A 52,908-nucleotide genomic window follows, 5' to 3' on the forward strand; every position below is an offset into this window, starting at 1 on the left:
ACTTCGGAATGCTTCAAAACCCTCAAAATTAACCTTTTTCGAGTAGAATTAGACTTGGGCTAGACATAGACACGGCCGTGTGGCACGCCTGTGTGCTGATGTTCAGGCCATGTGTAATTCTGAGTTGGTTTTTAGTCGACATGGCCATGACACACGGGCGTGTGGATCACCTGTGTGAAAGTGCTTAGGCCGTGTTTCACATTGAATTAGGCCCAATTTGTCCGGTTTTTGGCCTGTTTCTTGCTCTTTTTGCTTTCCTATGCTCACCTAAGTATAAAACAAAATTTAAAGGATTAGGAGCATCGAATTCAATGAAACTAAGGAAAAATCATCCATAAATATGTTAAACATGGGGTAAAAATATGTATATATTATGGTTTATCGGTACCCAAGGGAGGCGGGCACTAAATTAATCCTAATCTAAGCACAAATAGAGCTAATTAGTATTTTAAATAAATTATATTACAATTAAACATAAAAATAGATTTTTGGTATTTTTGTAAATAAAGAATAAAATACTATAAAGAAAAACTTTGGGAATATTGATATGGAAACTGAATTAGATCTAAGCATGAATGACTAGCTTGCTTCTGTAATCATAAGTAATTGTTGGTTAGGGTTCCTTGTTCAATCAACTAGTCGCTACCCTAGCAGGATCTCTCAATCGTCCACTAGAATAATGAGTCAGCAAGAACTACTTATCTTTGGGCCACACAATCCAGACGATTCAGGGCTAAGGTGTTTACGGATAGGTCATACCAAATTTGAGTTAATTCCCACATTGATGACTTCCTAGGGTCATTAAACCTAGGGTTTAAATTCCTTCTTTCCCAAACAACTGATCCACTAAGAAAACCCTGCACAATAATCAATTAATCATACATTTACTCCCTAATCCCGCACAAGAGAATTAGATTTTCATTGATCTCAAAAATATAATAAACTTGATATAAAAGATGAACAATAATAGTAGATCAAGAGACGAAAGTTTAAGAGAAGCTTAAATTGTATTTAATTGAAGCACGAAATCCATAAAAATTTGATCGAGTTCCACAAATCAGACCTCCCGACAAATGCAAAGATAAAAATAACCTCAAGCCTAAAAAAGAAGTAATAACTAAAAACTGAAACTATGAAGAAAATTATACAGTATGAAAAGCTGTCTATAACAAGTGTTAAATGAGCCTATTTATAGAGTTAGAGTTGTTGTTGTCTTCAAGCTTAGGTTGTCTGACGCTCTCATGTTTAATATTTTGATTGTACAAACCAAAACACCCCTGTCTTGTAAGTATTTCTCGTCCAGGACCGGTGTCGCAACATTGAAGGCAATATGCTTGTACTCAAGGTAGCTTTAGGGGTGTGTCGCGACATCCCTTGTTTGTGTTGTAACACTAAAGGTAGTCTTGGAATTCTTTCTCTTTGCTTCCTATGTTGCGACATCAAACTCCCTGTGTTGCAACACAGTGACCAGTATTGAGTTGGTATGTAACATCCCGAATTAGGGCCTAGTCAGAATAGTAGTTTTGGGACCACAAATCTGACTTTAAAATAATTATTTTATGATTATTATAAGGTCTAGGATATGAAAATAAACATGTATTAAAGTTTCATGAAGAAATTCTATGTGTAAGGTGTCCAATTGGAAATTAGGGACCAAATTGAATAAATTGCAAAACTTGAATTCTAGAAGCAATTTGTATGAAATTGCTTTGGAATATTAATTAGATGTCCTTAAAGAGTAATTTTCCTAATTTTTAAATTTTTGGACAAAAATGGGCATGCATGGAAAATTTTAGAAGTTTAGTAAGGAATGGCATTTTGGTCATTTGGTAATAAAATAATAAAAAAAGGAAAAATCAAGCTAAAATCAGCTCATTTTCCTCTCCATGCTGTCGAAATTCTAAGGGTCTCCATAGCTACAGTTTCCAACATTTTCAAGCTCAATAGTAAGTGCTCCCTAGCCCCGTTTTTAACGTTCTTCATATTTTTGAGATCCTCGTAACATGCTCTCTCTATTTCTACCCATATTTCAAGCTAGACGTCATGTTTAAAAATTTACCCATGCATGAGATGTTTGTCTTTTGATGATTTATGGAGGAATATGAGAGTTTAAAGGATAGTAAACAACTTCTACTAAGTAGTTTTTCATAGAAATGGCTTAAGGGACCATTTTGTAAAAGTTGTGAAAATGGGTACAAAAATGTGAAATGAAAGAAAATATGGGCTGTTATAGGCAAGAAAAATATTCGACTACGCTTGAGTAACTTAGAAATTTCATGCATTTCATTATACGAGCCTTAGAACTAAATTGTAAAAGTGTGAAAGGTTAGGGGCAAATTGGTCATTTTGCCCGGGGGTGAGTTTTAAATCCTAAAATGAAAAAATGTGATGTATTAATAGTCAAATTTTATTGATATAGACCCCAAAGAACCAATTCCGGAGGTCGTCTGTGGAAAACGAAAGGTTTCCGAATAACTAAAATACGAAACCGAAGCAATTACCAAGTTTGTATAACCCGAAGTAAACTCTTAATATACTTAAATATGCATGTTCTTGAATGTATGAAAAATTAGATATTCGTTGCATGATAATCCATGAAATATAGTAGTGTAATTGAAAAGATGATAAATGTCCCGGTTGAAATAGAAAGGGAAATCCGGTGGATAAATTATGGCTTGCATGACATGAGATCCTGCATGTGTTGCAGAAAAGGATTTAGCCTCGATGGGTAATCCGATGATCTCAAAATGGAAAAGATCTAGCTCGGATGGGTGTTCCTTGAGTGATCGAGCCTCCTAAATAATATGGTTGCATTAAGGATTTAGCCCGGACGGGTAATCCGATTTGAGGACTGAATTTAGCCTGGACTGGCAATTTAGATCTGAGCTTATAAGAGCAGTTGTCGTTAAAAGGGTTTTAGCCAAGACTGATAATCCCGACATTGCTCTATGAGTTATTACTAGGGGGATTTAGCCTGGACTGGTAATCCCGCTGTAAGATGTAAGGTTTGCGGGAGTACGTACTCGAGATGATCACTTGTGTGACTTGACGGTAATTGAGCTATACATCAAGAATTTCGACAAATTCAATGAGGATTAACATGAGAGATAAAGAATGGAAATATTGAATTGATGAGCTCATCAAAGATTAATGACATGATGTATTGTTATGAAACTCACTTGATGATTCAGTGTATGTGATAGGGAAACTATTTCATGCTTGTTGGAATTATTGCCTAAATATGGTTGTATGCTAATTTACCGATAAGTTTACTTTCCAGTTATTCAGACTTACTAAGCATATAAATGCTTACCCTCTTCTCTTTTCCCTGTCTTACAGAGCTCGTGGACTCGTGAATATTGAAAGACGGTTGGAGAATCAACACACTATCAACTTGTCCTGCTTTGGTATATAGATATTTTCATTTTGTTTAATGGCATGTATAGGATTTTTGGTTATTTTGTTATATGTGTCATTTGGCTAGCCAATGTAAGGGCCTAAATGGTATACTTATTCTTTTATATATGGCCATGAGATATGGCTCATATTGATATAGGTAGTAAACCTACCAATGATGCATGCCTATGTTTAATTGTTTCATGAGATGTGATGATAAGGGTTATCATGAATGAATGATTGAAATGGAAACCTAATAATTTGAGAGTGGACATAGCATATAATGGTATATGGTTACAACATGACCTAAATGTAAAATGTGCTATGTTAATCCCTAATACAAAATGGATAATTTAGCATGTACTAAACCAATGAGATGAGGTTGACATGCAATTGGGTTATGCTAAGGTTGTTTAAGAGTATGATTAGACCATGTTAAATACCATTGAAGTCTTTAAGTGTGTATGGATGATACAGGGTGACGAAAGGCTTGGTAAATAGCCCTAAAAAGGTCCACATGGGTAGACACATGGGCATATGTCCAAGTAGTGTGTGACACACAGGCAGCCCCATAAGCGTGTTGTCTGGCCGTGTGTCCCCTGCACCTAAAATTTTTGGTCAGATTGCATGGTAGTAAACACACGGGTAGAGACACAGCCATGTGTCTCAACCATGTGGAGGACACGGCCTAGCACACGGGTGTGTGCCTTGGCCATGTGCCTCAAAATGAGTGATGACGTCATAAATAGAATGTCCAGGTTTTTAGACACGGACGTGTCTAGGCCATGTGAGAGACACGGGCCAAGGACACGAGCGTGTGCTTGGCTGTGTGAAAACCCGTGTAGGTTTGAAATGGAAAATAAATCCAAATAATTCAACACGGGTGAAACACACGGGCGTGTCCCTAAGCACACGGGCATGTGCTTTGCCTCCACACGGGTGTGTGAGGCATAACCCTAGTAATTTTACTAAAATTTTCTATAGTTCTCGGTTTTGTCCCGGATCACTTTTAATGTATGTTTGGGCTTCGTAGGTCCATAATCGGGACACTATGATGTTGTTTGATTGGTTTTAAATTAGAATGAAATTTTATAAACCGTATTTTCTGAAAATATCCTAGTATGTGTCTGGTAATGCCTTGTACCTTGTCCTGGTCTCGAGTACGGGTAAGGGATGTTACATGGTACACCCTCTAATGGTCTTTTGCACATTCAAAAATTATATTAGCTCACTCTTAGGCCTCATTAGGCCCTTAAGGTTAATGAAAGACTCAATTTACAATTTTTATTAAATGTAAACGAAACTAAGAACACTTAAGAAAAACATAATAAAAAATAGGCTTGTTCTCAAGCTCCTCAAGTGTCAAAACTAGTTTAATCAGCTACACTGAATTATGACAGATCAAACTCCCTCACACTTAAGTCATTGCTTGTCCTCAAGCAAAGCAAAAAAAAAAAAAACAGTAATTAAAAGATGACCCTTGAACAACTATGATACAAATGTTAGCTTTGGAACACATGACTAGGCATTTCATATTCACACATAATCTTGGCATGATATATAACTGACTTACTACTTTTGATATCAAACACCTAAGTTCAGTATATTACAAAGCATGCAAACATTAAAAGTTTCAAATGTATTGATCCATCAACAAGTTGTATAGTAATTTGATTATCCTAGTATAATACAAATAGTCGTAAATACAATTATTTAGTATGATGTCAATTTGTATATAAGTCTACCTAGATCACATATGACATTATAATTTATTGTATAAAACATGTCATTTTAGTAATTAATTTGTAACTCATGTTATTTATATAAAAAAAACCCATAGAAAAGATGTGTTAGATCGGAATTTTTTTTATTTTTTAAATCATTGAAGTAAAAAACTATTTATTTTTTGAATTCTAATTACTAACCAAATCTAAGTCAAGTTGATTAGATCTTCAAACAAGAAAATTTACCTTTGAGAGAGGTGATTTACTTAATTTTTCACTTTTACAAGATAGCAAAATGTGATTGGGGGACTATCCTATCCCATCGGTGTGACCATTGAGAGAAGTTGTTTAAGATTTTGTAGGTGGCTTACTTTGAAATTCTTTTAAATATTTATTATATGATAAAAATAATGTTAGTGTAATTCCCATGAATTAATCGAGATTTGCTTTTAAATACTAAATAATTTTTGGATTTAAAAAATTTATTATAGTTTTCATGATAACATTCAGATATTTTTTTTAAGTACGAGCAGGAATTTAAATTGCAGTTGTGGCTGTATTTTCGGTTGTATTGCATTTATCGCGGTTGTGGACATAACAGATGTTATTGCGGTCATTGTGAGTATCCCGATTGTGAATTTTTTTAAAATTCGGACAACTTATTGTAAAATATAATAATTATAATTATAATTATAAAAGGTCATTTTTAATGATTTTTAGAGTGTTTTCTAACACTTATGAACTTTTATTAATATGATATGAGAACACAACTTTTATAATCATTAATTATTCTTATATTTATTTACGAATTTTCTAAGAATGTTATATTAACTAATAACAAAGTAAAAAAAATGAAATATTAAACATTTATCATATTTAATAAGTTTGAAAGTTTTTATAGATAAAATAATTAAAAATTCATACCTGAGAGATGTCTTCAGTATTTCTTGACAGCTTTTAAGATGGTGAAGTTATAAATATTCTGTGCTGCAAAAGGAAAAAATGAATAGATAAATGTATATATTCTCATTAATTATTCCTATTTCCTACCACTTATTCTCACTTTCATTCTATTTCATACATAGTTTAACATGCTTCAATTCTTAATTATCTTTTCATAAAATATACTCCATTCATTTATCTAAAGATATATTTTAAATGTTTTAATATCATCAAAATTAAGAACATTAACAAAAGTTTTTTTTTTTTAAATATACCTTACAAATAATGGTAGTAGTACGATCTAGTTTTCACCAATTAGTGGAATGATAAGGAGGATCAAATCTTTCACCTTCACTTTGAGAGCGTTCTTGACTTGATTATCTTGACCTTTGTCAAAAATATTCATTATAATTGATATGGAGGATATATTTGAGGAAGAGGATACATGAGAGGTGGAGGTGGGTGATACATTGGTGGTGGAGGATGCATTTGAGGCTGGTATGGCACACCATAATTAGGAAATGGTGGATAATAACCATATGGTTGTGGATAACCATGTGAAGGTTGAAAATATGAAGGTTGTTCTGGTGGATAAAAAACTTAAGTGCTAGTAGATGAATCACTATACTCAAGGTTACTAGAAATCAATCTCCTACCAGATGAAGAGCCTATAGAAGTATGCTTCTTGCCTTTTCCTTTTGATGGAGCTCTAGGTTCATTTCTATTTCTCCTAGGTTCAGGAAACATATTTCCATCAAACTCTAATCTATCACAGAAATGTCCACTAGTGGTACCAACCCCATATTCTCCTCCATATCGACTAGAAGACCTTATTTCACCTCTATCACCACTATATCCATCATCCTCACCAATTGGACTTAAACCACCACTATCAGGTCCATCGTCACTCTGACTTGGCATTGAACTAGAACTTGAATGAGACAAATTTTATTGTTGAGATTGATCAACATCCATTTCATCATCAGAGGTATCCACAGGCAACACACCGACATTTTCACCATCTAACAATGGATTTTTTTTCTCATGAAGTCATTCTGATAGTGGATCAACATCTTCAAAGATATAATCAAGGCTAATAGGATTAAAACTAGCGTTTTATCATCAATGCTCATTCTTTTTTGATACCTTATCTGAAGCCTCATATTATAATAGGTAAAGACTAGTTTCTCAAGTTTTTTATACTTTAACTTATTTCTTGCCCTGGTGTGAATATAACTAAATATGCTCCAATTTCGTTCGCAATTTGATGCAAAAGTTGTTTGACTAAGCACTTTAATTGCTAACTTTTTAATTCGGGAACACATGTGCCGTATATTATCCACCACTCAGCTGCATAATATTATTTAAATTTCAAAATAACTTCAGAATGTACAATATAATTAAATAATATAAATAAAATAATTTAATTTAATTAACTGTTTATTCATTTGCTTCTAAGCTCTTTGTGCTTGTGGAGTACCGCATGTCTCATATTTATCTCTAACTAGTAACAACTGCATAAATAAAAGATAGAGTAAAAAAAAATCTATTTCAAATTATGTAACTAAGTTACAAATAATAATACTTGAATCTAACCTGATTAACCATTCCGACTTGAGTATCAAGAGAAGGTTCTAATCTTTCAATTACTGATCGTGTACCGTCTAATGTTTCTACTAGTACATTCTCTGAATGCTCCACCCCAAATTGAAATTGAGGATTGAGAAAATAACCTAAGAATAATTTATAAGAATATCATCAAATAATAATCTAAAGCTTAAAATATTAAAATATAAAAATAGTTCTTAATTATATGAAACATTTTATCTTACCAGCTGAATGCAAGTCGGAATGCATAAAATTCCATCTATTGTCAATAGTCTTTTTGTACTCAATGAAATATCGATAATCTTTTTGAATTGCTCGTTTAGCTCTATCAACAGCCTCATAAATAAAGCCCATTGTTGGTTTTTCATCGCCATCCACAAGTCTCAATACTTTTACTAGGGGCTCGTAAACTTTTATGAGGTCATTGGCTTTTTTTCCAAAAATCTTTTCCCAAAACAATTTTTTTGGCTTCATAATCAAGCCCTAACTTTTTTTGTCCCCATTTTGATTCTTTAAATTCCTATATATTCATAAGAAAAATTTTAAAATAATATATTTAAACTATTCAGAACTAATAAAATCATTAAAGGTTGCTATATTTAAGTAATTATATTAACTAATTATAAAACACTGACCTTTGAATTGAACATTTCTCTCAGACCTTGCTTTTGTCTTGTTATCTCTTCAAGTTGAATGAAATGAGTTGCAAATCGAGTAAAAGCGGGTAAAAGTATTTGTTTCCCTTGTGTATACTTCTTCATCAAATTAACAATCCAAATATGATTGTATATAAAGCAAGTCACTTTCTTTGGCTCATCTAACACTTCTGCTACACTGGGCTTTTTCCCAATATCTTCGAGGTATAAATATATACAGTTAGTTATACATGAGGTCCAATATAGCTGTTTTCTTTTCATCATTAATTTTTTTCCAGCAGCTTTCATTACCGCCTCATTATCAGCATAATTTGTACAATTTAATTTTCTCCAATTTCTTCTACAACTGAATCTAACAAACTGTAATAGAATTCATCATCTTTACTATGAACACTTGAGACATCTACCAATTTCCAAAAAATGGTTCTTTTACTGCAATAAATAAGGAAATTAATGATGTGCATTTGATTCAAATTGTTGGTCCAACCATCACACATTAGAGTTGCACCCAATTCTTTCCAATGAGTCTTTAGTCCATTTACCCAATCACAAACTCGTTGATACTGTTACTCCAAATACACATCTGAAACCTCATAAGGTGTTGGGAGCTCTCCATCTGGTCCAACTTCTGTTGACACTTGAATTAAGTTATACAACATGGAGAGCTTACTAATCGAAAAGGAACTCGTTCATATATTAAAAATTTAGATATCACTTCACCTATCTTCCTTCGTAAAGTTTTTAAAAAAGAGTCACTGATCTTTGGTTACTTCTTTGAACTTTTGCTTCCAGCCAATTCAGGTATAGCTCCCCTTGAGGTAAACTCAAACTCACTTGGGATGGATTTACTTGTTCTTTCTCCATGATATTCTCTAGCTGATCCATGAGAAGATCACCCTTCTTCATAAATTTTATTCCAACCACCAGTACTTCGTCTGAATTTTTCCCTTCTATGCCATTTGTGTTGTGATTGGATACTTTCTTGAGTTGCTTGACTTATAGCAGAAACCTCATCAATGAATTCCTCGTGTTTATCTTCCTCTCCTCTTAATTGAGATAAGAATTCATCTATTCTCATCTTTTTGTCTATTTTCTTTGTGTTGCTTTCTTTCAATATATTCATTATACTTTCTCTAATGACACTTGTTAATAAAATAAAAATAATTCACACTTTATATTATTATTAATTATATATAATCTTTATTGATAAAATTACAATAACATTTAAAAATAATAATAAAGTATCACATACCAGTAACATTAGGGCATGGTGCAACATTGCCGATTTTATGAGCAATGTGCCTTTTAAATCGTGTTATTCCTCCTTTCACAACTTTACCACAAAGTTTACATACGACATTTCCTTTCGTATTTGGCACTGGAGTTCCAAAGTACAAACCTATATCGTTACATGGTGCACCCTCCAATCCATTAGTCAGGAACTCTTCACATGGTGGCATGCTTTATTTTTATTTATATATAAGAAACATAAAATTATATTTAAAAATATAAGCAACTCATTACTTAAATTATCAACAATATAATATAAAAAAAGTAAACATCATTAACATGAAAAAATTAAATTTATTAATAACCCATAATTTATTTATTTATTAAAAAACAACAACACACCATAATCCATTATTACTCGATCACCCGATAAAAAATGTGATTAAAATAATGATTATTTCAAATAATATAGAAGAAAATTCCAACTACGCATCATCTCTAGTTCAATAATTATTTTCTATTTTAGGTGCCAAAAAAAGTATAATCAAATAGCATATAAGAGCCACAATTCACAGCTGATTGACAACATAAATTCAGGCTTTGAGAATGAGATTGGATTTGGATTTTTAAATGCTATGCTAATATTATATTTATGATAATTTGAATTTTTTAAGAAATTTGTTAATTTCAAACTCAACTAATTTACCTATATGTATCCATTTTGTTTTTACAAATTATATAATAAATGAAATTCAAATTTCTATTCTCAAAAAATATATATTTGAAGTTCGAATTCAAGTGAAAGTTTAAAGGTGCAAAAGGGCATTGCCCCCTTAAATTTTCAAAACTTAAAAAAGAGAACTCACACATAGTAAGATTTAAGCCAAAATAAATATGAAGACAACTCACATGGTGGGAATTAAATTTGAGCAATTAGAACGATAGAAGGTGAAAAGAGAGAGCCAACTAGTGCCCTAAGCTCTAAAAAAAATGAAAAATTATTTCTTTAGTCTCCCAAGATTTATAAAATATTAAGTTAATATATGGTAAAATTATAATTTCTTCCTAGAAAATGTCAAATTTTCAATTTAATCATTTTGAGAACTATCAGGATACAAACCAATACAAAATCACATTTTAACTCTAATAAAAATATATAACTTAATTTTAAATTAATATTTTTAGTTGTAGGATGGTTTAAGGGGCTTTTAGAAGTTGATTGTTGGATTGGATATAGAAAATGGGAAATACACAACAGTGAAATTTCTAGAGACCAAACAAAAATTAAAATAGACACCGAATCCAATCTAGGAAAAAATAGATACCAAGCCCAAAAAAATAGACAACAAAAATTAAAATAGAAACCAAAGCCCAAAAAAATGAAAATATAAAATCTTATAATATAAAAAAACAAATGGATGGTAGGAAAAATAAATCATTAGGCCATCGGCTCTTAAGTCTCAACCATCAACAATAAATCCAAAAAAAAATAAAAACAAAAAATATTGGGAACCCCCAAAATTTTTTCAAAACCCATTCAAAGCATCCTTCCAAAACCTTTCCCCTTCTCCCTAACTATTTCTCATCAGTCAACCCTAACCTAAAGAACATATTTGCAGATTCAAAACTTGCATTTTACAACAAAAAGAAGCAAGAATCAAGATAAAAAAATTCAGGTACTTACTTAAAAATTATGAATCTCTGAATGCAAGTAAGATTTTTTTTTAGAGATTTTTTGTTTGTGTTATGATTTTGTTTGGTTTGGAGTTTAGACAGTGAAATATGAGAATTTCATATTTTTCTACTGATTTTTTTGTTGAATTTGGAACTGATTTTTTCTGTTGAATTTGGACTTCTTTTACATTTTTTTATTGAAAACTATCTGATTTTGCAGGTGAGGAATATATTCCCTTTTGTCGCATTGTATTTCTGTTGATTTTCTTTTAGAGGAGTTGATTTTTTTTTAATTTTACTGTAACGAAAAAATAACAGGAATAGTTGCCCGTTATTGTCACAATTGTCCTTTACCCGTTAAATTGTGGCTGCGATCCACCGTTATTGGTGTGACTTCGCTTCACACCGCTATTTTCAACAGTAGTGGTTTCGGACGGCGCCGCTACTGCCATATAGCAACCACTATTCCGCTACCCGACCACCAATTACATCCCTGAGTACAAGTAAAATTTTAATTAGATGAATTTTTAAACTTGTGTAGATAAAATTCATGGATCACATAAGGTCTTGCAAGAGAATTGCAAATAGTTACAATTACAAGATCCTTCTGTATCAAAGTCATGATTCTTAAATTGTTCCTAGTCATGGTATTATCGAGATAAGGCATCAATAATACTCAATGGTCGATTAAGCCTCTATGCATGGGATGTAACATCCCTAACAACCCCTGAGATGATAATAATATTACTTTGAGATTATATGTGTTAGGATTTTCAAAATAAATAAATAAAAATTATTAGTATTAGTTGAGAAAGTAGTTGGATAACGAGAGGGAATTAAAAACACTTGTATATTGAGAGAAATTAATTTAGGGCATAGACTAAATCATAAGAGTGTGAAAAGTGTTAGAAAATGAGTGTGAAATTTAAAAGTATAAATGATTAAATTGAATTGAAAGAAAAAGGAGGAAGGATTAAATGTGGAAATATACCAAGAGAGTGTGATGAATTTGAATGAAAGATAGAGAAAGTTTAAGGATAAAATAGACATTTCATAAATAGATAATTATGAGAAAAATCTCATCATTGTTGGCACATTTTAGGCCCTTGGATTTTGATGAGAATTGATATCAAAAATGGGCAGCTAGATGTAAAACTTTTCATATATTTTCATCCATTCCAACTTCAACCACCATTGCTTATGAAAACCAACTTTTATTTTATTCTATTTTAGTCCATTCCACCATTTTCAATTAACTCAAGTTAGATTTCTTTACTTTCTTCAAGTGTTCATGTAAGAGGAGAGATAAAATTAAGTTCAAGTGAAACCTTAAAGGTTTAAGGTAAGATTTTCATGAATTAGTAAAATGAACATGTTTATTTCAAATAAAAGTGCATGGAAGCATTATTCGATCATTGTTTCGATGTTGAATCTTGTATTTTTTTATATGAAAAATGAAGAAAAAGAGAAGAGGGGTGAATCTCAAGTAGGTGACAAAGGAAATGAGATAGCTAAAGAGTGAGAGAAAGAAGAAGGAAGTTATCCAAGCCTTTGTTTGTAAGTACATTAAGAATTTTTACTTTAACTAATAAAATCTAGGTATAAAGTTAAGTTAGGTTAGTTATATTAATATTTATGTGATTAATTTATTTATGAATTTTTTAATATTTAATATGAAAAGGAAGGATATCAAGTACGCTGTGGGTGACTTCATATTCCTTAAGGTATCTTCGTGGAAGAAAGTTTTGAGGTTTAGTCGTAAGGGCAAGTTGAGCCCTAGGTTCATTGGGTCGTATCGGATTCTGAAGCATGTGAGACCGATTGCTTATCAGTTAAAGCTACCTACAGAGTTAGACCGTATACATAACATGTTTCATGTCTTGATGTGGAGGTGGTATCAGTCTGATCCATCTCACGTTGTCACTGTTGAAGAGATCGAGATTAGATCAGACTTGACATTTGAGGAGGAGCCGATTCAGATTTTGAATCAAGATATTAAGGTTCTAAGGAGGAAGTCCATACCATTGGTAAAGTTTCTATGGCGAAATCATGGCACTGAGGAAGCCACGTGGGAACTCGAGAGCTTGATGAGTCAGTAATATCCTCATCTGTTCAAATCAGGTAAATTTGAGGCTGGAATTTCTTTTAGGGGTAGAGTTTTAATGCCCTGAATAATATATTTCTGCTTCAATAAATCCTGACATAAATGTGTATTTGTTTTAGTGGCTAAGTGTTCAGGGTGTTTGTAAGATGTCTTTGGTTCAAGTCCCACTTTTAGCAAATTCTATTATTTTTAATCCTAGCCTTATCCCTACTCGATAAGCTTATGTAATATTTTTTGTTAACCCATATCAGAATGAGCCTATTGGTTCGAGTGGTAAGGAATTACTGTGCTAGAGGTCTTGTGTTTGGATCCTTGCGTAAGCAAGGGTGATAATTTTTGCTTCGAGTGTCTGATAGAGGTTTGGAGGAACCAAAATTTTGTGGTACTTGAGAATTAGTGGGGAGTGGGAGGATAATTAGGGATATGTTGTCACATTGTTTTTTTCTTTTCTTTAATTTTTATTTTTATCTTCTTTTTTTCTCTCTCCTTCAAAAATCCTCAAGTTTGACGTTTTTCCTGTTAATTGGAAAAATTCCCTTTTCCCTTGCCTTCTGAATTCTATCATAGTCTCGTCATTCAATCTCGGTATTCTAGTTCTTCGGTGTTGTTGTGCGGCTTGGTAAGTGTAAAGGGTATTTTTTTCGTGTAGGTTAAGGAATCATTTTTCTTTAATTGTTCTAAATCGATTCTTTCCTTTTCTTTTTGGTAATGTGGTCTTGGGCTGTTGGTAGTGAATTGTGAGGAACGGAATTCTCCTCTTGCAGAATTGTAGTTAGGTTTGTTCGAGTTGGGTAAGTATCAAACACTTGGATTTTACTATTGTCGATTTTGTTCGTTGGGTTTATTTATGGATTAAAACTAATTTTGAGGAGCATGTGATGTCGATTTTTAGGTTCTAGTGGGCTCGAGTTGGCAGTAACATCAAAAGCGTACCAGGTGTGTACCTTAAACAAGAAAAATCAAAATTTGGCGAAAGTAAAAAAAGAGGGCTGTAGACGCTACGCAGACATGTGCTCGACTATGTGGCTGGCCGTGTGCGAGACACAGCCATATGACTGACAAAAGTGTGGCCGTGCACTCAACACGACCGTGTGACGGTGTGAGTGTAGCCGTGTGGGCCACACGGGCATGTGGGCCCAAAATTTTGAAAATTTCTATAGGGTCTCACGGGTCATTTCGATCTACTGTAGACCTATCGTACGGTTGGTAAAGTCCAACCAAACCTTATTTCATGTGATCTAATACTTTGATAATCTGATTTGAGTAGGAACTGATATGTATGCCTGACTATGCTGTTAAGAATGTATTTATCTGTATACGAGCATGTTAAGCATGTTTATTCTATGATTTTAGCATCTGTATTTATATTTGGAGTGGGATTTGGATTTGTGGAGGAAGTGATATGTACGATGACATTTCGCCTATGTTCTAGCGGTTTGACTGCATATTATCTGTTATGTGTCGCATCAACACTATATGGTGTGTAGGAATGGGTGGGTTTTTTTAACCCAACATGGTGTGATAAGATGGACGGAGATGGTGTGTAGAGGATGGAGGTAGGATTCTGTACGTCTGATCTATTATTTGATTGTAATATCTGTTACTGTTATGGACTTAGGTCTGAATCTGTATCTGACTGTATATAAAATTCTATGTATGTTGCATGACTATTTCTGTTGGGTTATAAACTGTGTTTACGAAAACTCACATCTGCTTGTCTGTTCTATTCAAGTAATCCACAGACTTAGGCAGGTCGATGTGACGGAAGCTCAGCGGTGACCACTCGACAGTGAAATATTTTTATTTAGTAAAATCGATTTTATTTTAAAATCTAGTTTTTCTTGAGAGTTTGCAATTTTTGAGACTTTCTAGACTGCATGGTTTTAACTTCTGTATTTGGATTTTGTTTTACTTTCATTTCTACAACGTTGACAAAAACATTTTACGCAAACAAATAGTTTTAACAAATGGTTTTTGGAAACACGAGCTTAGTTTCGAATAAAACGATTTTCAAACATCTACTATAAAAATAACAAGGCATGCTTTAAACATGCTTAACATGCTTGCTTGTATAGTTTAAAATATGTTAAGCTGATCGGTTGGGACAACGCATTGTCCCAAGCCATGTTGAGAGTTTTGGAGAGGGACGCTGGAGCCCATTCTAGATCTGCAGGCCATGGGTCGATAATCGAACGACTTCGGTCTAATGGAGCTGAGTTGTTTAAGAGTGTAATTGGAGTCGCCCCTACTTTGGTCGAGTACTAGGTAGAGGCCACTGAGAGAATAATAAATGACATCGACTGCACTCCTGAACAGAAATTGAAGGGTACAGTTTCTTTGCTTCACAATGAGGCATATCAGTGATAGTTGTCGGTTGAGGAAGGTATTTAATCGAATCTTCTGAACTAGGATTACTTTAAGACTACCTTCCAGGGGAAGTACGTGGGCGCAAGCTATGTGGATGCTTGTAGGCGTGAGTTCCTGAATCTCATGCAAGGTGATAAGTTTATGGCCAAGTATGAGGCCGAGTTTTTGAGACTGGGTCGTTACATTCGAGGCATGGCGATATTCGAGAATAAGAAATGTGTCCATTTTGAGAATGGTTTGAGGGATAGTCTAAGGGTTCTGATTGCTCCACAAAGGGAGCGTGAGTTTCTTGTTCTGGTGGATAAGGTGAAGATCACCGAAGAGGTTAAGCGCGTAGAGCACCAGAATAGGGATCGTGAGAGAGGCAAGAATAAGAGGGATTTGAAGCCCTTTAGTTTCATTCAGAGGCCTAAGAAATGGGCCAGACCTAATGGGCCTAATAGAGTAGGAGTTCCTGTTGCTCCTACTAGGATTCAACTTTGTAGTGATTGTGGTAGGCGCCATCCGAGCGAGTGTTGGATGAGATTAGGAGCCTGTCTGCGGTGTGGGTAATTAGATCATTAGATTAGAGAGTGTTCACATCGTTCTGATTAGATGCAAGCTTCAGGACCGGATTTTGTTCAGCCTCAAAGGGTAGTACGCAGTCACCTAGGGGCCATGGACTGACTAGGGGTGGTAATGGTATGAGCCGACGACAGAGAGCACCGAGCAGAGGTGCTAATCAGATTGAGGGGAGGCAGTCTACACTAGTTTATGCTGCTCGAAGCCAAGAGGACAAACGTGCCCTTGATATGATCATGGGTACATTATTTATTTTTTATGCTCCATATACTGCTTTGATAGACATAGGTTCTACATACTCTTATGTAGCAAGTTCTATTTTCGAGAACTTGGGGATTTTTGTTGAGTGTACTTCTGGTGAGATTACTGTACTGAGTCCATTAGGGCAATCTGTTCAGGTAGTAGACTATATAGGAATGTTCCATTAGAGGTTCAAAGGGATGCGTTTCCGGTAAATTTGATAGAGCTACCGTTTGGGGAGTTCGACTTAATTCTGAGTATGAACTAGTTAGTAGAGCATCGAGTTAGTTCGGACGGTGTAATTAAGAGGGTTGTTCTAAGGGACCGAGGATGATAATAAAGTGGTTGTGATTGGTGAGTATCGAGATTACTTATCTAATGTGATCTCTACTCTAGTAGTTGAAAAATTGGTTCAAAAAGGATGTGAGGTGTATTTGGCCTACGTCAGTATTTTAGTTTTTGGGGACTCTTCTGTCGGGGATATCAGAACAGTGAGGGAACTTCCAGATGTTTTTCCTAAGGAGTTACTGGGTTTACCTCCGAATCGAAAAGTTGAATTCATTATTGAGCTTCTACTGGGTACAACTCCGGTGTCCATCGCTCCATTTCTTATGGCACTGAAAGAGCTTACAGAGCTTAAGGCTAAACTTTAAGAGTTTCTAAATCGTGGTTTCATCCATCCTAATGTGTCTTTGTATGGGGCATCGGTTCTATTTGTAAAGAAAAATGATGGTACCATGAGGATGTGCATCGCCTACCAGCAGTTGAATAAACTGACTATGAAGAATAAGCACCCACTTCTGAGGATCGATGACCTGTTTGATCAGTTCCGTGGGGCTTTAGTATTTTCAAAAATAGATCTTCAATCTGGGTATCATCAGCTTAGGGTTAGGGAAGCTGATATTCATAAAATAGCATTTAAGACTCCTTATGGGCACTACGAGTTCCTAGTTATGTCATTTGGTTTGACGAATGCTCCGGCTGCATTTATAGATCTGATGAATCGAGTTTTTTAGCCATATCTTGATCAGTTCATCGTAGTCTTCATTACGATATTATGATGTACTCTAAGACTAATGATGCACATGATGAGTATCCTAGAGTAGTGCTTCAGATACTCCGAGAGAAGCAGCTCTACGCCAAGTTGAGCAAATGCAAGTTTTGGTTACAGGAAGTAACATTTCTAGGGCATGTGGTTTCTACTGAAGAGATTTGAGTTGATCCTAGAAATATTGAGGCTGTGCTTGATTGGAAATAGCCTAAGAACCTTTCTGAGATTCGTAGTTTTCCAAGTCTTATGGGTTATTATCAGAGGTTTGTTGAGTGGTTCTTACTGATTGTAGCTTTTCTGACTAAGCTTCTACGCAAGAATGTTCCTTTCGTCTGGACTGATGTGCAATAATCGAGCTTCGAGAAGCTCAAGTCTATCCTAACTCAGGCTCCTGTTCTAATACAGCCTGAATCTGGTAAGGAGTTTATAGTGTATAATAATGCATTGCACGTCAGTCTGGGGTGTGTACTAATGGAAGATGGTAAGGTTGTGACTTATACATCTCGGTAGCTTAAGTCACACGAGGGAGATTATCCGATACATGATCTCGAGTTAGCTGCAGTGGTGTTTGCATTAAAGCTCTGAAGGCACTATCTATATGGTAAGAGGTGTATTATCTACACAGATCACAAATGTGACACCCCTAAAGTGACCCTAGTCGGAAAGTGGTTTCGGGACCACTAAACCGAGTCATAAAGATAATTAACCGTCATAGTTGATGCTCATTATATGTACATATGCATGTGTGAAAATTTCATGTTTGAATTTTGTTAATAGTAAGTGAATTTTATCAAATAGGACTTATGTGAGAAAATTTGGAAATGTGCTAGGCAAATGTAAAGTGGCCTAATAATGCATGTTGTGAAATGATGGGTTTGCATGTCAAATTACCCAAAATTAAAGCATAGTGGCCGGCCATGCTATGGGTGGAAACATGTTGCAAACATGTTGTGTTTGTGAGTTATGTTAGAAAGAATAAAAAAAAGGGGTTAGGATTAAAGTAATGCAAAAAGGTGGAGTGATGAAAAAAAATGGTCTCATCCATGCCCCCCTTTGCCGTGAATGGAAGAAAGGAAACAAAGAAAAAAAAAGTGTTTATCCTTGAACATCTTTGGCCGAATAGAAGAAAGAAAGGAAGGGAATGAGCTTGGAGAAAAAATCGGCTATGAAGGCTCACTAGATTAAGGTATGTTTAGTGTTGCTTTGAAAGTTCATACATCCCTTGGATGATTAGTCTAAATTCTAACTATCTCATGGATGGATTTGGGATTATTAGAGAGTTAGTATTCGACTAAGAGGCTTCAAAAGTTTTAGTTGAAGCCTTGAGACTATTAGCATGTTAGCTATATAGATGTGTTATGAGGCTTGAGGTGTTAGGTAAATTTGAACTCATCACCAAGTTCTTTAAGCAATCCAAGCTAAAAGTTTCGATATTGAGGTATCTTGAGCATCCGGCCATGGTAGGAAGTAGAAGGGAAAATATGGTTGTTGTTAGATGAAGTAGAGTCTAACAAATGAGCACATATGTGCATTAGTTGCTAGATGGAGAAGAATCGGCTAGCAACTTGTGTGCTAAGGCCGAATATAATTTTGTATATTAATGAGTAATGCATGTGTTGAATTGATGGAAAGGGAGAGGATGCTTTACTAGTGTATATATGTGTATTGGCCAAGTTTTGAACTTGAAACAAAATGGTGTTTAGTCAATACAAGTGACCATACTTGTAGAATGTATTAAGTGTTGCAATCGGCCTCAACATAGACATGTATGTTCGGCCACATGAATGAGTACATAAGTTGATGTGTATGTTCGGCCATAAGTAAGCATATTGGTGGCTTAATCTTGGCGTAGACAATCGGCTAAAAGAGAGTGTGGGTTAATATGTTGAGTTGATTCATGATTTCATATGTATGTGACTTTAATGTCTAATGTATATATATATGGGTTAAGTACCTTGATTTTCTCTTTTCGATGTTCAAATGATTAAATCAATTTATTTGTTAAATTAAGCTCAAGAGCAAAGGGGAACTAAATCCGATAAATGGAAGGAAAAAAATGATCGAATAGCCGCCGAAATCGTTCGACCACATCCGAGGTAAGTTTTAAGTGATTAAACATTGAGTAAATTCAATCATAATAGGACATAATGAGTTGATTTAATAAGATATGATGTGGCCATGATATGTCTTAAACTCAAATGGTAAGTTCATATGTGTTTGGACTTGGAAATTTAAGAGCAAATTGTAATAATTTGCTTTGGACAGCAGCAGTAACGTGATTTTAGAAAATCACTATAAATTGTTGGTGTGGAATTATAGGCTGAATAAAATATGTAATCAAGGCTTAATTAGTCTAGTTTCTTATAAAAGAGACCTTGTGAGCAAAGAAATTTCCTATAAAGAGATATTTAAAGTTGTGTGAGACGGTGTCAGAATGACTCCAAAATCCCCTATTCTGTTTTTAGAAAATCGTTATAATTTGTAAAAAATGGTTCTAAGATAAAATTTATATGATTAGACTCCTTAATGAGTCTAGTTTCAAATGAAATCAAATACAACACATTTTAAATTCTGTAAAATGAGAAATTTGATTCGTAGTGAAGAGTGGTCAGATTAGTCAAACAGTGAAACAGGGGAAACTTTAAGAAAAATCTGGTATTGATTGGCCAAACCTAAAATTCTGGAAATTTTATGGATGGAAGATATACGAGTCTATATTCAGGAAAAATTAACGGAAAGTGATTTGGAGTTTTGTAGCTCCGGTTATAAATAATTTAGTGACCATTGCTCAGGAAAAATAGCTCGTAGTGAATATGTGATTTTGTTGTAAACATGGATAAAACTTGTTTTAGTTGCTCATAAGCTATTGATTAAACCCATACTTGAATTCTAAATCGTGATATTGTAAGCTTATGAGTATTCGAATATGAAATGATAGTATGGCGTAAAATTGAATTATTTATTGGAAAGTGATGGATGTAGATTCAGCCAAGACCAAGTCTGTACATGATAGTATATGTGGTATGTGAAGTATATTTGAATAAATGTGAAAGTGTATATATGTGATAAGGCCTAATGGCCGATGTGATGAATGTGAAAGTGTATATATGTGATAAGGCCTAATGGCCGATGTGATGAATGTGAAAGTGTATATATATGTGATAAGGCCGAATGGCCAATGTGATGAATGTGAACATGTGTATGTGTGATAAGGCCGAATGGCCAATGTGATGAATGTGAACATGCATATATGAGATAAGGCCGAATGGCCAATGTGATGAATGTGAACATGTGTATGTGTGATAAGGTCGAATGGCCAATGTGATGAATATGAACATGCATATCTGAGATAAGGCCGAATGGCCAATGTGATGAATGTGAAAATGCATATATGTGATAAGGCCGAATGGCCAATGTGATGAATGTGAAAGTGTATATATGTGATAAGGCCGAATGGCCAATGTGATGGATGTGGAAGTGTATAAATGTGATAAGTCCCGAAGGGCAATTGTGTCAGTACTATATCCGGGTTAAAACCCCGCAGGCTTTATGCGAGAATATTATCCTGATTAATGTCCGTAGGCTTCGTGCTCGTACTATATCCGAGCTTTAAAGACCCGATGGCTAAATGCTAGGATTCAAGTAAGACTTTGATATTGAGTATCTGCATTAAGTTACCATCAAATAAGTATTATGTATTCAAGATGTTCAGGTACGTATTACTTACTCATCGGTGGAGTGATTTCGAGGTGAATTATCAGTATCAAAGAGGTAGGAAAATGTGATTAATATTATAACTCCAAATGTGAGAATGATCTAATTGGTAATGGTATGTTTGTATAATAAAGTATGCGATGAAATATTCTTATGTATTAGTGCATATTCTGCCCAAAAGCCTTATGATCTGAGTATGGGTTGGGTTGAGCTAGATGTGCCAGTACAAGGTAAGGATTATGATTTGTAAGCTTACATATATGTGATAAGGAATATGTTGGTTCTTTATGTGCCTATGGTAATTTAGTACTTGTCATGTTGAAATACTTAAAAGTATGGATGTGATTATGAACAAGTGGAAAGGATTATTGAAAGTTGAAAATCGATGAAGAATGTGCTTTGGAAATATTTGACCATCTAGGTCATTATTATTCGAAAGTATATATGTGGCAGCCAAGTGTTGCGTTTAATGATATTATAGATCGAGATGAAGCTCTAGATTAACTTCATCGAACAGTTGAAATGAATGACCAATAATAGTGATTGAGAACACTTTGTCTTGCTTAAAACTTACTAAGCATTAAATGCTTACTCCGTTCTTTGAATCTCTGTTTTATAGATTTTGGTTCGTCAGCTATCGGACTCGGGATTATTGAAGTCGAAGTCACCCACACTATCAAAACCCTTTTGGTACACTTTTGGTTGAACTCTGAAAATGGCATGTATAGGACTACCCTTTTTGTAGTGGGTCATGGACCCTTTAGATTTGTATAATTTTGGATAGCCATCCGAAAATGGCTTATAAATGTTTGAGTATAATGTTATAATCATTTGGTATGGATATGGTTATTGAGAGGTGTGGATATGCTTAACAAGGATTGGCCATGGGAATGGTTAATCACTATCATAATTTGTGCTATTTATGCTAAAAGGGCTAGTTGAATCATGGAAACTATGAAATAGGTAAAGTCTACCTTAAAGGCAGATGCTGACAGCAGCAGTGATGTAGATTTGGAAAATTACTAAAAATAGTAGGAATAGAATTAAATAGTGAATCAATTATTTAAATGAACCTTGATGAATTCACTTTCATATGGAAGAAACGAAACGGTCATATGAGTGGTATGTTAAGAGATAATTAGGTTTTCGTGAGACAGGGCCAGAACAGTTTCTGGATTCCCTGTTCCGAATTTGGAAATTCATTATAAATTAACCAGAGATAATTAGGAGTCATGCCATATATGTATAGATTCCTCTCTGAGTCTAGTTTCTATAGAAACAAACGGCATCAGTATTGAAGCCCTGTACAGGGAGATATCCAAATTGTAATGCATGAAGGTCAGTGTAGTCGCACCCTGTAACAGGGGAGATTTTAACTAATAAACTGTACTAATTGGCCTGACCAAAAATTCTAGAAAAAAATATGTAGATGGACATAGGAGTCTAGTTTTAGGGAAAAATCACGAAACTGATTTTCGAGTTGTGAAACTCAAGATATGATTTTTAAGGTGACAGCGACACAGTTAGCCAGTTGTCTGGAAAAATTTAAAATGGATTGCGATAGTAAGCGAATTTAGTCTGTGAACCCCTCGTGTCTGACTCCGGCAACGGTCTCGGGTACGGGGTGTTACAACAAAAGTCTCAAGTACCTCCTTACTCAAAAGGAGTTGAATCTTAGGTAGCGTCGATGGGATGAGCTATTCAAAGATTATGACTACACAATAGAGTATCATTCTAATAAGGCCAATGTGGTGGCTGATGCTCTCAGTCATAGAGCAATGGCTGATTTGAGGGCGATATTCACTCGTCTCAGTTTGTTTAATGATAGGGGTCTATTAGCCAATTTACAAGTTAAGCCAGTTTGGATTGGACAGATGCGAGAAAAATAGTTGGGGGATGAGTTTCTAGGCCTACGGTTTCGTCAGATTGAGAGTGGCAGTACTTCTGATTTTGGACTGAATAAGGATGGAGTTTTGTGTTTTCGAAGACGAGTTTGTGCACCGAATGATTCTGATCTGAGATAGTCGATTATGAGGGAAACGCATAATAACCCTTATGCTATGCATCCTAATGGTAATAAAATGTATTGGGATATTCGTGAGCTATACTGGTGGCTTGGATTGAAATGAAAGGTAACAGATTTTGTTTCTCGTTGTCTGACGTGCCAGTAAGTTAAGGCTGAGCACCAGTTGCTTTCGGGTTTGCTTCAACTTGTTAAGATTCTCTTATGGAAATGGGAATGGGTGACGATAGACTTCATTAGTGGGTTGTCATTGATACCTACTAAGAAGGAATCTATTTAGGTTATCGTAGATCGACTGACTAAGTACACCCATTTTATTCCAGTTCGGATGCACTACTCTCTGCAAAAGTTAGCGAAGCTCTATATTTTTGAGATTGTAAGGCTACATGGAGTTTCAATTTCGATAATCTCTGATAAGGATCCTCGATTCACTTCTCAATTTTGTAAGAATATGCATGAAACTTTGGGTTTGAGATTGGACTTTAGTACAGCTTTCTATACTCAGACCAATGGTCAGTCTGAGAAGGTGATTCAGATACTGGAGGATATACTTCGGAGTTGTTTGATTGATTTCAGAGGTAATTAGGAAGATTTTCTACCATTAGCTGGGTTCGCCTACAACAATAGTTTCCAGTCTAGTATTCAGATGGCACCTTACGAGGCCTTGTATGGTCGTAAGTGTCATACTCCACTATGTTGGACTGAGTTGGGTGAGCAATGGATTTTGGGTCCTAAGTTGGTTTCCAAGACTAAAGATAAGGTTAGACTGATTCGGGATCGTCTGAAGACGGCTTCTAATATGCAGAAGTACTATACGAATTTAAAAAGGAGAGATATTGAGTACACTGTGGGTGACTTCGTATTCCTTAAGGTATCTCTGTGAAAGAAAGTTTTGAGGTTTGGTCGTAAAGGCAAGTTGAGCCCTAGGTTCATTGGGCCATATTGAATTCTAAAGCATGTGGAACCGGTTGCTTATCAGTTAAAGCTACCTCTAGAGTTAGACCATATACATGACATGTTTCATGTCTTGATGTTGATGCGGTATTGGTCTAATCCATCTCACGTTGTCTCTATTGAGGAGATCGAGATTAAACTGGACTTGACATTTGAGGAGGATTCGGTTTATATTTTGGATCGAGATATTAAGGTTCTGAGAAGGAAGTCCATTCTGTTGGTAAAGGTTTTGTGGCGAAATCATGGCACTGAGGAAGCAACGTGGGAACCTCATGACTCGATGCGTCAGTAATATCCTCATCTATTTGGATCAGGTAAATTTCGAGGCCGAAATTTCTTTTAGGGGGTAGAGTTGTAACGCCTTGAATAATTTATTTCTGTTTCTATAAATCTTGACATAAATGTGTATCCATTTTAGTGACTAAGCGTTTTGGGGGTGTGTGTGAGGTTTTAGGTTCAAGTCCTACTTTTAGTAAATTCTGTTATTTTTAATCCTAGCCTTATCTCTACTGGGTAAGCTTATGTAATATTCTTTGTTAACCTATATCAGAATGAGCTTGCTGGTTCGAGTGGTAAGGAATTAGTGTGTTGGAGGTCTTGTGTTCAAATCCTTGCATGAGCGAGGGTGATAATTTTTGCTTCGGGTGTATGATAAAGGTTTGGATGAATCGAAAATTTGTGGTAGTTGAGATTTAGTGGGTTTGTGGGGAGTGGGAGGAAAATTAGGCATATGTTGTCATTTTCCTTTTCTTTAATTCTTTTATCTTATTTTTCTCTCACCTCCAAAAATCTCCAAGTTTGACGTTTTTCCTGTTAATTGGCAAAATACCCTTTTTCCTTACCTTCTGAACTCTGTCGCAGTCTTGTCATTCAATCTTGGCATTCCAGATCTTCGGTGTTGTTGTATGGCATGGTAAGTGTAAGGGGTGATTTTTTTCGTGTAGGTTAGAGAATCATTTTTCTTTAGCTGCTCTAAATTGATTATATCCTTTTTCTTTTCGATAATGTGGTTTTGGGTTGTTGGCAGCAAATCATAAGGAACAGAATTCACCTTTTTTAGAATTGTAGTCGGGTTTGTTCTAGAAGTTGGGTAAGTATCAAACACTTGGATTCTATTGTTTTTGATTTTGTTGGTTCGGTTTAGCTATGGATTAAAACTAATTTTAGGGAGAATGTGATATGGATTTTAGGTTCTGGTTAGCTCCAGTTGGCAATAGCATCAAAACCGTACCAAGTGCGTACCTTAAACAAAAAAAATCGAAGTTTGGCGAAAGTCAAAAAATGGGGATATCGATGCCACACGAGCGTGTGCCTGGCCATGTGACTAAAAAAGGTGTGGCCGTGCGCTTTACATGACCGTATGGGCCACACAGGCTAGGCCAGGTTGGGTGTGTGGACCATACAGGCAAGACCATTCTGGGCGTGTGGACCCAGAATTTTGAAATTTTTCGTAGGTTCGCACAGGTCGTTCCAATTGGCTGTGGACCTACCGTAAGGTCGGTAAGGCCTAACCAAACCTTATTTCATGTGATCTAATACTCTGATAATCTAATTTGAGTAGAAACTTATATGTATGCCTGACTGTACTGTTAAGTATGTATTTATCTGTGTACGAGCATGTTAAGCATGTTTATTCTATTATTTTTGCATCTGTATTTTGTATCTTTGTTTAGAGTGGGATTTGTATTTCTGGAGGAAGTGATCTGTACGGCCACCTTTCGCCTATATTCTGGCAGATTGACTGCATATTATCAGTTATGTGTCGCATCGACACTATATGGTGTATAGGGATGGGTTGGTGTTTTTAACCCCATATGGTGTGATGAGATAGACGGAGATGGTGTGTAGAGGATGGGAGTAGGATTCTGTACGTCTGATCTGTTATCTGATTCGGATATTTGTTATTGTTATAGACTTAGGTCCGAATCTGTATCTGGCTATATATAAAATTCTATGTATGTTGCATGACAATTTCTGTTGGGTTATACACTGAGTTTACATATCTGTATGTCTATTCTGTTTAGGTAATCCACAGACTTAGGCGGGTCAGTGCAACGTAGGCTCAGCGGTGACCACTCGACAGTGAACTGTTTTTATTTAGTAAAATTGATTTTATTTTAAAATCTGGTTTGTTTTTTTAGAGTTTACAATTTTCGGGACTCTCTGGACTGTATGGTTTTAACTTTTGGATTTGGATTTTGTTGCTTTCTTTTTTGCAATGTTGACAAAAACACTTTACACAAACAAATGGTTTTAACAATGGAAACACGAGCTTGATTTTGAATAAAATGATTTTCAAACCTCCGCTGTAAATTCTTAATAACTTAAAATGGTTTCAAATAAGATTATAAACTCAAGTTTTTCTGGATATTAAGACTCCGATTGGTAAACTAATAAAACGATACGTTTTAACTTAAAAGATATAGTTTAAAACCCTTCTTCGTAACACACCCAAATTCGGCCATAACGTCTAGGCTAGGTTAGGAGTGTTACATGGTTGTATCAAAACAACTGCTTCAAACCACTCAATTTGGTCCGTTTTGCTTCGAAAGTATTTAAAATGTGCCCCGATTACAACCAAACTTTGAAGATAGCTTGGGAATTGCTCGAACCACTTCAAATGAGATTAATTTGGTTTCAATGAATTGAATTAGATGATGTTCAAGTTTAGTGAGTGTAATGCTCAAATGTGACATCCTTTGCTCAGGTTATTGTATGAACTTGGGTGAAAGGTGTTCAATAGGATGCATGCAATTGATATCATGAGCTGAAGCACAAGATGCTTAAGGATAACATGTGAGTTCTTGTTGCAAGAATAAGTACACTGAATATGAAACTTATTATGAGAGTTCCATTTGGTATTTCATTTAAGTATTTATGAAAATATTTTCATCTGTCAATAGTCTAAGTAATCTTTAGACTACGAAATGGGCATATATTGATGGATATTTAAGGTAAGATATTTGAGTATAGCATAAGACATACAAAGGCAGTAGAGTGGTTTAGAGAGGATCCATTATCTCAAGTGAAATGAGGGGACATATCTTACATTCTCTTTACTTATATTGACGACAACACCATGGTCAAAACAATTAGTCCGAGTTAATACAAAAAGTTACAAGATTATCATAAATAAGCAAATGTAGACACTGTGTTACAAATATTAACCTATCGAGGATATATAATAGAGGCAATTAATCTAAATTAATACAAAGGCAAGTTCTTTTTAATATTTTCTTTATTCTTTCAACATAATATTAAATGATTTATGTATAATCTAGATTATGTTTACATAAGAATATGGTGCCATAACAAATCATACCAATTAAAGTTTTTTTTTGTAGAATATATCCATTAAAGTTGAACAAGCCCAAATCTGTTTACAACAAAAACTTATAGTAGTGATTAATATCTCTAACATCCTTTCATATGCATGCAATACAAATAATATTATATTATAACGTACAGCTTTAATTCCATATTAATTAGACGATGGCTTCAATGTGTTCTCAATATCAATGACAAATCGATATTTAACATTAGTTTTTTCAAGGCGGCGTATGGCAGTGTTCACATAATCAATTGCCACAACTTCAATCTTCGGCTTCACATTGTGTTTGGCTGCAAAATCAAGCATCTCTTACGTCTCTTTCATCCCTCTAATGACACTTCCACCAACTAGCTTCCTCCCTGCCATAATCAAACATTTAAGCTTAATGTCATAGTAATTGCTCACTACCAAACTTAACAACAACCAATTATATATTGTATTCTACCACCGAGCAAAGGAAATGCTGGTAGCTCATGCGCTTGCGTTGGAGCTCCAACAAGAATAAGCTTTCCATGTTTCTTTAACAGCTCAAGCAATGGTAGCAGAGGGTGTTTCGCAGATACCGTATCCAGTATACCATCCATTGTTCCCATCGCAGCCTAAACAACCAACATATATAATTACTTTCTTTTTTAACGTTAAAAGCTATAAATTTGAACATTCAAATAGGAACCTGAAGCTGATCTTGTTCTCGGTTAACCAAAAAGGAATCAGCCCTGTTAGGAGTAACAGTTTCTGTTATTAGTTAGTAAGTTGTTAAGTTTTCGGTTAGTAGTTACTGGTGAGGTTGCATGTACTGCATGCATTAAATACCCCTTGTAATCAGCATTATGAGATATGAATGAAGAATGATTTCATTAAGTTGTTAAAAGTTTAGCATGGTATCAAGAGCCAAATTTTTTTTCTCATCAAATAGTTTTGTTGTTTTTTTGTTTTCTCATGGAGCCAAGTGCAGATACTCCGCATAATTGTTCAAATATTGGTGGAGCAACTCAGTCGCAGGATCTTGGCGTTGGTGGATCTTCAACCGTTCAATATTTTACCAAGCATGACACGGTCAAACTTGCAGACCATAATTTCTTGCTGTGGAAACATCAGTTGTTGCTGATTCTTGAAGGATATGGGCTTGAAGGCTTTGTTTTGGGCACGGTTTCTGTTCCTCCTGCTGTTCTTGTAAAGGCTGATGGTCGTGTTGTTGATAATCCTCGTTTTCTTGTTCATAAGAAACAGGATAAGTTTCTTGCTGCTTGGCTTGTTTCGACTGTCAGGGACGAGGTTTTGGTTCATCTAACTACAGCTAAAACGAGTCTTGATATTTGGAACACCATTGAAAGAAGGTTTGGCGCTACGTCGAATATTAAGATCTCGAGTATGCGTCATGCATTATACTCGATCAAGAAAGGTAGTTTAAATGTTAAAGAATATTTGCATAAGGTCAAGACTCTTACTGATAGCTTAACAGCTGTTGGCAGTGATGTTACGGAAAAAGAGCAAGTTAGTGTTATTCTGTCTGGGCTTCCCATTGAATATGAGTCTATTCGTGTTTTTGCGTCTGCGGCTTCAGTTTCGTTGGACTTGCTGACTGATATGCTTCTTGATTTTGAGGCTAGACAGTTGGCTGTTTTGTCAGAAACTCCTTTGCAGGCAAACTTAACTAAATATCAAGATGATGCAGATAGTTCGAAACCTTCTTATGCTCAGGACTCAAAACAAGGTTTTCGTGGTTCGACTCGCAGTTGGTCGCGTGGCAGAACTAGAGGCACTGGTCGAGGATGGTCTCGTTCTAGACCACAGTGTCAACTTTGTGGTAAGGTTGGTCATATTGTACAAAATTGTTATCATCGATTTGATGAGAATTATTTTGGACAAAACCCTTCAGTCAATTTTCATCAAGTGCACGAGTTTGCTCCTTCCTCCACGGCTTGCTCTTCTGTACTTAATTGCTCTGGTTCGTGCTCTCGACTGTCAACTTCATCGTCATCATCAGCTGATCAAACCTGGTATCCAGATTCTGGTGCAACAAATCATGTTACACCTGACAGATCCGCTCTTATGTCAGTGACTCCTTATACAGGTGCAGGTCAGGTTGTTATGGGCAATGGTAAGTCAGCACCTATCGCTAATATAGGATCTTCTAATATTCTGGCTGGCTCTAGGCTTCTTCATCTTTAGCGTGTGTTACATGTTCCTACAGTGTGCAAAAATTTGTTATCTGTGGGACAGTTTGCAAAAGATAACGGTGTCTTTTTTGAGTTTCATCCTTTTCTCTGTTTTGTGAAGGACATTCAGACAGGAAAGATCCTTCTCGAGGGCCACATGCATGAAGGTCTCTACCGTTTTTAGCTGTCCAAGTCTACTTTCGATAGTACAAGTTTTCTTTCGAAGCCTAGTTCGTGCTCAATAAACAGTACCCAACTTTCCTCTGCAGTTTTATGGCACAATAGACTTGGACATCCGTGCTCTAATGTCTTGTCTCAAGTGTTAAAATCTTGTAAAATCTCGTTTGTACAAAATAGTTTACCTACTATATGTACGGCCTGCCAAATGGGCAAGGCTCAAAAGCTTCCTTTTCCTGCTTCCACTACAGTGTACAAGATTCCTTTTGAGCTTGTAGTTTCTGATGTATGGGGGCCAGCTCATGTGCCTTCCAATGGGTTTTGCTATTACGTGTCCTTTGTTGACATGTACAGTAGATATACTTGGATCTACTTTCTTAAAAATAAATCTGAAGTTGCTTCTTGTTTTGCTAATTTTCATCAGATGGTAAAAACTCAATTTGGTTGTTCTATCAAGATGTTCCAAACAGATGGTGGGGGAGAATATCGTGTTTTGACAAAAGAGTTTTCTCGACTGGGTATTCAACATAGGGTTACTTGTCCATACACCTCCGAGCAGAACGGAGTGGCTGAAAGGAAGCATAGACAAATTGTTGATATGGGATTATCTCTTCTAGCTCAATCTGGTGTACCATTGAAGTTCTGGTATTATGCTTTTGCACATGCTGTTTATTTAGTAAATAGACTGCCTACCTTAGTTTTACATCAAATGAGTCCGTATGAGAAACTTCATGGTAACAAACCTGACTATACTACTCTTCGGGTGTTTGGCTGTGCTTGCTATCCTGATTTGAGACCTTTTCAGCAATACAAGCTACAGTACAGGTCAAAAGTTTGTGTTTTTCTTGGGAGTACCCCGAATATAAAAGGGTTTCGGTGTCTTGTTGATGATGGTAGGGTGTATCTTTCTCGGCACGTTCGGTTTGATGAGGAAAGATTTCCGTTCCATGGTGGTTTTTGTTCAAAGTTCCACAACAATGTCATGAAGGACTCTTGTAAACAGCAGACCATGCTCCCTATTATTATGCGTCATAATTTTCCTGAAACAGGTTTAACACAAGCAGACACACGATTGGTTAGGACATCTCCAATGGCATGTTCTTCAGTTCCATCACATCATACTCCTCCTTGTTCCAGCTCGTTAGGTGGTATCTCTCTTCCAACAGAGGTTTCTCCATTATGTGGTCCAAATGAGTGTCGGTCAGAAATTTCGTTGACACATGGACAGAGTGAATGTCAAGTTGAAGCTCCTTTGAATGTTAATATGCACCCCATGCAGACCCGTTCAAAGAATGGAATTTTTAAACCGAAAGTTTTAGCTTCGGTATTGGCTCAAAAGGAGCCTTTGACGATAAGTGAGGCGTTTCAAAGCCCGGCATGGACAGACGCTGCTAAAGTGGAATATGATGCTTTGCTAGCTAACCAAACCTGGGATCTCGTGCCACTACCTAAAGGACGACGAGCCGTTGGTTGTAAATGGATTTTTAAACTGAAGAAACATGCAGACGGGTCTATTGCTCGATATAAGGGTAGGCTTGTGGTTAAGGGCTACTTGCAGGAAGCTGGTATCGACTTTCAAGAAACATTCAGCCCGGTTGTTAAACCAACTACAATTCGGGTTGTACTTGCCTTAGCTATGTCGTCTAACTGGCCACTTCGACAGGTAGACATAAATAATGCCTTTTTGAATGGCGAGTTGAGTGAAGATATCTACATGGTGCAGCCCCCCGGGTTCGAAAAGCGAGGGGCAAATGGTGAGCAGCTAGTTTGCAAGCTTCGGAAAGCCTTGTACGGTCTCAAACAAGCACCACGGGCGTGGTTCAATAAGTTGCGTGAATTCCTGGTGTCCATGAAGTTTGAAGTTTCCAAAGCCGATAATTCTCTGTTCATTTTTCAAACCAAGTCCCAGTTGATTTATGTGTTGATATATGTCGATGACATTATCATTACTGGGAATGATACTGTGTTCATAGGTGATTTTGTTACTCAATTAAATGCCAGGTTTTCGTTAAAAGATCTGGGGAAGCTAAGTTACTTTCTTGGAGTTGAAGTCAAGTACACTACACAAGGGCTGTTTCTCACACAAAGAAAATACATTCTGGATCTTCTTCAACGTGCATCTATGGAGAAGTCAAATAGTTTTCCTACACTAATGGTCACCACCGGTCATCTTTCTGCTAATACTGGGAGTCCTGTTGAAGATGAAAGTCATTATCGAAGTATCGTTGGTGCTTTGCAATATGTGGTAATTACTAGACCCGACATAGCGTATGTTGTTAACAAAGTTTGTCAATTTATGCATAAACCTTCGGATTTGCATTTCAAAGCTGTGAAAAGAATCTTAAGATATCTACAAGGCACACTGAATTATGGGTTGAAGTTTGTTCGTTCGTCGAAGTTTTTACTTGAAGGATACTCGGATGCTAGTTGGGGTTCAGATGTAGATGATTGACGGTCCACTTCAGGATTCTGTGTGTTTCTTGGAGGGAACCCGATCTCCTGGAGCTCAAGGAAGCAACAAGTGATCTCTAGGTCAACAGCAGAGGCAGAATATAGAAGTGTTGCTCATCTCGCTGCAGAATTAGTTTGGATTCGGTCATTACTGACTGAGTTGCATGTTCCAGTTCCAAGGAAAGCATTGATATGGTGTGATAGTTCAGCTGCTGTTGCAGTAGCAGAAAACCTGGTTGTACATTCAAAATTCAAGCACGTAGAGATGGATTTGTTTTTCGTTAGAGAAAAAGTTACAGATGGTGTACTTCAAGTTGGCCATGTTTCGGGATCAGACCAAATTGCTGATGTTTTGACAAAACCTTTGCCAGTGGGAATTTTCACTAAGTTTCGAGATCTGCTTTGTGTTACTGATACAAGTCAAGAAGTTTTTGATGAGAAGAAAAATTGATAAGTAAGGGGCATGTTAGGAGTAACAGTTTCTGTTATTAGTTAGTAAGTTGTTAAGTTTTCGGTTAGTAGTTACTGGTGAGGTTGCATGTACTGCATGCATTAAATACCCCTTGTAATCAGCATTATGAGATATGAATGAAGAATGATTTCATTAAGTTGTTGAAAGTTTAGCAAGCCCTAAGAATTTAGTCCCTAGCAAATCTCACAGCCAGATGACCTAACCCACCCAATCCAACCACACCAATATGCAAACTTGGTTTATCGAGTCCATTATATCTCAGTGGACTATACATTGAAATCCCAGCACACAAAAGAGGAGCGGCTACATTGAGAGGTAAATTATCTGGAATGAGCACCACAAAGTGTTGATCGGCCACCATCCAATCAGAGTGGACTCCATAAGTAATAGTTCTATCATGGTACTTTGCCCCAGAGGTAAGGATAACCCCTGAGCAGTAGTTTTCAAGATCGTTAGCGCATTCATGGCTGGACCGACATGATCCCACCATGCACCCGACTCCAACCCTATCTCCAACTTTGAACTTGGTTACTTTGCTTCCCACCTCTGTCACTTCACCAACTATCTCATGTCTGCAAAATTCATTGAATAGTGCGGGGGGAAATGATAACCTTGTATTTACAGTCATGTCAACTTCAGTTGTCATTGATCGACATTATTTTAATGTCTTTATCTGGTTGGAGAAGTACATCCTTTATCGGGATCCCTCCTCCCATTAGCTTTTTTTTCTTTTCTTTTCTTTTCATACATTTGTTTTTCGTTCAATTACTTCATTTCATGAGTCGGGCCACAACAATATTTCTTTTGAAATCAATTTGAATTCTTATTTTTTAAATTTAATTATAAAATATGATATGAAAATAACAACTATAGAAAAGAAGATACATAGGCTTACACTGTAGATGTTTTGAGGTGACAAGTGTGCTTTTTTTGCTTTTTCTTTTTACGTTTGAATGGAAAAGGAAGAAGAGAGAAAAATAAAGAAAATGTATTAAAATTTTGTATTTTTTATGTTTAAAGTATTATAAATTTTATTTTATAAGTTTATCTTAATTTTTACATGTTAAGATTTGTTCGTAAATATTTGTGTTATATATATTGATATGTTTATGTATTCATATCTTACTTATTATACTTTTGTATATTGCATTTCAATTAATTTTTTATGCCAGTATTTATTTATTACTTACAATTATTTGAATAGTTTGTTATAGTAATATCCTTTAAAAAAACTTATAGTAATAAAATTTAGGGAAAAATAATTTATTATATCATTATTTTCATTTTTAATTTTAAATATTTTAGAATGTGTATTTAAAAGGGGTTTATCTATATTTTAAATCATTGAGTGATTCATATTTAGCCGGTTAGAAAATAAAAATAATTTTATTTTAATTTTAAATAATATTTTTAAACATCTAACTTCACATCTAATGACATTCGATTTTGGGTTTATATTTGATGTATTCAAATGTAGATAAAATCACTTGCAAATTAATCCACATTATTTAAATTATTTACTTCTTAATATTAGACTGCATTGTTTGAGGTGGCCTTACTAATCATATATATTTATTTTGTGTTTATGTTATTTTTTTGTATTGTATAGTGTTTTAATTTTTCTCATATGTTGCATATCAATTCATCTCAAATTTTGTATAATTATAATGTTTAATAATAATGATTAATATAATTAAAATTAATTTTTATAATTATTCTTAAACTCTACCATAGCCAGGTAGAAAAAACTAGTTTAATTATAAAATATGATATGAAAATAAAAATTATTGTAATGCCAATTATTGTAGCATGGATCAACTTCAACTGTAAAATAAAAATTGAAATGTAATAAAAAATAATGTTTGATGTCAAAAAGTTAATCCAACATATTAAATTAAGATAAGAAAAATAAACATAATATTTATAGAATTATATGGATATTTTATTCTAAAAATAAATAAAAAAACTATTTAAAATCGCTATGATAATCCAAAATTTCCTTTTCACAAACAAAGCAATCCTAAACGGCTTGCTATTTGAGTCTGCTATCATGTAATTACTTAATTACCTTTATATTATCGCCTATCACAACCCCTCCCCCCCCCTTCTCTCTCGGTAAGTCTGCTATGATGTCATTTACATAAAACATGATACAATAAGAATATTTTCACATAATAACTTTTTTGACAAATCACTTGATAAAATGATGCTAGATAAGATAGTTCTTGAATTCTTTAGTTTGAGATATTCAAATATTCGAAAGTTGATTAATACATTTGATGTTCTAAAATAAATTTCTCATAAAAGGTAAATTTAGAGGAGATTGGCAAGGGCACCACCCCCTTTAAAATAAAAATTGTCATTTTGACCTTTTTTAAGTTTTTTTAAATTTTAACATAGTAAATATAAAATTGCACTTGGACTCTCCTATAAATGATAACATTTTGATTTAATCTTTTAAAAATTATAAAGATATAGACAATTTAATTTTGGCTCCCCTAAAACTTTTTCCTGTTCTCATATTAATATCACCTTAGTATAGCATAAAGAAAACAATATTGGATCGTATAAGCATGTTGCATATTTTAACTTCAATCATATGTGGAATTACCCCACAGATCTTGATAATATCAATTGTGTAGATTCAAATTCAGATGATGATGAACTTGATCAAAGACCAACAAATGATGATAAGAAATATATGTTAAATATTAAAAAGGGAATAGCCCAACAAATATGCACTAAAACAATTAGGTAAATTTATATATGATGTTTATTTTTCTTGCCATTTTTATTAGTAATCATGTTATAAATTATTTTTATTAGATAAAATTACATATGATGATTTGCTTTTAATTTTTTTTACTTGCTTATAAATTCTTTTTTTATCATACTAATAATTTTTTATAGTAATTAATATTTTAAAAAAATATAAATTATGTAACTATTTAATTATAATTTGTATTACCAAACATGACATATGAAATTACGGTGTAATTATGCTCTATCAACCAAACACATCTAGGGAATTTTCAATTCTTTGTAATTACAAAAGAGTGTAATTACTACCCTGGTAATTAAACTTTCATTCAATTATTGTGTGTTTTCTAAACAAGTCCTTAGTGTTTGTTTAACATTACTTTCCAAAATTACCTTTGGGAATCAAATACGCTTTTGGAGCAATAAACAATGTTAAACAAACATCTTTTTGGAGTCAAAAAAACTTTTGAACCCAATCGTAAAAACATCTTTTAGCTTTTGTATTTGTGGATGTACTTTTAGAGTCAAATGATATTTTTAATTCTTATTTATAATCCAATGTATTTTATGTAATGCTTAAGTTATACTATTATTTTCCTTTTGAAATTTATTTCAAGTATATAACTTATTTATAATATTTATGAAAACACAAGTTAGGAAAAACCTTTGAACCAACAAGTATACCCTTTACTATCATCATATTATTGAATTAACTTTAAAAATAATTGTAATTTAATTTAAAATTATTGGTTAAAAAAGTTATGCTAATTTGAACAATAAAGTTATTAGTTAAATAGAACAATACATAATATATAAGAAAAAATTGTTTTTTTATATATGAAAAATTACCTATAAAAAAATGGAGATTGATTTTATTGTGGCAAATAATTTTTTTAATCTATATGTTATTTGTTTGGTGTAGGGAAAAAATGTTTTGTGCAATCATTATTTTGTAACTACTATTATTAAATATGTTTATCCTATTTATCATGAACTATTGGTGCAATTTTTTAATTTCTTTTTCAAATTAACATTCTAGTTTACTTTTTTTTATATATAATTCAAAATTTTAATTTATTAAAAATTAAGAGAAATTATCGTTATTAATGATAGGTAACAATAATTAAAATATGTTATTTAAAAATTAAGTAAAAATTAAATGTGCAAAATATTAGAAACTAGTATACTTAAATTTGTAATGATTATATTTTAATATTTTAAAATATAGTTTATATATTTAAATTAAATTTTAAAAATAATTAATATTAATTGTTTAAAAATATTTAAAAATTATATTTTATATATCAAAAATATTAATAATAAGTTACAATAATTTATTTTTTATTTTTTATTTTTTATTATAATATTATAATATTAACAAATTTAAACATTATTTAAAAACATATTTTTTACTTTATAACATAATATCTAAAATAAAAAAAAATTTCTCAAAAATATTTATAAAAAAAATAGTAAATATTTAAATCTTAAATCAAATTTAAAAAATATTTTTTTTCAAAAATAATAGTGAAGTAGATGAATTCTATCAAATTATTATCTTTCATATATATATATATATATGAATTGACTGTTTCCTATATTTGTAAATCATTCAAACACGCGACTTTAAGTCGTACCATTATTCTTGTGGGGTAAAATTACCTACGATCCGCCGCTTTTCCCGGAAGTTGAAACGGCACTTATTCCCATTTGATTTTTAAAGAGAAAAGTTAAGATTTAATGTGTGGTCTTGCTATTTGTGTGTTTCAACGAGTGGGTTGGGTGTTGCTCTATAGCTTTATAATATCTTCAACCTGTTTTCTAAGCTTTTGGTTAGATGGAGTTTGTAACTCTTTTATCTCTTTGCGGAAAACCATGAATTTTATATCTCGAGAGGCTGCAGCAGATAAATTAAGAAAATTTCTTGAGAGAAGGAATATTCATGGGTTGTAAAGATAGAAGTGAGTTGCAAGGGAAATTTCATCCCATTTTTTGCTCTCGTGAGAAATTAAAATAAAAACTATATTTAAAAAATTATATGACTTGAAAGTATAATTACAAATATGTATATATAGAGAGTAACCGCAAAATAAAATTAAATTATTACAATTTAAATGAACTAAAATTAATATAAAAGTAGCATTTCTTAAATATCTTACGTTACTTAAGTAAGAATAACTCCTATATTTCCAACAACACTACTAAGAATATAAGATTAGAAACTTAAAAGTAATTTTCAAAATCCAGATGAAAAATATCATTTAAGATGTTCTTGAGAATGTGAAATTCCTTAAACCAAACCTCGTTTTAAGCATATTATTTTAGTAGTTATTCAAATGTATTTTGATTTTAGTACTAATTTTTGTTGAATTTGGCCGTCAGAGCATTGGAAGAAGGACAAGGAAGGAAGAGAAATTAATTACCCAGGAAGAAATGGATAAACAGTGTTACCCCATTCATTCTTGATCATATGAAGATCAGAGAGGCATATCCCACAATAGAGCACCTTGAAAACCACATCTTTCTCTCCTGTTTCCCTGCAATTTCTCATCATAATCATCTCGTTCAAATGCAGTAAAAAAAGAACTACTTATGAAAACAGAACACCGTAAATAATTTAAACCTTCTGGAGAATGTAAAAGGGGAGAGTTGAGCAGATGAGTCCCTGGCTGCCCAACCCAAAGCTTTCTTTGGGTGCTCTTCTTCAGCTGATATGCTTGTTCATTTTTTTCTTCTCTTTGATGCTTTGGTGAGTTTGAGTTAAAAAAAAAAAACTTCTTATTTATAGAATTAACTTTTAGGAGATTTTTTTTTTTTTTGTTATCTAGGGTAAATTTCAGTATATATAACTCAAGTTCCTTTCTTCATTACTTCAGCTTTAAAACTTTCAAAATATCACCCAACTAATTCCCTTCATTTTAATGAAGGTGACGTGGTCTAATAACAAATTTGATTCTCAAATTTTATGTATTATACCAATTAAGTTATATGTTTTTTTTGAAAAATAATCCTCAATATCTCAATTTTATCTTAATTTTTAAAAACTTTAATAATATATTTATTTATAATCTATACAAAAGTACGAGTTTGATAAAATTTTTAAAATTATAACAACAAAATGTATTATAATTTAAATATTTTGATAATTACAAATTTAATTATCAGTTGATCTAAAATTATTAATTGCCATTTTAATATTTTGATAACAAAAAAAAATGTATTAACATCTAAATATTGGTATAAGGTTAAGATAGAGTAGTATGTGTGCATAATTAAATGTGATAATTATAAATTTTATTGAGATATAAATATAAATATAATTTAATTTAAAATTATTAATTGACATTTAAACATAAAGTAGTATTGATACTTATAAATTGTACTCACATCTAAATACTATTATAGTTGTATTTATATGTATTAATTGACATTTAAATCTAATTATAATTTAATTTAGGTTTATTAAATGTAAAGTAGTATGCTATCTCAATTAAAAAATATTAGCGTGAACCCATGTGATGGTTTGATGGTTAAGGGTGTTTACCACCTCAAGTGTGACCTGAATTCGAGTTGTGTTGGTCATGTTTGTTGTTCGGCCTTATCATGTTACTATGATTCACCAAAAAAAAATATTAGGGTAAAATATGTTCTTAATTTCAATAAAATTCTAAACATAAACAATTGTAAATGTTTTTTACCATTATATTTTGAAATTTTCATTTTTTATTTCCAACACTTTTAAAATATTTTATTCTCTCAATTATTTATCAAAATTACTAGACTTCTTTTATAAATTCAACCACTCCTTATTTTATTTAGTAAATATATAACTTTTAAAATTATAAAATTATATTATTTAATAAATTAAAAAATAAACACATAAAATCACGTGTAATATATGTGACCACTACAGAAAAATAGGGCTTTAGCGGCGTTTTTAGCGGCTTTTGAACAAAAAATGCCGCAAAAAGTACACATCAGTGTCGTTTTAGAATAAAACGCCACTAAAAACTGAGCAATAGCGGCTTTTTTGTTCAAACGCCACTAAAAACCGAGCAATAGTGGCGTTTCAGGTCCAAACGCCACTAAAAACCGAGCAATAGCGGCGTTTCAGGTCCAAACGCCACTAAAAATAGAGCAATAGCGGCGTTTTAAGTCCAAACGCCACTAAAAACCGAGCAATAACGGCGTTTCAAGTGAAAAAGCCAGTAAAAACCGAGCAATAGCGGCGTTTCAAGTCCAAACGCCACTAAAAATCGAGCAATAGCGGCGTTTTTGGTCAAAACACCGCAAAAAGTTTTATCTATAACTGTGTTTTTTGTCCAAACGCCGCAAAAAGTTGAGCATCCATTTTCGAGTAGGTCAACCGAGACTCGTTTCGATTTGATCCGATTTAATTTTCATATTATTTTCTTATTTTTGTTTTGAATTTGATTTTATTTTGATATTTGAAACTGATTTTATAAAAAATATAAACTACACTATTCACTTAGCTATGAGAAAGTTTCATTTTAGTTACTTAATTATGAAAAGTTACGAATTGATAACTAAACTATTTAGACGTTTTCATTTAAGTTATCAAGCTGTTAAAATCGACGCCGTATGGCTTTCTCTAAACCCTTAAACCCTAAATATAGACCATATATAAACACTAATTATAAACCCTAAAACCCTAAACCCTCAAAAAATCATATGGATGTTGATGTGTATATACATAGATATTAATGAAAAAGCTTATGTTCATTATAAATTATGGAAGCAATACTTAATATTGATTAAATTTATTTTTGGGTTTAGGGTTTAATATTTAAGGTTTAAGGTCTATGATTTAGGGTTTTATAGTTTAAGGTTTAATAGCCATAGGCCGATAGTATGTTAATCTCAAGTGAATCATATTCAATTAAATCCTAAACCCTATAATTAATATATATTTAGGGGCAAAACTAGGGGGTTGAAAGTGTCTCGACCCCTCTAAAATGAAAAATTTTCCATTTAGGCTTTTTGAAATTTTTAAAAAATTTAAAGGTAAAAATTGCACTTTATCCCTCTGAAAATGGAAAATTTTTGATTTAATCATTTCAAAATTATAAAAATATATGCTATCAAAATGATAAGATTGCATTTTTACTTACAATTTAGGGTTTAATGTTTAGTGTACGTATTTTAAGTTTATGGTTTAAGGTTTGTTATTTTGGGCTTGGGGTTTGTTATTTTGAGTTTAAGGTTTAGGGTATATAATTTTAGGCTTTAGGCTTTATATTTTAGGGTTTAATTGTGACAGCCCAAAATTGACCCTAGTCAGGAAGTGGTTTCGGGACCGCTAAACCGAGTCACCGAAATGTTCGAATGTGATATTTATGGTCTAGAATATGTAATTATGAATGTGTGAAAATTTCAAGCTTCGATTTAGTCGATTGCATGTGAGTTTTAGTAAATAGGACTTATGTGAGAAAATTTTGAAATGTGATAGGTCAAAGCATAAGGACCTATTAGTGCATGTTGAAAAAGGGGGGACTTGCATGTCAATTTCCCCCCTCTATTAGTAGTGGCCGGCCATGACAAGCATGGTAGACCAAGTGTGATGGGCAAGAACATGTCATAAACATGTTGAGTTAGTGTTTCATGGGAAGTATGATAAAATAAGGAGCATGGGCATAAAATAATGAAAGGGAATATGATGAAAACAAAAAAAAAAGTGTGTGGTTGTTTCCCCCCCCCCATTGCCGTGAGTTAAAGAAAAGAAAAGAAAAATTTTGTTCATCCTTTTTCATCTTCTTTTGGCCGAAAATTCTAAGGAAGGAGGAAGGAGTTCTTGCTTCATGTTTGGTTTGGAAGAGGATTAGGAGGAGGTTTGGCCATACTTGTATCTAGATCAAGGTATGTTTGAGGTTGTGCCATGAGATTCATGCATGTTTTTTTTAGTTGCTAGCTTGAGTTCTAATTAGCCCATGGTTCAAATCTTTGCTATGTCATGGGGATGATATTCGGCCTAGGTGGATTTTGTATTAATGCCATTGCATGCTAAATATGAAGCTTGTTAATGATGCATGTGATGGTGGATTGATGATTCTTGAATCTTCTTTTTAGCATTTTTGAGTGAGCACATATGTGCATTGGTTGCTAGATGGAGAAGAATCGGCTAGCAAGTTGTGTGCTAAGGCCGAATATAATTTTTGTATATTAATGAGTAATGCATGTGTTAAATTGATGGAAAGGGAGAGGATGCTTTACTAGTGTATATATGTGTGTATTAGCCAAGTTTTGAACTTGAAACAAAATGGTGTTTAGTCAATACAAGTGACCATACTTGTAGAATGTATTAAGTGTTGCAATCGGCCCCAACATAGACATGCATATTCGGCCATAGGAAGGAGATTGGTGTTGCATGTATTCGGTCAGAGGCAAGCATATTGATGCTTTTGTCTTGGGTTAGAAAATTCGGCCAAGGGGGAAAATTAGCCAAAATGTTGAGTTTGATTCATGATTCCGTACATATGTGACTTTAATGTCTAATGTATAAATATGGGCTAAGTGCCTTGTGTTCCTCTTTTCGATGCTCAAATGATTAAATCAATTTATTTGTTTAATTAAGCTCAAGAGCAAAGGGGAACTAAATCCGATAAAGGGAAGGAAAAAGTGGTCGAATAGCTATCGGAATCGTTCGACAACATCCGAGGTAAGTTCTTGAGTAAAAGAGCTTAAATTATGATTTGATTAGATCATGTTTTAAGCAAATCAAAATCATGCTCTTTGTGTGTGGCTATTGAGCCGAAATTGCAAGAATGATAAGTGTCTTGTGTTTGAGTTTTGCTAACGAAAACGAAATACAAATGTGCCATGATTTATTGTTAAATGTGCATGGTTATTTGAATGATGTCCGGGCTAAGTCCCGAAGGCTTTGTGCTAAGTGACCATATCCGGACTAAGATCCGAAGGCATTTGTGCGAGATACTAATTCCGGGCTAAGCCCGAAGGCATTTGTGCGAGTTACTAAATCCGGGTTAAGTCCCGAAGGCATTTGTGCGAGTTACTATAACCGGGCTATGTCCCGAAGGCATTTGAACGAGTAGCTATATCCGGTTAAATTCCGAAGGTACGTGATTTGGGAATGAATGATCTTGCTGTAAAAATTTCAGTTAATACGCTTGAAACATCCCAACATTGAGGTATGTTTCGTATGTGCTTTGAATTAGTTGAGCCCTTACAAATAAATATTCGCTCAGTTGATAAATGAGCTACCGGCCTTTGGCTAAGTTGATCTTTGTGTATGAATAAAAGGGTTGGTAATGTGAAGTAAGTATGATATTGAAAAATTGTGCATATGAAATTATCCGTTTAGCTACATGAATGCTATACTTTTGTTGTGCTGGAATCCCTTGCTCAAAACTTACTAAGCATAAATTGCTTACTCCGTCTCATTGATTCTCTGTTTTATAGATTTTGGTTCTCCAGCTATCGGACTCGGGATTTTGAAGTCGAAGTCGCCCACACTATCAAAGGCCCCCCCTTTTTGGTACAATTTTGGTTGAACTTCGAAATGGCATGTATAGGACTACCCTTTTTGTTGGGGGTCATGGACCCTTTGGACTTGTATAATTTTGGATAGCCATGCGAAAATGGCTTATATATGTTTGAGTATAATGTTATAATCATTTGGTATGGATATGGTTATTGAGAGGTGTGGATATGCTTAACAAGGATTGGCCATGGGAATGGTTAATCACTATCATAATTTGTGCTATTTATGCTAAAAGGGCTAGTTGAATCATGGAAACTATGAAATAGGTAAAGTCTACCTTAAAGGCAGATGCTGACAGCAGCAGTGATGTAGATTTGGAAAATCACTAAAAATAGTAGGAATGGAATTAAATAGTGAATAAATTATGTAAACGAACCTTGATGAATCTATTTTCATAGGAAAGTAACAAAACGATCATATGGACAGTATGTTAAGAGATATTCAGGTTCTTGTAAGACAGGGCCAGAACGGTTTCTGGATTCCCTGTTTCGACTTTGAAAATTCATTATAAATTAACCGAAGATAATTAGGAGTCATGTCATATATGTATAGATTCCTCTTTGAGTCTAGTTTCTATAGAAATAAACGACATCAGTATTGAAGCCCTGTACAGGGAGATATCCAAGTCGTAATGCGCAAAGGTCAGTGTGGTCGATCCCTGTAACATGGGAGACTTTGAGTAATAAACTGTACTAATTGGCCCAACCAAAAATTCTAGAAAACAATATGTAGATGGGCATATGAGTCTAGTTTTAGGGAAAATTTACAGAACTGGATTCCGAGTTTCTGAACTCAAGATATGATTTTTTAAGCGACTAGTACGCAGATTGGCAGTGTCTGGGAAATTTTTTTATAAGTGGTTTAAAGTCTGTTAACACCTCGTGTTCGACTCCGGTGACGGTCTCGGGTTCGGGGTGTTACATTAATGTTTAGTATTCAAGGTTTAGGGGTTATGATTTGTTATTTTGGGTTTAGGGTTTAAGGTTAATGGTTTGTGGTTTAGTGTTGTCTTAGTGTTTATAGTTCTAAAGGGCTAGGGTATTAGGGTTTAAAGGTTAGGGATTTTGATAAAAATGATAAAATAAAATTATTTTAGGGTTTAATTAAACAATAAGATTAATTTTTAATAACTTTTGTACCTTGTAATATATATATATAGGGTTTAGGGATTATGATTTTAGAGTTTAAGGTTTGGTTTCATTTTTTAAGATTAATTTCGTCCACAATTATAAAATTATACAAATTAATTTTATTTTATTTAAAAGTTTAATAATTTTATTAAAAGTTTATAAAATTATACAAATTAATTTTATTTTATTTAAAAGATTAATAAATTAATTTACTTTTAAATAAAATAAAATTATTTAAAAGTCTATATAATTATACAAATTAATTTTAGTTTATTTAAAAGTTTAATAATTTTATTAAAAGTTTATAAAATTATACAAATTAATTTTATTTTATTTAAAATATTAATAAAATTAATTTACTTTTAAATAAAATAAAATTATTTAAAAGTTTAAATAATTATACAAATTAATTTTATTTTATTTAAAAGTTTAATAATTTTATTAAAAGTTTATAAAATTATACAAATTAATTTTATTTTATTTAAAAGATTAATAAAATTAATTTACTTTTAAATAAAATAAAATTATTTAAAAGTTTATATAATTATACAAATTAATTTTATTTTATTTAAAAGTTTAATAATTTTATTAAAAGTTTATAAAATTATACAAATTAATTTTATTTTATTTAAAAGATTAATAAAATTAATTTACTTTTAAATAAAATAAAATTATTTAAAAGTTTAAATAATTATACAAATTAATTTTATTTTATTTAAAAGTTTAATACAAATTATTTTACTTCTGTACCTTGTAAAACGATGGCGTTTCATTAGCGGCGCTACCTAATAAACGCCGCAATAGGTTGATTTTTAGCGGCGGTTGCTGAAAACGCCACAACAATTCATTATGTTTACCAAAACGTCATCAGTTTTATCCCTACCACTATACCGAAACTCATTATTTTTCCCCCAACAAAATTTCCCCTAATCCTTAATTTTTCCCCAACTTAATACCTCAATGATCGAAACCCTCAAATCCTCAAAAATTCTCCCAATTTGAAATCCCCAAATCTATTTCCCATAATCCCCAAATCGAAATCCCTTTTACTTTCGCGAAGTCCCTTTGAGGTGTTTATGAAATTGGATAGATGGGGTTATAAAGTTAAAACCTCTTTCGATTCTTGCATATCTGTTCAACGCCGACTATCACCAAGTATTAGCTCTTCTCCATCTTTTACAGCAAATATTATGAGGGGTTTGCCATCATTGGGTGTTTCAGAAACAGACTTAAAAACTCTAGAAGTATAGCCAATTTTAAAATTTGAATATAATGCTTGCTTTCATCACCAAAAAATGTTAATGATGTGTCTGATCAATTACATTTTCAATTTTTATAATTAATCACTTCAATTCAAATAATTACAATATGTTATATAACAAAATAGTTAGAGTTAGAGATTTATATATAATTAACTATATACATTTTGTACCATTTCAATCAAAATGAAAAGATAATATATCAAGCTGGGAAGCTAAAATGTCACTACCTAGCTGGTTTTATTCGCTTGACCTACTTTGCTTGGGAAGATAATCTATCAAGGGAACAAAATGAGTGACAATGTGTGTTACGACACTTGAATTTAATGTTATGTTAACTCTTCTCTTTTGCCTACGTTTGTAAACATATTACTAAAATTTTTAAACTTCACAGCCTAAGTTAGGTTTACTGTAATTAAGTTTGAGATGAAGATTTGGGAGTGAGAACTAAGAAATAGGAATATTAATAGGACGGATTAAGCAATATCACATCAGATAAGAAGCAATTTCGAGTTTACTATAATTAAGTTTTTACCCTTTTTTGGCTTGTAATGATATAATTTCAAATTTAATTTTCAAATTTACATGTTATTCTTTTTTTTTAGTTAAATTTGACTTCAAGACCATCAACCTTTTAAAAAGAGTTGAATTGTAACCACTAGGTGTAGCGTAATGATTGCTCATCTCATCCTTTAACCATGAGGTTGTGAGTTCGTTCCCCGTTGTCTTTGGGCAGACCTCTTTTGTCCCCCCTCCCACCCCCTATGGCTGTTGGTTGACTACATTGTATAGTTTGAATAGCAGATTTGGCTTTGTGCTTGTACCACCACATCTTACATTTCTACCTATGTTAAATGGTAATAGCTCATTAAAGCTATACTACCGTCTAATTAATCCAAATTCAATTTGTTTTGTTTAAATTCAGCTTATATATATATAACTCCATTAATAGAAAATTAATTTTATTTTATTTAAAAGTTTAATAATTTGAAATTCTTTAAACATCGTCAATTCAATTATAAAAAGATAAGATACCTAAATCCAACCTTAATCCATCCAAAAATAATATAACTTTGCCAAACATTTCTTTCAGTTCAAGAATATTAATTAAAGTCTTGTTTAATTCAAATGAAAATTAATGTTTTTAATGATTAATTTTTTTAATGATTTAATGTTTTTAATGTTTTTAATGATTTAAACTTAGTTTAATTTTATTATTTTTAGTCAAATGTGAAACAAACCATGAAATTGTCATATCTATATCATTATATATAACTTGTAAATGGATATAATCTCATGATTTCCACGTATTTTATCTTTATTTTTATATATACCAGTATGATTTCAACCATATTTTGCCTTGAGTTGATTATTTATTGAAACATGGATGGCTGTCATGAAAGAGAGCATTATATTGAGTTAAATATATTTGTTAAGCTTCATTATATTTGTTGAGGGAATAAGAAAACACTAATACTTAGTTTTTAAATATTGTTAGAGAATTTGACATTAAATAGTTTGGCAATGTTTTAATAAGTTGATATAGTTAGGTTAATATGCTTTTTTTTGCTTGCAGAAAAGTTGGATTTCACTCTGAAAGTCATTGGTGGTGACATATCAACTATTCCAGGACTTTCTAATGGTATTGAGGTTTGTGTGACTTTTGAAATTGGATTATCCTTACTACTTCATTTTGTTCTTTTGCACTGTATCAATCAACTTTGCCAATTCTTCTTATTGTCTTTATTTTTTGCATCATTGTTCCACAAATAGAACTTGTTATCATCTTGGATTTGCACTTGCAACTCAAATTCGTATTCTATTTTCATGCTTTGACATCTAATTGTTTATTTAGAGTTTGTGAATTTTTATAGCTCTTTGACGTAATACAACATTAGTAAATAATAATTTGTTTCATGTCTGAATTGGTGTTATTTTCCCATTTATGATGTAATATTTTGTATATTAATGTTGTTCATTTTTTATCATCTTAATGCTATCCAAATACGTGGGTCTTTGAGATTTTTTTTTTTGTGTTTCATAGCTTTATGAACTAATATAAATTCCTGTTGCATTTATGTTGTCTAAGTCTGAATGGATTGAATGTGTTTTGGAATGCATAATGGTTGCATTTCTGCTGTCCAATTTTTGGACAGTTTAAACATCTTTTTGCATGGGGAATTTCTATGTTAAATGCTATCCAAATTTAGACACATTGAAGGTGAAATTAGCTTAATAAGTTTTGTGTTGTACCATGTTAAATGCTGTGCAAAGTCTTGACAAATTGATGATAGAATGTGCATGTTGAAATGTCATGAATTGTCTTCTTAATGCTGTCCGAAACAACTTGTGCATGGGAAGTTACCATCATAATATCAAGTTTTTAAGGTTTCTTATTTATGGCTGTCCGAAACAGCCTATATATGTTAGATTTTCATCATTTTTAGAAGTGATTAATAAATCTTTATAATCCTGAATTTTGTCCTTAGTATAATCAGAGTGGTGAATGAGATAACGTATATTCAATATATATAGAACAACTACTTTATTTATTTTATTACAAGGTAAACAATATTTTTACCCTTTAAATTAAAATTTTCAGGCTAATGTTTAAAAAATCTCCAATTTTCTGCCATCCGGTTTGCTTAGCTGAAATTCACATTCTCTAAGGTAAGTCAGTTCTACTTCCTTTCTTTCTCCAATTTTTGTTGCTTGTTTTCATGTGTCGTTAGCAACTCAGCATCATTAGCTTTAAATTGTTTTAAATTTTATTACCATGTTCTTCTCTAAAATTTATGTATACCTTTTGTCTTTGACATGCACATCTCGTGGTGTGAAATTGTCGCTAGCCCTCTGCTGCTTCTCCAGTTTGCTGCCATCCAGTTTTCTGTTATCTCCAGTTTTGGTATGTATGATAGAATCTCAATTTTTCTGTCTAGTCACTTCTTTAGTCACTACCTTATTGTTCATGAGCCTAATTTTGATTTTAACTTTGTCAGGTGAAAGGGGAACCAAACATATCTTAGATCTGTCCTAGGTACTATCGAGCACCTAAATTAATATTTGGTGCAACTGAATATAGCACAAACATTGACATTTGGTCTGCTGGCTGTGTTTTGGCTGAGCTATTGCTTGGGCAGGTACATGTTTCATTGCATACTTTTTTTGCTTATTTATATGCATTTTCCCTTTAAATTACTTAACAAATACTATTTTTCTGACTCCAGCCTCTGTTTCCTGGTGAGAGTGGAGTAGACAAGCTTGTTGAAATTACTAAGGTACGTTTTAGTTCAAAATTCTCATCAATAATAGTTTTATCATGATGATTTTGGAAAAATTAATCTTCTGAGGCTCCGATTTTGTATAGATTTAATTGTTGCTGATTTTCCTTTCAAATATTGGATCATTTTACTTACTTTACATTTGCCATCTAGTTTTCTGCCTTATGTTTTCTGTTATCTGCCATTCAGTTTGCCATGTTCCTTTTTTGGTAAAATTTTATTGCGATGCTCTTTGTAAAAATTAGTTATGAACAAGATAATATACAGTTTTGAAATGAAATATGGAAGCAAAACTGAATTTGATGCCATAGAAATCATTTCATTAACTAAAACAATACGGCTTTCACCTATAAATTTGTTTCAATTACCTCGTAAAGATTTGATTATGTTATTTTATTTTTAATATCAATTACTATTATTCTTATTTTTCATACAAACGTAAATTGGATAATAACACATGAAAGTAAATATTAGTCATGTGAAATCTAGATCAAATTTATATATATATATATATGATTCATTCACTGACCAAAATACCCCTTGAAATACCTTGACTCACATGGGTATATCTAGTTAATTTTTCATCAATGAAAGGGTATTTTCATTATTCACCATTGGTATATATGATCATGTCCAGCTGCTGAAAAAGCTTGTTCCAAGATTTACACATCTCTTAATTAAATCCAAACAGCTAATAATTACCATCATAATGCTTAATCTTTACCACACCTTGAAACAAACAACATATACTTAACATGTAATTTACAATCTAAGTTAAGATTTAATTATTTGATTCTTGTTCTACCTTTTCTTAGTCCTTCATCTTTTGTGCTTGATTAATTCAATCCCCTTTTTATGTTTTCATTTTTATACCCTCCTCCTTACAATTAAACTCAATTAAATTAAATTAATGGGTATCTTCGATAGTTTGATCCTTCTTCAATGACATAGTTTTATTTTGAATATGTTATTTTATTTTATTTTAATCACAAAAAATATTTTGTCTACTTTTATTTTATTTTTAAATTACCTAATTAAATTAAATTGTATTTAAAGTTTTTTTAAAATATTTTATTGCATTTTATTTTAATCACAAAAATATTTTGTCTACTCTTATTTTATTTTTAAATTACCTAATTAAATTATATTATATTTAAAGTTTTTTAAATATTTTTTATTTTATTTTAATCACGAAAAATATTTTGTTTACTTTTATTTTTTGTTAAATAATCTAATTAAATTAAATTGTATTTTTAAATATTGTTCAACAAATTAGACTTGACTTACTTGGAAAATAATTTTTTTAATTTATTTTAAGGAATTAGCCCATTCATTCCTGAGTTGATTTAGCATTCATGTGACTCAAATAAAAATAACCATAATTGAGCACACATGATGGACTTAATTCAAAATACATAATTAACCCTAAACTTGTAAATTTAATCTAATAACCAAATCTTCACTTCCCTTGTGTTTTCCCATCAACACAATCACAATCCCATCAACATAAATATATATCATATCTTACATAATTTACATAAGATAAACAACTTACATAATTTGCATAACTTACATAATACATAAATATATATCATATCGTACATAATTTACATAACTTACATAGTACATAAATATATATCATATCATAACTTACATAACTTAATTATACTTATAAATAAACAACTTACCCATGTAATTTATTGTAAACTTTAGATTTCAAGAACTACGAAATGGATAGGAGTTGGATGAATTTGTCAAGTGTAAGCAACGCCTATCGTAATTGAGTACAAACTTTTCTAAATTTTGCATTTCAAAATGCAAGCCAAGAGAATATGATTCTTTGCCCGTGTAAGAAGTGTGGCAACATCAATTGGCATTATCGTGAAGTTGTCTACGAACATCTAATTGTTGATGGCTTTATTCGGGGGTATAAAAAATGGATTTTTCATGGAGAGTGTACATTTAGTGGAGCTTCTTCAACGATTAATCCGACTTATCCTGATACTGCTTACCATTAGTATGTTAAACAAGATGACATGGAAGGTATGTTGCGGGATGCATTTAATATGCACAGTCATGGTGAGCAATCGTTTCCACCTAACTTTATTACATCCGATGATTGTAATATTGGTGGAAATGTTTTTGGCAAAACGGGAACAAGTGCACCTGATGAGGAGTCAAATGAAGAAGCGGCGAAGTTATACAATTTACTTAATAAAATGAACGAAGAACTTTACGAGGGATCAAAATATTCGAAATTGTCCTTCTGTATTTGTCTATTTCACTTAAAATGTTTGGGAGGGTGGACCGAAAACTCTTTTACAATGCTACTAGAGTTTCTGAGAGAGATGTTTCCGTTTGCAAAAATCCCCCAGTCTTGTCAAGATATGAAGAGACTAATAAAAGATTTGGGCCATGGGTACGATAAAATTCATAGTTACCTAAATGACTGTATGTTGTACTAGGGTGATAAAAAAAACCAACAGTCTTGTCATGTTTGCGGTAAGTCTCGTTGGATAGATAGGAATACAAAAGATGTGAATGCGGATGAAGGTGGGGCATAGTTAAGAAAGAAGCCAGTCAAGGTTTGCGATATTTTCCCCTGATACCAAGACTTCAAAGGCTTTTCATGTCGTCAAAGACAGCCAATTCTATGAGGTGGCATAACAATCAACGAACCGATGATGGATTATTAAGACATCCTGCGGATTCTTTAGCTTGGAAATCATTTGATAGTAAATTTCCAAGCTTTGCAAGCGATCCTTAGAATGTGAGGCTTGGGCTAGCAGTTGACGGCTTTAATCCTTTTAAAATCATGAGTACTTCGTACAGTACTTGGCCTGTAGTGCTTGTTCCTTACAATTTGCCTCCATAGATTTGCATGAAGTAATCTTCATTCATTTTATCAATGATTATCCCTGGAGAGAAAGGTCCCAGAAATGATATTGACATCTATTTGTAGCCACTTATTGAAGAGTTAAAACAGTTATGGTCGGGTGTTGAGACATGATGTATTGAGAAATGAGAACTTTAATTTACGTGCAACTTTGTTGTAGACAATTAATGATTTTCCAGCTTATGCTAATTTATCGGGTTGGAATACTAAAGGATGTTATGTTTGTCCTTGTTGTGCTGCGCAAACTTGTTCGAAGTGGTTGTATAATGGGAAGAAGTTCTCTTACATGGGCCATCGTCAATGGTTAGATGGAAATCATAAATTTAGATTTCAGAGGACTCTATTTGACGGTACTAAAGAGTATAGAGGAGCTCTTAAGCAGACCATTGGATCTGAAATCTTGTTTGTGTTAAAAGTTATCAATTTTAGTTATGGGAAGATGAATCAATCACCTAACAGGCAAACAAAGAGAAGATCAAGGGATGAATCTGATAATGAATCTGATGAAGAGGATGATCCTAATGAGGCAGACTTGTGGAAAAAAAATGAGTATTTTTTTTGAGTTGCCTTATTGGGAGCACAACATTTTACGCCACAATCTTGATGTCATGCATATTGAGAATAATGCTTGCGAGAACATAATTGGGACAATTTTAAATGTCGATGGAAAATCAAAAGACAATCTTCAGAGTCGAGTTGATTTAGTTGACATGAGAATTCAGTGTGATCTTCATCCTCAAGTACTTCCGAATGGGAAATATATGTTGCCGCCTTCTATTTTTTCAATGTCAAAGAAAGAGAAAGAAGTGTTCTACATGGTGTTGAAGGATATAAATGTCCCAGATGCGTATGCGTCAAATATATCTCGATGCGTGAATCTTAAAGATCAAAGATTATATTCATTAAAATCACATGATTACCACATCTTGATACAAGATTTACTCCCAGTTGCTTTACGATGCTGTATGTCAAAAAATGTAACGTCATGTATAATTGAACTATCCAATATAATGAAAGCTATTTGTGCCAAAGTTTTGGATGTTGAAGAACTTGAGAAAATATAGGATCGAGCCGCTTTGACTTTATGCAATTTGGAGAAGATCTTTCCACTTTCCTTCTTCACTATTATAGTGCACTTGGTAATCCATCTCCCTCACGAAGCAATACTTGGTGGACCGATTTTTTATTGATGGATGTATCCTATAGAAAGGTGCTAATTTATTTGTCAA

The 52,908-nt window shown here is 33.1% G+C and overlaps 2 protein-coding genes and 1 pseudogene across 2 annotated transcripts; 1 reads left to right on the forward strand and 2 right to left on the reverse strand.

The window, feature by feature from the left end:
- The first annotated feature begins 23,741 nt into the window (after positions 1–23,741).
- LOC107958772 (uncharacterized) lies at positions 23,742–24,536 on the forward strand. The gene is made up of 3 exons (XM_016894630.1): positions 23,742–23,868; positions 24,046–24,161; positions 24,270–24,536. Exons 1-3 carry the CDS (start codon positions 23,742–23,744, stop codon positions 24,534–24,536), a joined length of 510 nt encoding a protein of 169 aa, XP_016750119.1.
- Positions 24,537–27,608: 3,072 nt separating this feature from the next.
- Positions 27,609–38,405, reverse strand: LOC107897522 (probable mannitol dehydrogenase; annotated as a pseudogene).
- Positions 32,948–33,746, reverse strand: LOC107897517 (probable mannitol dehydrogenase). The gene has a single exon (XM_016823003.2). The coding sequence runs from the start codon at positions 33,478–33,480 to the stop codon at positions 33,001–33,003; it is 480 nt and encodes a 159-aa protein (XP_016678492.1). The 5' UTR covers positions 33,481–33,746; the 3' UTR covers positions 32,948–33,000.
- Positions 38,406–52,908: the final 14,503 nt, after the last annotated feature.

The sequence above is a fragment of the Gossypium hirsutum genome, chromosome A11 (assembly GCF_007990345.1).
Source record: "Gossypium hirsutum isolate 1008001.06 chromosome A11, Gossypium_hirsutum_v2.1, whole genome shotgun sequence".
NCBI lineage: Eukaryota > Viridiplantae > Streptophyta > Magnoliopsida > Malvales > Malvaceae > Gossypium > Gossypium hirsutum.

Coding starts and splice junctions, on each gene's coding strand:
- LOC107897517 (XM_016823003.2), bottom strand. CDS start 33,480: ATGACAACTGAAGTTGACATGACTGTAAATACAAGGTTATCATTTCCC.
- LOC107958772 (XM_016894630.1), top strand. CDS start 23,742: ATGCATGAAACTTTGGGTTTGAGATTGGACTTTAGTACAGCTTTCTAT. Junction 23,869..24,045: donor TTGTTTGATTGATTTCAGAG/GTAATTAGGAAG, acceptor CCAAGACTAAAG/ATAAGGTTAGACTGATTCGG. Junction 24,162..24,269: donor GTGACTTCGTATTCCTTAAG/GTATCTCTGTGA, acceptor GTTGCTTATCAG/TTAAAGCTACCTCTAGAGTT.